The 72,089-nt window shown below is 43.6% G+C and overlaps 1 protein-coding gene and 1 pseudogene across 1 annotated transcript; one reads left to right on the top strand and one right to left on the bottom strand.

The window, feature by feature from the left end:
* Positions 1–32,034: 32,034 nt before the first annotated feature.
* On the bottom strand, positions 32,035–40,158 carry LOC146188403 (uncharacterized; annotated as a pseudogene).
* Positions 40,159–46,545: 6,387 nt separating this feature from the next.
* LOC146188402 (uncharacterized) lies at positions 46,546–53,381 on the top strand. Its single transcript, XM_084605044.1, has 12 exons — positions 46,546–46,634; positions 46,727–46,859; positions 48,437–48,523; positions 49,026–49,067; positions 49,427–49,471; positions 49,553–49,735; positions 49,819–49,860; positions 49,951–49,992; positions 50,078–50,116; positions 50,199–50,249; positions 50,945–51,009; positions 53,160–53,381. The coding sequence occupies exons 2-12, from the start codon at positions 46,733–46,735 to the stop codon at positions 53,379–53,381; spliced, it is 945 nt and encodes a 314-aa protein (XP_084461170.1). The 5' UTR covers positions 46,546–46,634; positions 46,727–46,732.
* Positions 53,382–72,089: the final 18,708 nt, after the last annotated feature.

Here is a 72,089-nt window from a genome sequence, read left to right as displayed (position 1 = left end):
GTTTCACTTGAAATTGAATTTCTCTATTTCACAGTAGCTTTGAATTATTGCTGTACAAGTTTTCTTCATGATCTCGGATCATACATTATGGTAGGTCTATGAGATAGAGTAGCATTTGCCTGTTATGGAGAATTGACTGAAGAGGACTAAAGTATTAAATTTGTTTTGCAGGTATATTGGTATATTTTTTACGCAAGGGTTCCATGCCCAAGTTATGCGGTATAACATAATAACTTTCCATATCTTCAAGGGCTTTTATTTTTGGAGCGCAAGCAACCTATTAATACTAGCAGAAGTAGTGATTCCCTGTGCTGGAGTAGAGTGCAATACGGTAGTTAGAAGAAGAAAAATCACAATACATTCAAATCTTCAACCAAACGGGTACTCAGATATTGATTTGGCAAATAAATCCAACAGTTCTTGTCAAGCCATTTACTTAATTTGAAATATGCACATTCAATGGAAGAACTTCATTAAACCAAACTCCTAAATCAAACATCTCTTACGAAATTTAAGCGGAATTCGGTGCATTTATTGGAAAATCAAAATGTTTAAGAGGCCCCTTTTGGAGGCAGGGGGTTCAAAATCGGAGCATGATAGTACGAATTTGAAGAAAAGGAATGCCAGCCAATCCGTGTCCTAAAGCGTGACTGCAGCGAGACATATGACGGTTACACTCGCCTAGTCGCTGCATTTGGTGCAATCCCAAAGCAGCGAAGTCATGGGGACGTTCTTCCTTCTATAGCCATAGCTGTGACTTAAAATAGAAGGCTAGATATTATTCTAGCCTTACGCCGGTCGGCATAAAAAGTGCGCTCCAAATTTCCGACAGAAATGGCATCCTTTCCTCATGTCTACTCTAAAGTTTCTGGTAATCCGAACAAGCCAAGCCCATCCGAAGTTGCGCCTCCTGGAAGCTTTACATCTGTGCTTCGGTTGCTTCACAAAGGCCGGTGCCATAATTGTAACGGCATCTGGACATGCAAAACGAGTTTTTTGTGACTCTCGCTGCGCATTGGTGTCGACGCAATAATCAGCACAGCGAACATTTTGCCTTTTATGTTTCAGATTCAACATTGCGTAAATGTGTGTGAGCAGCTCATCGTGGATAGCTCCCTGGGTTTGAGCCTGCGGTACCCCGGAACGATATTTAAAAGTGAGCGTTTGTGTAAATACCTTTAGTTCGAAAGCACACACGATTTTCAGAGCCGAGCTGCGATCTTGCTTGTGCCTAACTCCTAGTTAGACCGCCGGATTGTGTCTGTAGCCCTCGTGTTCTATCGTGGGTCGTCCAAACAGTGATTTTAGATACTATCGTCCCTGTAATACGTTCAACCGCGGGGAATTGTAGTATGAATGCTTCCCTTGACATGGACAAGCTAAACCAAAAATGTTTTGGCTTGCGCTTTCCGATCTCGGCGGAAACGAAATGCATCGGAACGTAGCAGAGTGGGAAGTGCGTACTGAATGCGATAGCTGTCGCCGCTGCCTGCATCCCACGTGCAAAAAGCAACCAAATATTCGTGGTCTGCATTGAACGTCGTAGTCTTCATCAACTTCTGCCTTCATCAACTTCTTTGTAAACGTCCTAGCTGCTTTAGATATGTGAAACTGCTATCGCTTCTTTTGCCGTGGACAAACCTGCTTTAAGTGATTAAATCTGGACAAGCATTCTCACTTTAAATAAAATCAGTTAAGCACATGACACACAAAATTAATACTACTATGAATATTAAAATCTATATTTGATCACAATTTTATTGGTAGTCATGTTACGTTCCACTGGTGCACTGCAGGCTTGTGTACTGTCGCATGAGGAAAAAAACAGCGTGCACTACACTAGTCTAGTTATGTAATTAACGACTGAAATCAGCCACCATCCTTCTTTTCGTTTACTTCATGCGTCTTTACGGTTTTCTGTGAAGTTACAGGTAGCAGTTCGCCCTGAATAAGCTGATTATTTTTAATTATTAATAGTCTTAGTAATTACAGCGACAATATATGATATCAGAAACAGAACTATTTTATAAACGTAGACTTTTGCTACTTAGAGCATGGCATGATTTCAGTTAAATCACAGCATCTTAAAGTTAAATACCGATGCTGTTTTAAACATGATGTATAGATGATTCATTAATATAAAGAAATGTTTATCAAAATGACATCACTAAAATTACTTCCTGTGCAGAAACCTAGATAGCGATTTCTTCTTTTAAACTGATAGCACAATGCTGGGATTATAGCTGTCTGTTAATAGCTACACTCGATGTTTCAAACTAAATGTTTACAGATTTTTGATGGAACCCAGTCGGAAAGGTAAAGCATAAGTTCTATTGTTCCGACAGAATTTCTGCGCGATTTTGATAGAAAACCTCTCGTGACAATACAACTTTCTGTAGTAACATCAGAGCTTTTGGTACTTAGAAAAGAAACATACTACAGAACTACAGGCAACAAAAAACTGCTACAGAAAAATACTACAAAACTACAGAAAACTCTGACGTTTGCGACAGAAGTGCGGAATATTCAGTTGTATTTTTTGATATAATTATGAAGCGTTTTTCAACTGGGAAGCCAAGCCTTCCCATGACGACTGCAGAAAACAGGTGAGTGAAAGCACCTATCAAAGGTGGTCGTGCTAGCAAAGCAACACTCTCGCAGCAGTATTAGGAAACAAACACTTTTCCAAGAACTCATAAATCGATTTCAAAAAAGGTGCATGGAGAGTTCGAGTTACGCACAGACTGCTGCCGGTGCGTTAAACATGACCTACTCAAACTCCGCTCAAGGCAGCAATTTCAAAACAAACAAGGTGAATGACATTCTGAATAATCTCTTTAGAAGGCCACAAGCATGGTAGCGTGAAAAAGGGCGCAGTTCACAGTTCTAGTATTGTTGCAAGCACGCCGGAGGTTTTGCGCTTATGATGCTAGAAGCAGGGGGAATATTATGCGTCGCAGGCTTGTCTATACTCACGTCGGCGCGAATGCGTTTCCAATTTACACTTGCGGCATCAGGATAGGAATTAAGGCTTGTTTACCTTTGTTGCTGCTTCATAAGCAGTATCTGAAGCTGTGACAGATTTTCTGTTCTTGGGAGCCAAGATTACCTCGGAAGGAGACTGCAGCCATGAAATTAGGAGACGCCTGCTTCTGGGAAAGAGAGCAATGGTTAGCCTTGACCGCCTAGTAAAGAGCAGAGACATTAGTCTGCCAACCAAGATCCGTATAACCCGTGCTATGGTCTTTCCAGTTGTGATGTATGGATGCGAGAGTTGGACTGTGAAAAAGGCTGACCGCCGAAGAATTGACGCGTTTGAATTGTGGTGCTGGCGAAGACTCTTAAGAGTTCCTTGGACTGCCAGAAGATCAAATCAGTCGATATTGTCGACCATAAACCCTGACTGCTCATTGGAGGGTCAAATTCTAAAGTTAAAGCTCAGCTACTTTGGTCATCTGATGAGAAGAGAGGAGTCGCTGGAGAAAGATTTGATGTTGGGAAAGGTTGAGGGTCGCCGGAGAAGGGGTAGGCAGCGAACGCGATGGTTAGATGGCATTCTCGAGGCATTGCAGATGAAGCTATGTGATGTTAAGAAGATAGTGAGAGACCGGAAAGCGTGGCGTGACATGGTCCATAGGGTCACGAAGAGTCGGACACGACTGAACGCCTGAACTGAACTTATAATGAAATTGGGAGCCATGCAAATGATATTTAAAAAGAAAGCAGTCTTACCTCCGGTGATAAATGAGCAGTGTTCCACGCTCACACCAATCTCTCTGCCACTGTCGCGCAGGTAAGGATCAACACCGGATGCCTGGTGAGTAGCTGCACTTGTCATAAAAACCCAGAGCACAATGGGTTTCGTTCCGTTGAACCGAATTCAGTAAAAACAGGGCACTAAAAAGACTGGATGACAGCTGCGGTGGAGCTGCATCAACAGCCGCGAACTGCAGGCACAAGGGACAATCGGGCCTCAATTAGAGGCGATCTTGGAGGCGTATAGTGGTATCTGCGGGGCGCTCTCATGGATTTCGGGATTTCTTGCGCAAAATATGGAAGCTTATGACTACATGTTAAGTTTTCTTGTTGCTTCAAAAACTCAAATTATTCATTTCTTTGGAATGCAGTAGCAAAGTTTATATACGCGCGAGGATCCGCAAAAAAAAAAAGAAACATCTATTTACGCTGCCTTAGCATAGCAATGAGTAGAGTTTAAGTATGTCCCAAGTGGTTTTCACACTTTGAGCCGATTCCTTAAATAAGCGCCGCATATGAGTGAGGTGCGATAGGTTAAATAGTCCTTTCCTTAACTTACATGCTGGATGGTGCAAAATATCGCAACCATCGAGACACGTGGAGCCATGCCACAGATTGGTTTGGTTTGGCTTGTGGGGTTTAACGTCCCAAAACGACTTAGGCTATGAGAGAAGCCGTAGTGAAGGACTCCAGAAATTTAAACCTCCTGGACTTCTTTAACGTGCACTGACATCGCACAGCACACGGGCGCTTGCTTTTCGCCTCCAACAAAAAGCGGCCGCCGAGGCCGGGATTCGATCCCGCGTCCTTGGGCAGATTGTTTTTTCCACTGGAACCAACATGCTTCTGTTAATTAGAATCACTAGAATGGAGAACAAAGCAAAAATTGAAACTTTTTTTTCTGATAATGAATGATAAATAAAAATAACAAGCAACACTATGTTACATGTCCTCTCAAGCGCTGCCCACGAAAAAAATCACAGTAAGGTATTACAACCTATTATTGCACGTACTGAAGTATATCGCTACTCTTTTTTTCCCGATCCAGTAGAAACCTGGAACCAACTGCCAAGCGAAGTTGTGGACCAATCAGAAGTAGAAAAATTTGAGATAGGTGTTAACACGTTCTTGGAGCATTACAGTTCAAATCTATAATTCTGTTGAATAAGTGTATTTTACCGAAGAGAATTGTACTTGTATGTGTCTCCCTCCCTGTAATGACCCTCATATAGAGGGTAACAGTATGAATAAATTAATTAAAAATATATATATATTACGGGCCAGGTATCTGGCTCGCGAGAGAACGTTAAGAAGTTCTGTCTCTCCAAATGACCACCCATGTTTTCTTTGTGGACCTTTGTGACCACTGCGTTACGACCCAGGCACATATCTACATGCCGAATTATCATAGACTAAAGTGAAACATTAGGTCATACTGGCGAGGAGTTTAGCACTGAGTGTGATATTTAAAGTGGTCAATTTAAAATACGCCCGCATCAGCCCGCTTCGCAGAATTAGCCCCAAAAGAGGCTTTTCGATAACTTAATATTTAACACTATCAGCAAGGAGTGATACGTTCAGTTATTCACGTCACGTACACCACGCCATACTTAAATGTATATGATAGCCCGTTCAGTAGTGCTGGCAACCACCTTGAGCGTCACTGGAGAAATCGTATTTGCAATTTAATACGTTTGCGTAACTAAATGTACAAAAATTGGCATTACACAATAAATGGTAATAGCTATGTAGGAGCCCTCCACAAAAACACTCCATAGCATTATTTGTGATAGGCAAACCCTCACGAGTATTTTTTTTTCAGATACAAAGAACGCCCCTACGCACAATACAAAACACACTTGACTGGCACATTTGAGCGATGATTGTTCTGCTCTCAACTTTATTTTCAGCGAACGAAATCAGATTGCGAGGCTGTATCGACGGCATAGTGCAGCGGTATAGAATAACTATTGGGTAACAATGATTGCTTCTGTAGTGCTAACGGAACCATTAAACACGACTACATTTGGTTGCTTGCTTTTAAATGACACACAAAGCTTTTCTTCTTTGTATCTTTTCAGCTTTATAGTCCCTAACCTCTTTGCGAAAAGCTGCGTGCCTAAAACTTGCATTGTCATTTGCGCCAAACTGCCGTTCGGACGAAGTAAACATTGCCAATATCTGGGCCTAAAGCTGCAAGGGGACCATCCAGTCATGACTGGAGATGGTTTCGTTCGCACAGACCGTTGTTAGGAGCAGTATTATTAGGGCGTGCTAATATACATCTACTACTCACGTATTGTTCTGGGTAATAATTGTACAGGGGCACTGGAGAACTGCGTTCCAGCTTTACTTATACCATTTTTGTTTGATGTGAACATTTAGTACTTGATGCAAATAACATTCGCTTACTAATGATTTACAAAACAAAAAAATTGCGTCTGCAGTACAGGGTGCTCGCAGAAAATTTCAACCGGATTGCATCTCTTACTTATCTTTAATAGCTATTTTGTAGACCTTGTTTCAAATTAGCGGATACTGCATGTATAATTGGATTACAAATAGATTTAAATAACAACGTCATGCTGCTAAATCTACGCTGAGATATCTAGCAATTACGTATCCAACATTTAAAGATTGCTCGACTCTCAATGCTGCGGTCTTTCTGGCGTGTTTTCGGCAAAGTAGAAATAGATACAACACGTACTTGACAAAACTAATTACGCAATCAGGGTAAACCAACTGACATTTTATTATCTTAATTCCGAAAGCACAGCAGTTAAATTCGAAAAAATACAGGCCAGCAACGCTAACCCAGCGTCAGTGACAGTGAGGGATAGTATTGAACAGATAATTTGTAGATGCCTCATAATACATTTCTTAATATTCTTTATACTATGCACAAGACAACCTTTACTCAGGTTCTCATGAAGATAAAAATCCTCGGGTAGAGGGAGCGGAGATTATCTACGGTCATGCACTCATCAATTTCTTCAGAGGCCTGAGTCTGTTGAGAGGGTTTCATTTTCAAGAGGGTTTTTGCTTACAAGCTTAGCCAGATGACAAGTAAACGATACACAGGTAATATTTATTTAATATTCATTTAATGAAACTACGGAAAACCCGTGCGGCTGTTTTGCAGCAAGAATATTCAGTGCCTTGTGTATTCATGATTTTATAAAGGTGGTACTTGTTGTAACAACCCACAAATAGAGCCACATAGTCACACACGCAGACAATTAGAAGCGTATCTCATAATAACAGCTTGTGAGGCTCGTTGGTGCATGATACCCGATAAAGCGGCGCAACGAGCACAACACGAAGGCAGAAAATACAATACGGGTGCACACAACTAACTTTAATGCAAAGGAACCCAAACTTCCTCTTTCACAGAGTAATGACCGATCGAGAGATCATCAGAAGTTTTTAAACAATAGAAGAGGGTCGAATTTACCTCTTCATTGTCAAAAATGCAAGTTTTAGCCATTGCCTAGTACGCTTAGGATCATAGGCAACATTCGGCATCAGATTGTCCGTGAAAAGTTAGAGGCGTATTGATAAGAGAGAAAGGCATCGCATGTGTCAGTAATACCTCTCCCAGCGTCGGCAGAAATGAAATTTTTTTCTTGAAGGCTTCTTGTGAGGGATGTTTGGTGTGAGGGATGTTTGCTGTGAGGGATGTTTGGTGCTCTTGGTTTGTGTCTCAGTGGTAAAACTTGTGACTATCATAGTTTCCTTGTTTGCACAATATGAGTGGTGGGCTCGGACTTGTGTTCGTTGGTGGAACGCTGCTCCTAATTTGACGGTTGTTTTATCTCATTTTTCGCTTTGGAAAAGAGAAAGCTTGTTTTATAGCCAAGAAGCATCAGTAGTAAATAGAAGAGGAGTGCGAGTTTGATGTGCTTGGGTGTAGAGGAAAGAGTTGTACCTAGGCGTAACTTACGATATCATGGTCACAAACAATATTCCACCCTTAAGAAAAAAGGAAGAGCACTTGTCAGTCTAAAATTTCTTTTCTCACTTTAACATCAACCGTTCAATTTTAGCTCTAGTGACTACTTGCGCCCATGCATAACACGGCACACTAGGCACGCTTATGACCGCATCCTTACGCCCTATTTTGCCCACACGAACATTTTTAAAAACCCCTTCTTCCCCCAAAATATTGCTCAGTGGAATGATTTACCAGCTAATGTTTTTGCCATGCTTGATGCTGCCAATTTCGAACAAACTGTTTCCTATCATCTGATATATAGTTTCTTCACGTTTCTTATGTGTTTTCCCTCCTGGTACATATACCTTTACTCCTAATCGTATCACTTTGTACTTTATTGTTTTTGTTTCTGTCACCTTTTATTCCTGGGAGATGCTGTTTCCCCCAAAGCGATCCGTTTACTCTATACTGTCTTGATGTTTTTTGCAGCGCATGTCACTTTCTTTCTGAGGATTAGATACATAGACTGGATGAGGATGGAAGGCAGGGATGATAATACTGTAGAAAGTCGAGCTAGTTGGTCTTGCAACATGATGCACCACGCGTCATGTCGTCACCTCTCATTGTGTGCATCTCCTGTGTGCCGTCGCCTACTCTGCTCTGTGGTGCATCATGAAGGCAGGGATGTTAACCACAAAGGCCTCCGGTTGGTTACACAAAAGTGGTGAAAAGGGATAAAGGGACTAAAGAGTGGAAGAGAAAGGGGTTGTGGAGCACAGTCAGAGTTTGTCACACAAGCCGGCGGCTGTTGAAAAACTAAACAGTGCCCTGTATGCCTTAAACGCGGTCGACTGTGGTGGCCACAAACCAAGGATCTACTTCCGGCCGCTAAAGGGTGATGATCGAGGCGGTCCAGCGCACAACGCAGGTTATGTCTTCCACTCACAAATGCCGGGCATTCACAAAATAGGTGCTCGATTATCTCTCCAGAGCCGCAATTTTAACAGGCAAGGCTGTTGGCCGTTCCAATTTTGAAAGCATACTTGTTGGTGAACGTAACATGGAGCCATCAACAGCACAGGAACGTTTCTTCTCAACGAGCAATCTGATGGAGAAGGTGGAGGCGCAGTGCAGGAACTAGTGCCATGAGACGGCGGTTGCAAAACTCCGCCGTGGTTCCACGCTGAAATTGTGATCTCTATGGCCAAACAGCGAAGAGAGCATGCGGCATCAACCCTCGATATGAGGATTTTAACTGGAACGCCATCGCTGTGTATAGAACGGGCAGTCTCGTTCTGCTGGGGGTTTCCGTTGATGCCGCAGTGCCCTGGGAGCCAATGAAAAATAATATTGTGACATTTCAATACTGCGTCGTCGTGTGAGGTGGTTGATATGATGTCCTTGGTTGCTGTTATATATTTTCCACTCTGTTTGGCCCTCCGGCAGCGGCATATTGTAAAAAAAAGGAAGTTTGGGTTCCTTTTATAGTATTACATTTGGTTGCTTGCGCCTGTGTTGTGTTTTCTCTCTTTTTGTTGTCCTCGCTGCAACGCTGTTCCGGATAATTAGACGCATGTTGAGAGGAGGTTGCCAGCAGCTCACTTATAACAAAATAAATATAAAAGAGATAAAATACACTGGAACACAACACAAGGTAAAATAGATCAAATGCCAGGTGTGTAAACAATACTAGGATATGTTCGGCAGAAACATGACCAAGATAGTAATTAGTCCCCATACAGAACTCCAGATGTTATTATGACATCTTTAACGTGCTCTTAAACTTACCTATACTGGTTTCGAAATTTATTGCATCTTCTAATTTATTAAGAACAACCTTTTGATATGTGAATGTTTGTTTTGCATAGTTCGTTCTTGTATTTGGTGTGTGTCTTTATATTATGTCGGAATGAATAAACAGAGTTTTTTTTCCTATCGCAGACGTACACTTTTCGATGTGTAATGAACATCAGTAGTTTGTAGTAAGATCTATGACGCAAGGTAAACTGGATGTCGTCAAGCGAGAAATGGACAGATTGAACATTGATATCTTGGGTATCAGCGAGCTCAAGCGGACCGGAATGGGAGAATTTAACTCCGGCGTACATTATGTGTTTTTGTGGGCACGAATCCAAGAGAAGGAATGGGTCGCTCTCATAGTAAACAGAAGAATGGGCAAAGCAGTGCTAGGGTACAACCCCAAAAACGACCGAATGATTTCATGTCGGATCCAAGGTCACCCTTTCAACATACCACTTATCCAAGTCTATGCACCGACCACTACTGCTGAAGAAGCTGACGTTGAGAAATTTTATGCGGACCTACAGTGCCTTTAGACCGCACCCCATCATCAGACGTCGTTTTTCTCATAGGAGGCTGGAATGCTAAGGTCGGGAGTGAAGAAATATCCGGAATTATAGGCAAGTTTGGTCTTGGCGAGCCAAATGAAGCTGGGCAGAGGCTAGTAGAGTTTTGTCAAGAAAACAACCTGACCATAGCGAATACTCATTTTTAACAGCACAAGAGGCGCCTGTACACATTGACTTCACCGGGCGGTCTGTACAGGAATCAGATCGATTATATTCTTTGCCGGCAGAGATGGAGAAGCTCTATACAAGCAGTAAAAACAAGGCCTGGGGCCGATTGTGGCACCGATCATCAGCTTATTGTTGCCAAAATTAAGCTTCGATTGAGGAAAACGCAGAAAACTAGAAGGCATTTCAGGTATGATCCGGATCAAATTCCATTAGAATATGCTGTGGAAGTGAGGAATCGATTTCAAGAATTAGATCTAGAAGACAGAGAGCCCGAAGAGATGTGGACTGATGTTTGTGATATAATACAAGAAGTTGCTACTAAGGTAGTTCCAAAGCAAAAGAAATGCAAGAAAGCAAACTGGTTATCTGAAAAGGCTTTGCAAATTGCTGAGGAAAGGAGGATGGCAAAAGTTATGGGGGAAAGAGAAAGATACAAGGTTCTCAATGCGGATTTTCAGAAAATAGCAAGGAGAGATAAGAATTCCTTCTTGAACATGCCGTGCCAAGCAGGTGAGGACAACAGCCAATTAATGAACACAAGAGCTCTGTATAAGACAATCAAAGATATCAAAGGAAGCTTCTGTGCTAAGCTGGGCGTGATAAAGAACAAATGAGGCAAGGACCTCACTGAAGCCTCAAAGATAAAAAAAGAGGTGGCAGGAATACACAGAAGAACTGTACAAAAAGGACCCGAATGTGCAAACCCAACATAAGACGGTTGTGATTACTGATCTTGAGCCGGGCATCCTGAAGAGTGAAGTTGAATGGGCCTTAGCCAGCCTTGCTAAGAACAAAGCTAGCGGAATTGATGGCATTCCAGCTGAGTTGCTTCAAAACCTCAACCATGCCGCCGTTAACATTCTGCATACATCATGTCAGAAGATTTGGACAACCCTGCAGAGGCCACAGGATTGGAGGAGGTCAGTTTACATCCCCATTCCAAGAAAGGCAGTGCCAAAGATTGTTCCAACTACCGCACGATCGCGCTTATTTCGCATGCTAGCAAGGTCATGTTGAAAATCCTCCAAGGAAGGCTGCAGCAGTATGTGGATCGGGAGCTTCCGGACGTGCAAGCTGGATTTCGCAAGGGCAGAGGAACTAGAGACGAAATTGCCAACCTTCGCTGGATTATGGAAAAAGCAAGAGAGTTCAGAAACCCATCTACTTCTGCTTTATTGATTATGCGAAAGCGTTTGACTGCATAGATCACAGCGGATTGTGGCAAGCTCTCCAAGAGATGGGAATTCCAATTCACCTCATCTGTCTCCTCAGGAACCTGTATGAAGGACAAGAGGCCAAGTCAGAACTGGGCATGGTCTTACTGATTGGTTTCCGATTGAGAAAGGAGTGAGGCAAGGCTGCATACTGTCGCCCTGCCTATTTAACCTATATGCAGAGTGCTTCATGAGGAAGGCCAGTCTAGACGAGTCTTCAGCTGGAGTGAAGATTGCTGGAAAACGTATCAACAACCTTAGATATGCGGATGATACCACTTTAATGGCAGAAAGTGAAGTGGAACTCAAGAGACTTCTGATGCGCGTACAAGAAGAGAGTGAGAAGTTTGGTCTTAAACTGAACATTAAAAAGACAAATATCATGGCGTCTTGCCCTACCAAGTCCTGGAGCATCAATCGACAAGAAGTGGAAGCTGTGACAGATTTTCTGTTCTTGGGCTCCAAGATTACCTCGGAAGGAGACTGCAGCCATGAAATTAGGAGATACCTGCTTCTGGGGAAGAGAGCAATGGTTAACCTTGACCGCCTAGTAAAGAGCAGAGACATTAGTCTGCCAACCAAGATCCGTATAACTCGTGCTATGGTCTTTCCAGTTGTGATGTATGGATGCGAGAGTTGGACTGTGAAAAAGGTTGACCACCAAAGAATTGACGCGTTTGAATTGTGGTGCTGGCGAAGACTCTTGAGAGTTCCTTGGACTGCCAGAAGATCAAATCATTCGATATTGTCGACCATAAACCCTGACTGCTCATTGGAGGGTCAAATTCTAAAGTTAAAGCCCAGCTACTTTGATCATCTGATGAGAAGAGAGGAGTCGCTGGAGAAAGATTTGATGTTGGAAAAGGTTTAGGGTCGCCGGAGAAGGGGTAGGCAGCGAACGCGATGGTTAGATGGCATCCTCAAGGCACTGCAGATGAAGTTATGTGATGTTAGGAGGATGGTGAGAGACCGGAAAGCGGGGCGTGACATGGTCGATAGGGTCACGAACAGTCGGACACGACTGAACGACTGAACTGAGTTTGTAGTAGTAAAGCTGGTCGGCCCTCAAAACATTTTTTTAAGAACAAAGGAGAAGTTCCTAAAAGCTGGAAAGACCCATAAGTTTCATAGCAACACTATATCTTCTTGTGTTGTATTATAGTCTTATTGTAGTTAATATATGTTGTGGTTCCCAACACCATGTCACCATAGAACAGTTTTGAATAGAAAAGGTATCATGCAAAAGTTGCATTATCTATAGGAGGGCTGTATGAGCCACTTTGTATAAGCAACCCATGGTTCGTTCCAGTTCATTTATTGAATGGTTCACGTGTGACGTCCATAGTAATTCTTCCTGGAACCACATGCCTATGAATTTTTGTTCTTTAATCCAAGAAAGGCATTTATCATGAAACTTCAGTGTTATTGTAGTCTGTAATAGTTAATTGACTGGGCGAAATACGATACAGGTTGTCTTTCTTGAATTCATTTCTAGCATATTTTCCTTGAGCCACCGGGAGAGGTGCATAAGGTAGTTGTTCATTTCGGTTTCGAGTGATGTTATATCCTGTGATGCGAAAAAATATTAGTATCATCTGCATACATGGTAACTTCTGGTGATTCGGGTATTTGTAAGTTTGGTAAGTTGGAAAGAGCAGTGGTCCCAATCTAGATCTCTGTGGAACACCCTGAGTTAGTTTTAGTTGTGATGAACTCGAGCCATTTATGCGTACGATCAGAGAGCGATCATAAAGATACGAAGAGAAAAGTTGTAGAGCAATACCGCGTACACCATACATAGATAATTTCTTTAGTAAGGTGCTGTATTAGATAGGCTCGAATGCTGTTTTGATATCTAAAACAGTCCCACTGGGTATTTTTGATCCTCTACGTTAGAAAGTATTCTAGCCTTAATGTATATTAAAGCCTGCTCGGTAGATTTGCCTTTTCAAAATCCATATTGACTCTCTGTAATAGTGTTGTGCTTATAAAAACAATGATGTTAGTCGGATATGAATGGCGCCTTCAAATATTATTCATAGCGTTGCGAGTACGAATATAGGGCGATAATTTGCCAGGTTCTTATTTCCCCCACCTTTATATACTGGAGTGACTCTTGCAATCTTCAATTTTCGTGGAAACATTCCTGTGGATAGAGTAAGATTTATAAAATAGGCCAAACAATTTGACATCAGTCTAGATATAGACTTCAACTTCATCGGACCAATGCCATTGATTCAAGGGGCAGTGTTATTTTTTAGCTTGTTTATTAGGAGCTCGTGACGTAGGCACTGCGTTGTAGGCGATGATCTTGCTTCCAAAATGATGGCTACACAGAAACATGGCTGTTTTGTTGCGAGGTAGAAACACGCCTTGCAGAAGATCTGAAAAAGCAGAGAACGTTCTTTAGACCAGTGTGCTTGGTGCACTGCCGCGAAACTGCGTGGTGAATTTGTTGAGGACGCCTTTTAATGCCCTGGATGGCTCCATTGCTCTGATAGCTTCGCCCCGTGTAGATTTCCGTGACGTAGGCACTGCGTTGTAGGCGATTATCTTGCTTCCAAAATGTTGGCTGCTCAGGAAAAGGGCTGTTTTTGGCGAAGTAGAAACACGCCTTGCAGAAGTTCTGCAAAAGCAGAGAACGTTCCTTAGACCAGTGTGCTTGGTGCCCTGCCGTCAAACTTGTCGACAGGCGGTAAAAATTGTGTGATTGCAGCTGTTTTCTACGGGTTTGGCCGAACACCATCCTTTCTAACGATGTGACCTAAGAACTGAAGTTCCTCGAAGGCGAAGTGGTACTTCTCTGGTTTCAATGTTATTCCCAATGATTTGATGGTTTCCAGCACTGACTGCAGCCGTTTCAGGTGGTCTTCAATGTTTGGTGGGACGAAAACGACATCATCAAAGTCTACCAGACAAATCGGCTACTTCAAGCCCGCCAGAACAGTGTCCATTACTCGTTGAAACGTCGCTGGTGCGCGGCAGAGGCCAAATGGCATCACCTTGAACTCAAAAAGGCCGTTCGGTGTAATGAATGCGGTGTTCTCGCGATCTCTTTCGTCGACCTCAATTTGTTAATATCCGCTCTTCAGGTCCATCGATGAGAAGTACCTTGCATTGCAGAGCCGGTCGAGAGTACCATCAATGCGAGGGAGAGGGTGAACATCTTTCTTCGTTGTGCTGTTTAGGCTGCCGTAATCGACGCAGAAGCGAAGTTTCCCGTCTTTCTTCTTCGCCAGAACGACTGGTGCCGCCCAGGGGCTTTTCAATGGCTGGATCACATCATCACGAAGATTTTTCTCAAATTGATCACGTAAGGCCTGGCGTTCTCGCGGCGATACATGGTAGGGGCTTTGACGTAGCAGTCGAGTGTTTTCAACCGTGATGATGCGATGCTTTGCCAAAAGCGTTTGCCGCACCTTCACCGCTGAATAAAAGCACTCGCCGTAGATTACAAGAGTAGTGCGAATCCGAACTTGTTTGTCTCGCGGAAGCGCTGGGTTATAGTCAAAAATTGGGCTGATGGCTCGGTTGGGCGCATTGGCTTCAAGTACGCTGGGGAGAGCAAAAACTTCTCGGTCTGCAAGCTCATCGTGGAAAGCGATCATAATGCCCTTGTTGAGGTGCCGATTTTCGTCGGTGAAGTTCATGGCGAGCACATGAGCTTGTCCATGACGGAAAAGAAGGGTGCCTTTTGCGATGCCAAGTCCTCTGTAGAGTAACAACTGAGTGTTTCCTTCGACAACCCCTTCCCTGAATTTGACTATTGTAACCACAGAGACGATGAAGCTTGATCGGGGCGGTACAGTCAATTCTCCGTCCAGTACGATTAGAGCGAAGGGATGCATCGAAGTTCTCGTAGCAGGTATGGCTTTGTCGGCCAAGAGCTTGACTTTAGACCGGAGGTCGATGATCGCTAGATGTTCGTTCAGAAAATCCATGCCCAGCATCACGCCTCGGGAACAGGCTTTAGGAAGACGAAGCTGGGGGGGGGGGGGTGTTAGGTATGTCAATTTACTGTAAACCTTGCGGTGCATCACCCCGACGGCGTATTAAGGTTAGCACCAGTGGTGCGGATTAGCGGGCTGTCCCAATTTGTCGGCTCCTTCTTCAGCTGGGCGTCAAAAGCTCCACTGATGACAGAATAGTCGGCTTCGGTGTCCACTAGGGCCGTAACAATGCGTCCGTCGATAGCAACCTCAAGGTCGCTTGTTGGCGTCCTATTATTGCACGTTGGCTTCGGTGTTCGATCTCTGCTTCGTCTCGTGCTGAGGTCGCGGTCGGGGCATAACATCGTCACGTCGCTGGGCGGCGATGTCAACTTGAAGTCTGTCCGTGAACTTGTCAGCGTTGTCATCTTGTGGACCGGCGATTTAATGGCTGCCCCCTCGTGACTGGTCGTCGGCGATGGAGGATCGTGTGTTTTCGCCGTGAATCAACCCCACCTCTGGAGGTTGCTCTGTTTAGTTTTCCGTGCGTTGGCTGGGAAACTGCCGTGTACACTGTTATCGTAGTTACAGCCTTGCGACGCCAAGCGGGCCTTGTACGGCATTGAGGACCTGAACCGATGACTTGGTGGCTCAATCTCACCACTACGCAGATAGTTGTCGATTTCGTGTGGTCGTTCATCTGGCCGTGGTCGTGAAGCGTCCACTGCAAATCCGCGGAGACCTGTTCGTCGCTACAGGCAGTGGCGCAGATTGTGGCCGGCATCACCGCAGTACAAGCATAATGGCCGGTTTTTCGCTGTCCTCCAGCCATCGCATTTCCTGGGGTTTGGAGATCGTTGACAGACTTGGTGGGCAGGGGCCAAACGGCGGCTTTCGGGGCCAGGATGGCAGTGACGAGGTCTTGGGAGGTCATGTCGGCTTGGAAGGTCGCGTCGGGGTGCAGGACGACTTAATGCAGCAGCATAGTTCATCGCTGCTCCTTGCACTTGAGCCGTCGGATTAGAGGAGGGCCTGATCTCTTTATTTTCGGACTGAACTTGCAAACGTCATCAAAAACTCTGCTTTGAATGTTTCCCAATGCTTCAAAGAAGTCTCATGGATTTTGAACCAATCTCGAGCATGGCCTTCCAGCTGTTGAATTCTGCCACATGGCCAAAAATGTCCACCTTGTCTTCCTTATCCTCACTGGGCAGTCGTTGGAAGTTGGGGGGCTCCCTGGGCGGCACGAAGATGACTGGTGCTGTTGACTGGGCCATTTTCATAGGCCCATGGCCCGGCGTCGGCAATGCACTACCAATAACAATATAGCAATTCTATGTGTCCTTTATTGACCTAGTAAGCTTCACATATCCCAAATATTAGCATTGAGCAGGTTCATGGGGGATAGTAATGCCTGTGATTATCAAAATTTTGCCAACATTTTACACCAAATGGTACATGCTGGTTGATATTTTCCAGTCAAATGCCATGTCTCTCGAATTTTGAGCACATCATGACATACATTGGTAACAATGCTCCTGTTAGAATAGACAGCTTGTCAGCAATAAATATATCTCGTCGTACATTTCGTCGTACATTGGTCAATATCGTGACGCCAGCCACGTTCGCTTGCTAACATGGCATACTGCTTAAAGTTTTGTGATTTATATTGTCTGATAGCCTTGATGGCTAGCCACCAATGAACACATCATGGCATACATTGGCCTGTAATGTCCTATCAGTGTGAATGGCCTGCAAACATTGAATAATATTTGGCATACTTTGGTAAATATCGTCCTGATAGTTATAACGGCCTGCCAACATATGACAAAATTTAAGGTTACAGTGGTCCATTTTTTTCTCAGCATTGAATATATCCAGGCATGCCTTGGTCAATATCGCCACTACAGGTATGATTCATTCCTAATTTTGTACATGTTCCGCGCTTATAGGTTGATATTACAAGACCAGCTGTAATTTCCCGCCAAATTCGGAGATATTATGACATATGTTGGTCAAGAATGTTCTGTAATCAGGGATGACATGTAAACGTTGAATATCTACTTGTATATGATGGTGAATAATGTGCTGCTAGAGATGATGGGTTCCCAATATTTTATTCACCATGAGTTTTATCGGCCGACATTGGCCGGCCCGCCGCGATAACTTACCAACATTGCAAGAGAAATGGTGTATATTAGCTTTACTTGTCCTCCCAGTATCGATGGATTGTCAACATTCAATATATATTGGCACTTATTGGTCAATAACAACCTGCCAGTCATTACTGCTTCCAAAAATCGTATGGGTCTTTTTTTATAGTGGTTGATATTGTCGCATGAACTCTCATGGTTGACCAATGAAGTACATATGAAGGCATGTGTAGGTCAATACTTTCTTGAAAATATTGATGACTTCTTAAGATGGTATGCCTACATATATTTTTACAATTCATTGGCAAATATCTTATGTCTTGAAATCAGTTTCAAACATAGCTATATGTTGGTGATTTCAGAGATCGTCATCAACAGCCGCGTGCCGTGGAGATATTTATTTAGAAAATACATTACTTTATATATATATATATATATATATATATATATATATATATATATATATATATATATATATATATATATATATATATATATATATATATATATATATATGAGCCCTCCATTTTTCCTCGTTTTCGGCCGTCCTACCACTACAATCCTCGACATTTCCTTCTTCCCTACGCCCGACTACTCCTCATCATTACCAGCCCAGTTTTTATCCCATGTGGCTAGATGCCGTCATCTTGCCCGCCTCATCACAGAAGCGTGCCAGCAAGACCGCAAGAGTCGCTACAATTCGATGCATCGCGTGGTCTCCTTTATTCCTGGTGATGAAGTAGGGCTCTACACACCACTGCGCACACCTGGCCTTAGTGATAAATTTCGGCGCCGCTATTTTGGTCCCTACAAGGTCATCAACCAAACTTCGCAGTAAAATACCAAGTCACGCCTCTTGGTCCCCCAGCCGACCGACGCCACCATGGAACTGAAATTGTTCCTGTATCTCGCTTGAAGCCGTTTGTGCGCCGCAGCACATCGGTTGATTAGGAGCGGCCAAGATGGACGCTTCCTACCCCCCGGGCAGATTGTGTGAGCCATCCACGGATCTTTCATTTGTACATACCATGATCTTCTTCCTCTTGTACATACCATCATCATCGTCCCGCGGCACCGGCTCCGGCGCGCGCTTGGGTTTTCTCCATCCGATTAAACACTGACACGGCATACTTTGCCTTGTCTTCGCTACCTTGTCATCTGGACCTGGCCGTCTTTCACAATATATATATATATATATATATATATATATATATATATATATATATATATATATATATATATATATGTATGTATATATATATATATATATATATATATATATATATATATATATATATATATATATATATATATAGCATCCTCAATTCTTCATTTAGTTGCTTGTAGCTTACGGGGGTCTCGCTTCTGGCAGTCTTGAAGCCATATGTAGCGTAAAAACGTTCTAGCACAGCTTTCGCCCTCGCTCTTGATCACGTTCTAATTGACGCTGGCGGTAACACTGAACGTTCCACGTCCACCGCTCTGGTGTAGGGTGGCGCTGGTGAACATTCTCAAGGTTCGTATACAGACAACCTTATTAGCCACAAAAGTAGCAGGTGGGACAGCGGTCGATGTAGCTCAGTTGAAACAGCATCGGACGCGATATTCGGAGGCCGTGGGTGCGGTTCCCACCATCGGCATGTGTTTTTTTCTGCTCTGTGTTTAATTATCTTTCCCTACACAGATTACATAAATAATTTATGTGATTATCGCGTGCAATACAGAGATTGGCCCGCCTTTAGGGCGTCGATGGAGGCTTGCAGCGTGGACCTCCAGTGTTCATGTCAAATAGAGGGCCTCATTACTTCCTCTCTCAGTGATAACACTCGCAATGTTTTTGTGCCGGTGTCAGTGTCCAACACTGCCGTGGAATTCGAGCGGCTTCGCGCGATCCGTCGGCGGGCTGAAAGGAAGTACAGAAGAACAAAATCCGTACAAGATCTCGCACTTTCTCGCCATGCTAAACAACAAGTTTGCGCAACCTGGCGAGGTTAGGACGACAACGTTGGAGAGAGTTCTGCTCATCACTGGATCCCCGTAAGCCCCTTTCGCGTATCTGGTATGTTGCGAGAAGCTTCCGGACACCTCCGCGACAAAGGCACCCTTTTCTTGCTCTGGCCCTTTACCAATGCCGCAATGAAGTTGACGGAGCTGAAGATTTTTGTAAAAGGGTTGTGGGTACAAACCAGGCACAATCGCCAATTTCAGAGGTTTTTGCGTCACCTTCGCCGAATTATCAATACGACTTGCCCTTTTCAATAGCTGAATTAGACACCGCTCTTGCTTTTTTGTCGGTATTCATCTGCACCTGTTCTTGACGGCACTACTATTTCAACTTTATCAAACCTACGCAAAGATGGTAGTACTGCACTACTTAAATATTTCATGGATATATGGACTTCTAGTACTGTTCCTGAACACGGGAAGATTAGCCGCCTGGTTGCTTGTTTGAAGCCTGGAAAGCCCCCTCTCGAACTTACCTCATACCGGCCAGTTACTCTAGCAAGCTGTGTTGGAAAAGTTATGGAGCAACTGCTGCTGGCAAGGCTTGAGTGGTTTCTAGAGAGTAATGATCTTTATTCGAATATGATGACTTTATTTCGCCGGGAGCGCTCTTTTAATGACAGCTTCATCGACCTTGTAGCGACCGTAGAACACGAAAAGCGTCACCGTCGACTAGTAGCTGCTGTATTTTTAGATATAAAGGGACCTTACGACAACGTTCTCCATGATGCTATTCTTGATGAACGTGACGACGTGGGAGTTGGTGGCCGGCTGTACTTGTGGATTGTGAGCTATCTAAATGACCGTTCTGTATACATGACTACGCCTTACGCTCATACTACCCGCTTTCAGGTCGGTCGTGGGGGTTCCACAGGGAGGAGTCCTCAGCCCAACTTTATTTAACGTTGCGCTAAATGGCCTGGTGAGTGTACTGCCAACTAACCTCCAGATTAGTGCATATGCTGATGACATCTGCATCTAGGTCTCTGATTCGACGCGCCCACAACAACGTACGAGATTGCAACAAGCTGTGTCGTCGACATCGTTGTACTTACGGCATTACTTACGGCATCAAGGTTTATTTTAGCGGCAGAAAAGTGTGCTGCGATCGCATTTACGAGAAATGTGTCAGCCGCTACCCAATTACTCTTCATGGAGTCGTAATACCGTACATCTCCAGGAACAGATTTTTGGGAGTAATTATTGACCACCGACTATCTTGCTCGAAACATAATATTATGGTGAAGAAAATGCTAATTATATTTGCTATATACTTCGTTTCACAGCTGGCGTCAAATGGGGTCCAACTGAGCGCTCCTTAATACGGCTTTTGAGACTGTTTGTTGACTAAATTCGGTACAGTCTCCCAGTACTCTCTAGTATGAGCATTTCCTGCTTGCGGACTTTATAAAGCGTGCAATCGCAGGCACTGAAAATATGCCTTGGACTGACCAGATGCACCTTTAACAAAGGCGCAATTGAAGAGGCAGATGCTCGCCCAATATGCATATACTTATCACACGAACCATTTCGTGTATATTTACGAGCACTTTCAAGATACCGTTTACACCCCCTCAGCAAGAATCTGGATGATCGGCCGGACTGCAGATTTACAAGTGCACTCCGCTGCCATCAGTTGCAAGTACCGACAAGATATGCCTTTCCACATCGTCCCGCCCAACCACCATGGACAATGGATAAACCTTTGGTGCACCTTCGTGTTCCCGGAATACTAAAGAAATCAATGTTCCAATTCGTGCCCTCGAACAACTTACTCTTGCGCACATATGGTCAGAATATCCTAATCATATTCAAGTATACACCGATGGATCTGTGTCAGCACTGGCATCCGCTGCAGCTGTGGTCATACAAGCTCAGAAAACGACTCTGCACTTCCTTTTCGGACATACTTCTACCTCAACCGCTGCTGAACTTGTAGCCATTCGGGAATCTATTCGCTACATATCTGCGGAACCACCTAAAAAATGGTGTATAGACTGTATAGACAAAGACTGCACTGCAAATTTTGAAAACTTCTTAACCAGTACTGCCTACCAGTCCCTTGCCCTAAGCATTATAGAGTTTCTCCTACCCGGCCAAATGCAAGGCAGCAGAATAATAGTTCAGAGGATCCCTGCCCACTGCGGCCTCCATGGAATGGAACAGGCCGAAGTTGAAGCGAAACGTGCACTCGGCAATGGCTTCCAAAGAACTTTGCCTTTTTAAAAGGCGGATACGACATGTCTTCTTACGAGTTGTATGAAGAATGCTACAGCAGCTTACTGGACCCAGCCAGAGGCCCGACACATTCGTCTAAGAAGGCTCGATCGAACATTGAAATTTTATGTTCCACGTAATATCCCGCGTCATCAGGCATGCTTGCTACATAGACTTCGTTTGAACGCGGCTTTCACGCGCAAGTGCTTACATTTGATAGGAAAGATGGACTCGCAGGAATGTTCAACTTGTGGCATTGCAGGGGGAGTGGATCATTTATTATTGGTGTGCCCAGCGTATGCATGCGAAATATGTGCGCTAGCCGCTTTCTTGAAGCGTTTGGACAAGAGGCCTCTGTCGGAGGAACTGCTGCTGTGCGCTTGGCAGGACATGGGCAAGGGTGTCTAGGCAGTGCGTGCGCTTTGCAGTTTTTTATGCGCCGGCGGACTTGATTCGAGCTTGTCAAGCAAGCTACTGTGCCTGTATATGTATTTCATATGCGTTCTCCCACATCGTCACCCATCATGATCTTCTCTCTTTCCCCTTCCCCGGTGCTGAGTAGCAGGCCAGATTTGAATTATTCCGGCCAACCTTTCTGCATTTTCCTTTCAATCAATTCACCTACCTATCTATCGAATAATAAAAAGACATAAAGTACAATTCTTAATGATTTCCTTCGCCTCGTCGACTGTTGGCTTCAATGCCTACATGTATTATAACGAGCACCCTTATTTTGCCTTCATTTTTCTGTTTGTAGCTTACGAGGTCTCGGTTCTGACAGTCTTCAAGCCATAGGTAGCGAAGGAGGGTTCGAGCACAGCTTCTGCCTTCGCTCTAAATCACGTTGTATGTGACCCTGGCGGTAACACAGGACGTTTCACGTCCAACGCTATGATTGAGGGTGGCGCTGGTGAGCACTCTGAAGGTTCGTATTCAGTAACGTTAATACCCAAGAAAGTAGCCGGTGGGACAGCGGCCGATGTAGCTCATTCGAAAGAGCACCGTACGCAATATTCGGAAGCCGTGGGTTTGGTTCCCACCATCAGCACGCTGTTTTCCTTCTGCTTTGTGTTTACCTTTCACCTAAATAGATTACATTACTAATTTATGTGATTAGCAAAGTAAAAATTGAAAAAAAAGACAAAGTACAATCCCCGATGCTTTCCTTGGCCTCGCCGACTGTTGCCTTTTTTGGTTTACATATATATATATATATATATATATATATATATATATATATATATATATATATATATATATATATATATATATATATATGTATGTATGTGTGTGTGTGTGTGTGTCCTCATCAACTTTTCGGCAAAGGGCCAACACGAATTGGATATTGGTAATATAAGGCTCGGTATATGTCTGGGGTCATGTGGCGCGGTCCCTCTTGGCGGCGAGTTGAGGGCCAACAGGCTTTCAGAACAGGCTACGAAGTTTTTGTTTGCAAATATCTTAGGAGAGAATATCTGCTTCGTGCGTTTCAGAGCACACGCGTGCCGTGCCAGAGAGGTAGAAGATGACATTGGCCAGAATCAGCGTGGCCTCCCACCTGTGGTGCTGGCTAACACGCTCATAAAGCGAGAGCCAGTCGTCGACATTGACCTAATCTTGCCGCATAATGGGCCAAGGTCAGGGGGTGGGCTACGACGACAGTTCGAGTTGCGGAGGTAGATGGAGCCGCGTCGGTTGTCATTGTGACGGTTTCGAGGGGACTGCAGCTGCGGAGATGCAGCGCCAGATTTTGTCGAGCCCGCGATCTCCACTAAGGTGCTAGGGGGATGTATTTAATGTAACTAGCGCTGCGATAGGCGGAACTCGGCTCAAACACTTTAGAAGCTGTGCAGTATCCACTCATCCACTCTGTCAGCGTCGTCGTTTTTTAGAACACTTCGTCATCCACGCGTTCCTCGGTCGGCATCGTTGTCTAACAATATATGTATATATATATATGTGTGCGTGTGTGTGTAGTGATGAGAAAATAATGCATATTCGGCTGCATAAACAATTAAAAGAGTATTTTCTTTAGGAGAGTTTCATTAAATGAAACATTTTATTTAAATGTACGTTTAGACCATCCCCCCAGACCGATCTTTCTCAGTATCTATATATATATACAAAATGTCCAGAAAAAGCCCTATGACCATGAAATGCAATCCTTGTAAAGTAGCCTGACACACGATAAAAACAAAACAGGATTTTACTTATGTTTCGACTTGGCACCAGACTTTATCAAGGTGACAATTTACAGATACCGATCAGTATTTATTGAGGTTGGAGGGAGAGCAGCAACAGTGCGCCTGAGTTGTGCTTGTTCGTGTGTGTGTCCAAAATTTTCACTTGAAACAGAGTACCATAGTTTTGCCTTAAAGGGAGTCTTGTTCTACGGAAACTACCGCATGTCTCTCGAAGTAGAATATAGTAAACGTCATTTTGGCATTTTGGAATTTGCATGTAAGAGTGCCTTGCTGCATACAAACTAAATTTTGTTTTCTACTTTACTCTTTAGGCCTCGGAAGTTTTTACCTTCTAAACGTTGTTAGACACTATTTTATCACGCAGTTGTCATAGCATAAAAATGTTCTAGACCCGCCTTGTTGGATTTTTTCCACTTCTTACAGACCAGATGGCCGAGGACTGCAGTGGAGGGTGAGAGAATCTAAAATCTTACTAGGTGCGATTAACTAAAGCTGTAATATTTTGTTTTTGCAGCAAAAATGCTGACACGAAATAATGTATATATTCTTTCTTACTCCACTTTGTGTCACTACCTGTTGTGAAGCTACACACGTTATTCATATATTGCCACACATTTTGGCGACAGAGCTCCTTGCATACTAATAAGGACGACGTTAAAGTAAGTCCAACTGAACAGCGCGCAGTGTCAGTATTATGCTCTAATATTTTAGAGGCGATATACACCGCGGAAAGATCTGCAATATAGCACACACCAAGAACCTGCAGCTTCAAGAACTTGGAGTAATTCTGGGGCTATCCTCAAGTGATAGCAGTACTTTCGAACTAAATAGTTCTGGACAAGTTTGCGCGCCACCATACAGCTGAAAAGTTTGGGCCTCACGCGTACGTTCTTCACACAACGTGCGTGAGCTTCAACGCGCTCAAACAGGTGCACGGTCAACATGCGTGCGCGCCTACGAACACCTGTACAAAGCAAATGTTTAAAGGATGCGGGTCCACGAAAAATATGCAGAATCAGGGCACACAAAGCCTTCAAAACCACACAAGTGCAATAAAGTGTGTCGCTTGAACGAATACCAATGGTTACGTTTGGCTATCCATCATACACAGGAAAGAATATCCGGTGAATTCGCATCCTTTATACCTTTGTCCGTGGTTGGAAAAGCTCGAACATTAAAAACTTTATTTTCGTGTTTTCACGTGATGGAAATAAATGCAATATGTTCCAGCGACACAAACCGGAGGTCTAAGACGTGGCGCTAGCCAATACAAAATGCAGTGTTTGGCCATGAACGCTAGCTGTTTCCTCCGCTCAGCCTGAGCAACCAATACGTCGCACCTCAGCTCCAGAAACAGACAGATAAACACTGCACCACTTTGATCGTCAATGCAGCATGGCAAACCAAATAGTTTAGCTCAGAGAAAAAATACACGCAACATAAGGTGCACATTGTCTAGCTTCACTTGACAGGAAAGAAAAGGAGATTGAACTCCGAGACGTCCTGGAAATGTCTGCATTTTTTTCCACCCGAATACCAAACTGCCAGAACAATTAAATTGTGTACATGTGAGATTGCAGAAATGAAAGCATAACAAGCAACATAAATACATGGGGTAAATGAAGGGCAACTAGAATTTAAACAGCCCTACCCATACAAAAATGGTCTATGTACTTCAATGAAAAATTTTATGGTCAGCTAAGTCTATCTATGGACTTTTATAGTCGGCTGTAAAGTGCCATTGAAATATTTATAGGCAGCTAGAAAATATTCTATGCCACTTTGTCTATAGCTTTTGGACCATACAAAATCTCTTAAGCTAACTATAAAAAAACATGTGTCCATGAAGGTATACACTATTAGTCATACAGTTATATTTAGCTGTGTATACAAATTTGAATGGCTCTAAAGTTACAGACTGCAAGCCATAGAGTCAGTTTTAGCAAGCTATAGAAATGTTTATGCTCCTGGAGCTATAGATTATTAGTCATTCAGTTATTTTTAGCTATCTATAGAAATTTGAATGCCTCTAAAGCTACAGACTGCAAGCGATAGAATCAGGTTTAGCAGGCAATAGAAAAGTTTATGCTCCTGAAGGTATAGAATATTAGTAATACCGATATCTTTAGCCATCTATAGAAATTTGAATGCCTCTAAACCTACAGACTACGAGCCATATAAGCTGATTCAGCTGGTTATAGAAAAGTGTATACATTCAGAAGCTATACACTACTACTCATACCCCGAGCAGCACGCCGTCAATGGACCGCCACTGGTCCAATATTGGTCAGTATTGGCGTCTGATTGGGGCGCACAAAGATCCAAGATATATGCCAGCCATTTTGATTGGCTCTTCTATCAAAACCAGTATTGGCATACTACCTTGTTTACTAGCATTCAATGGCACTCAATGGCTACTCAATATCTTCCACCCAAGCTCACTCACTGGTTCTTATATCACGGCTATCCCACCAAGCTCACTGGCCATCCAATACCTTGTATCCATGCTTATCACTAGATATTTACAACTGGCATCATGCCAGATTTACCGGCTACCCACTATTTACAATCCAATCTTGCCCACTGGTTTTGCCTTATTGGCATCCAGAGAGAGCAATTGGCAATCGGGCACATTACAGTGCTGAATGTTTCAAGAATCAGTAGGACAGGTAGTTGCTATTTCGTGCTATGGCTAATAGACAACTACAAAGCCATCCCATACGTATGCAGTGTTGATATTTTGCATGTAGCTTTTTATTTAAATAAAGCATGCTGAGAATATGCATGCACAGAAATTAATGCAGCTGAAAGGTTCATTGCATGGTGATTTATTAGGTGTGCATGTGTTACAGGACATGGAAAAATTTAGGCAGAACTCTTAGACTTCAGTGCTCCTCCTGTTTTTGCGTCCCTTGGCAAGGTGTTCTCAGGTCCTAGGTTGGAGGAAGGCGCTGAGTTCATCGCAACTTCTTTTGTGGTCGGTTGTAGGGGCAGCAGCTCCCAGCAGCCTTTAAAGATATGGATATGAGCAGCGTGCGTAATGTATTTCCTTTCGCAGATTGCACCTAGCGGGTGGGGATTGTGTGGCCGGCCGGACGCCTCTGAATCCGCCCCTTGTGTCGAGTTTTGAGGCACGGTTCGAAGGGGGCAGAAGGGTCGTTGTGTCTTCTCTCTCTCTCTCTCTCTTTTTTGCTTGAGATCTGTCGAAAGAGGAGGCATAAAGCTCGAAAGGGGGTAAGAGAAATGAAAGAGGTCCCCTAGGACCGCGCGAGCCCAGAAGGCTGCTGGCCAAGAAAGTTGGCTCCCTCCCCCCTGCCCACCTCCCATCTCCCCTTCCCCCGGAAGCCGCCACGACATTAGGCTGGCATAACCTGCGTCCGGTATCCCCCCCCCCCCCCCCCCACAGAATATCCCACAGATCCTAGAAGAAGAAGTTGGCAAAACGGAAGGAAAGAGTGCGGGGGTAGAGGGGGGGGGGGCGATTGTGTGCAATGCATGCCTAGCCGAGAAGAAAGAAAGGGCAGTGAATGTCGCGGCCCTTCCGCGACAACTGCTTCACGAGGAGAAAAGGCTACAAGACATGAAGTTGAAAGCGGTTTGGAAAATTGCTTAATCAAGGCCCTAGGGCGGAGAGGCGACAAAAGGACGTGAAAATGGAAACCTGATGTTCTTTGCGCCAAGCTTGTGAGGAGGAATGCGCAGAGTTTTGCCCTCGGCCTGGATAAAACCATGAGAAGTGCGTTCGGAGCTCTTTCGTCGCCTCGACTGTTGGCTGGGTAACGTTTTCAGTGGCATAAAAATTTCGCTACATTTTTTTTTGTTAATGAAAAACGCGTTTTATGTATGTGTTTCAGTAGTAATCACAAACGTAAAACAATCTTCTGTTTTCACGGAATCGTTCTCGGTTCGAACAAATGGACATATTTTTTTACTAATGATGGCACACAGGCTCATGACGGAGTGCTCTTGAAACGTCATCACGCGCAACTGAGCGATGCAGCAGCCCGTATACTTGCTGTATTCCTATTACGGAAAAGAAAAGCGAAATCGACCATAACGACGGGTACTTCATGTTAAAATTCCCATGCTATTTTTTTTTTTTCAAATCAGGTCGACATTTAGAGCAAGAAAAATTCCGCATATAACTAAGCGCGGGGATATAAAGCCGCAAGAAATACAAAATACTCGACGCGCTAAGTACTGAAGAACTAAATTGGCAGTAAAGAAAGAATAGAAAGAAAGCAAGGGTCAGCATTGAAACTATATTAAAGAACTCTGGACAAGGTGTAGTCCTCAGAAAAAAGCGCGGTAAAATCATCTTTCAGCCCGCGGAAACTGCGCTTGTGAAAGCGGCAGAATATTTCAGAGAGGAAACCTAATTCTCAATCATGTGTTAAATTCTTCGAATGTAGTGTTCTCCAAAAATGCCCCAAAACTGTTTAAATAACGCACTCGCATTACTTTTATTATAGATGAATTGCCATAAGCTGCTTGGTTGAGACAATGGGATACAATTGTTTAGTTCTATGGAGGGAAACGCCTTCGGTGCGGTGATTATGTGGTTGGATAATACGGCAATGAGTGCCTGAAGAATATTTTCTTACATGTGCTTAGGAGAACGCTGTTAACGCTGTAGTCATGTGCATCATTATGAGCCATGTATTGCAGCTTTAGACCAAAAATAACTTCCGTAAAGAGCATCGTTATTATGCAATTTCAATTTTGTTACCATATATGCTGGCGACACATGAGCGCGCATTCATTGCACTGTAGGTAATTTGGTTAAATTTTTATTTTTTTTTTCGTTTACCTTACCTCATGTAGTTCTGTTGATTTTTTATTATCTTCCACATGCACACAACCTTTTGGCAGTGTGCGATTTACGCCTAATTAGAACACAAACCATTCTAGGACAGTTAAGAATTCTTTTCTTGTCAAGTGAATTAGCTAGACATAGTGTAGAATATATGTTTGTTTTTTTTTTAGCTGGAATATTTTATGCGATGCTGCACCGATGGCCAAAGTCGTTCAGTCTTTGTCTGTTGCTGAAGCCCACAGCAGAGCGCAAAAGAGTACAGGAATAAGATGCACATTTGTTTTTAGTAGACATTAGAACTCGAAGGCCTTGAAAGCAGCAAACAAATCTGTCTATAAGAACAGCTAGTACTGAGGCAGGGTATAGTCGGTGCTGATGCTGAATGCCGGAAACAGCTAGCATAATAGCGAATCATGCAGTGAGTATTTGATTGGCTAGCGCGATCAATCTCTCCCACCTTTGCTATCGCTTGAACATGTAGGGTTGCTTTCTATCACGTAAAAAAGGCGGAAATAATGCTACGCGTGTGTGTTTTCAATCATGGACAAACGTTTACAGGATGTGCATTCACCGGATATATTCGATCGTTTCTGCGATTACTATCCAAACGTAACCACTGGTGTTTGTGCAAGCGACTCACACGTTATATTGCGTACTTTGCACTTGAGTACCTTGCGTTTCTTGACTGCGCAAGTGTGTTTTCGCGGACACGCATCTAATAAACCTTTGCTTGTCAGATGTGTGCTCGAGCGTGTGCGTCTACTAGTGCACTCGTATGTGTATATATAGGCCCATGGAACGCGATCCCGTGCGCGAGAGTTGTGCACGAGTTGTGTTCAGGATCTGTGCATCGGATCTGTGCACTGATGTGTCTATCACTTTCAATCACCCTGATTTGACGAGACCAGAAAAACAAATCATCTCCACCAGAAATCGAACTGCTAGCCTAGCTAGCACTTTATCATCTGCGCTAAACCCTGGATCGCGAAACTGGCACCATATATAATTCTCCTTGTCTACCGTGAGGATAGCGACGAGAATGACGCTGCCATTAGTGATAATGACAATGATGACAGTATCAATGATAATGACGCTGCACGTAGTTGATAACAATAATGATATGTGATGCACCGCGTACGCAGCAGCATTAATCTCGCCTTCGCAAATTTCTGCAGTGTAGATTTCACGTGCTGTCAGAATTTTTTCTACACTTGGCTAAAGTTTGGAACACTATCTGTGTCAGCTACGTCCACGCGTGATGAACATATCCGGCGCTCTAGTCTGCAGGAATTGTCTCGAAAATATTATATGCAGAATTTTACATAACTAATAATTGTGCCTAAAATCGTAAACAAAAGGGTACTCTACCAAAATTGTCTAATATAATCTCAGGTCATCGGCAACAATTAGCGAATCACGGAAAATGTATTCAGAAAAATATATTCTGCATTTTCCGTGATGGGCGCTTCTGTGCATTATGTGTGGTCAGCTCTGTCAAACAATTTTAGGACAATGTATGCATTAATCGCAATAAACATAGTATATATTGTGCTCCAAATTACATATGGCATATGAATATCTTCTTCAGTTTAACATAAACTGACGTCTGGGCCAGCGAAAATTTTAGTTTGGACGGAATTAGCCCCAGAACACTGTCATATTGGGATACATCCCTATCGAAAATCCCACCATAGATTACCATAAATCCACCATCGTTTTGTGGTGGGTTTATGGTGTTTAGAGTGGAAAAACGGTGGCCATGGTCATTTTTTCGTGTCCATGATGGGCATGCTTTATGGTGGTCAATCTCGACCACCATACTGCCCACTTCATGACCACCGAAAAATAACCATGGCCACCATTTTCCACTCTAACCACCAAAAACCCGACTGAATTCGTAGCGCCATGTTGGCGATGGTAGCAAAAGGTGTACATGGTGTGTGATCTTGCTTCTGTGGTGGATATGGTGGATGTGGTTCCCTACGGTGGGGCCATCGTGGGCCAGTCTTGGTGTCAAGGTGGGCGGTAATGAAGAATGGCGGCCTACTTGGCTGGCTCATCTCGTGCATAGCGCACCATATGGCTGTGTGGTAGAACGAAGTATATAGATATGTCCGACGTATCGAGTCGATTCTTGAGCATTAAAGTGCACGTGGCAGAATGTCCTAAAGCCACGTACGTTCGACAAATATACCAGTTATGCTGCTCGCCTTATTCCCCGCAAGCGAGCGTGCATGGCTATATTCGAATGTACATACATCGGATGCTACATCGGAAGTCGCGATCGCGACGAGGAGCTCACTGGTTTTTCACGCCTCCTCTGCCTTCCCACAAACTAAGCAGGTTGATGTCTGCATTGCCCGGTTGTGCAATGCAGACAGAAGTAGAAGATGCAGAAAGAAAGTAATAAAGAATTAGATACAATTTATTAGTTAGGCTTTGAGTACTCAGGTTTAAACATCAAAGGAGAATTAATAGACAAATTCCTGTTGCACACATTTAGAGCACTTCACTGAAGAGATCAGTGATGTATTACCAGTTAAAATACAATAGTGTTAATTTTACCTACTACTAGAAGCTATAAAGAACCAAAAGTATTCAGGGAAATAATTATATACATTAAGAAGTTTGTCAATCATGCATGAAACTGTAGGATAATTCAATTAGTTATATGCAATAATGGTCGACACTGACAGTCACAGAATTGATAGAATAAAAAATTGCAAACAGAACCTGGTGTATGAAAACTTTTCGCACGATTTTATAGGAACATCACAGCATCCTTTGACATCATGTTGAAATGTGCAAGTTTGGGGTAGGTCATATTGAGTTGTGACTATAGTCTGAATTATACAGCATATTGAAAACTACTATGTTAACCACTATTGACAACAAAGCTTCTAATTGTTCTTTGTGCCCCCCCTTGGTGCAGCAGTTGTTACTGTGCTCTACTGCCGACTCTAAGAATACAGGATTGAATTACGGCTGCAGCGGGCAGTTTGTGATTGATGTGAAAAGCAAAGCGCCCATGTACTGCCTGATGTTAGAGCATGTTAACGAACCCCAGGTGAAATTTAAACCAACCAAAACCTATAAAGCAAACCGATTATTCTTGAAGCTCTTTATCTATTCCATGTATACCACATTCACAAAAATTAGGTAAGGTGCGTTAACTCATAACATTGACTTCCCGCCTGAATATATATACAAACAAAAAAGAACAACAATTTATGCTGCTCTTGTACAGCAAAGGGTACGCGCAATGGCGACTAGATGAATAGGAAGAACTGCGCTATGTTGACTGATATATGCCCCTCACAGCTGTCTAGTCTAGCCTTAGATGGCTTTAACTTAATGTAGATCTCCCAGAAATCTGACAGATGTTGCATAGTGTGTTCAGTCCCTCTCGACCTTGTTTGGAAGATCACAAATGAACGTCTTCTCCTCCTCAGGGAACTTGATAAATAAGCAGCAGTCATCCACTTCAACTGGAAGAACCACGTCAAGTGCCGTCTCAAAAGATATGAAGCACTCTTTTATGTGGGGAGGTATAGCAGCCACATCAGCAATTATTACTGGTCTACAAAATAGGATGCAAGTGTTAGCTGCACTCAGAAAAACAATTTTTTCTATGCGCTTGTAGAAGCCACTCTGTGTTCTAATGAAGGTGGTATCAGATGGAGAGGGTCTCTTGTATGTGGTGCTATGGTACACCTGCCTTGCCTGAATGAACCGCTCATACTCAACACCTGTTGATGCGGTGATACCGCAGCAATGATACACAGCATCTTGCTCTTCAGGGGTTAAAGCAATGTTTTTGCCCCTTCCCAAGAGGCACAAGTTATCTACATGAATGGCATTCTGCACATTAGGATAGCCAATCATGCTTTTGCACCGCTGTTTTTCATGCGCAGGTAGCTTGTCGCTGTCAATAATTTTCTGTAGCTGTTGATTCATCACTATTCTTTCTACAATTTGCTGTGGAATGCCATTTGCAGCCGACACTTGGCGAACAATCTTTCCATTCCCTCCTTCAAAAACAAAGGCTTAATGTGCCCAGAGTGGTCCAAGGGAACGAGCACAGTTCGCCAGATGCAGAAGGGCATGAACGTTGAATGTCAGGAATTCAACACCATAGAGGTTCTTGCTCTGAACAACAAAGCTCTCCAGAAGCAACTCTGAAAAAAAAAAGAACACAGTAATAATAGTGCTGCGTTTGAAGTGCTGCGTTTGAAGTGCTGTGTCCTCATCCGTTGTGTGACTAGAGCAGTGCGCGTTATTGAATAGACCCTTGCACCCTTCGCGCGTCGCCGCGAGAACTCGCTCCCTGTCCGCTCCCAGCGGGACTTCCCCAACGGCGGGGGCCGTCACCCTCCTCTAGTGCTGGGAAGCAAGTCCAATCCTAATTCTCCGGCTGGCCAGTTTGGCTTGACGCTGGTCGCACCCTCTTGTCTGTTAATAAACAAAGTTAACTGTAGCGAGTATGTCTTTTCTACATTGACGGTGAACTTCCAAACCAAAAGCAACTCCATTAAGGCTAATTTTATTTTAGTTTATCCATTTCTCTAAAAGTCCTAAATGAGGTATTTATCAAAGACAAGCAGGTTTTAATTTGATAAACCATTTTTTTCGCACTAGTGGAATAAAATTTTAAGGCTATACAGAAACATGATGGTAATTGAGACTCATGTTAATATAGCAGATGAAATTTACCCATACCATAGTTTGGTTCAGCCATTAGAAACGAGTCTGGTAAAATGCAAACAACATGTTTGTATACACAGACAATATAAAATATAGGCAGGCACTTAACATGGAGTAAAATAATACTATGAGGTGCATATATGGTATTACTTTCATATCATCTGCATGGTTGAGAGTTGGAAATTTTAATAATTTTTCGTTAAGAGGTCACCTCATGTAAATGATTTTCCCAAAAGTTCTTTCATGAAATCCTTGCATTTAGTCTTCCAGAGGTTTTTCTACTCCACAAAATGATCTCAAGCTGTACATAATATAATTGTGCCAAGAAAATTAGCAGGCATTAAAACGTTGCAATGACTGCAATAATGCATTTACCTGCTTTGCCAATCTCACACAAGGTGAGCTTCTCCCGCAAAGGTATATGAACACCTTCCGAGAGTTTTGACAGGTGCTTCCAGTTTTCGGGATGCAAGATGCCATTAAGACAAGGCAGGGCATAAAAAAGTAACCACTGCCTCCATTCTGATGCCTTCCAGTGGCCTCGTTCTCTGAGTGGTCGTGGCAACCTTGTGATGCAGTGTGGAGGCTTGATGTTCAGGAGTCGTGCTTCAATTTTTTCCACTATAGAAGGAGCACCTGCAAAAATGAAAGTGCACAACCTTTAGAAAGCACGGATTCATGCATAATGTATGATAGAATATACAAGTATGCAAACATCATTAGAACCTTTTCATTGTCTAAACTCAAGAAAGCGGGCTTTTGGATAAGAAGCTATGTTGCTGAAGTCCTCAGTCAGCTCTTTGTAGCTCTTTGGAAGCTTCTGCCATATGCTCACCAATATGATGAAAGTCCGGTACACTGCATGAAGTGCATGCCCTGTGCTTTCTTGCCTTGAAGCAAGCAAAAGATCGAACTTTTTGACCTAACGGAAACAGTTACATGCTAATGAACTAGGCCTCAAGAGATAACAACAGTAGACTACAGCCATTATTTAGTTCTGTCTATAGAAGAGACTTGAATTTAGATGTAGAAAGATATCAACATTTGTAAATAGGTACAAATTTTCTTATATACATATGGAATATACAATGTACTAAGCTGAAATCAAGCGAAGCGGTTTGAAAAAAGCATACTTGGACACTCTTTTTTTCTTTTTGGACATTGCTGTTTTCAAATAACGTTCAACCAATTCACCCAACAAACCGCTGTAGAAGAACGGCTGATTGGGCGAGTGGGTGAACCATGATGGACTGTAATGTAAGTGCTCCACAAAAACGTGACAAAGAGAAGTGGACAACGACGGCACAGAACTGACAATGGAAGAAGAGCATATGTATACACACACACTTAGTATACGCACATGCGCATAGTCAATTTGCAAAAATTTTTGGGGAAAAAAAAACTTTTGAAAAAATAATAACAGCGTATGTAAAAAGCCCCCATCATACGCACGTGGTGAAACCTGCCGATGCACTATCAGTTGTGCAGCATGGTCATCTCTTTTTCTGTCAATGCGATGGACGTTTTACTGACACAAACATTTTGTTTCCTGTTAATATGGAAAGCCTCGGCGATTTCTCGAGTAGTCTGGTCATTATGAAGAAATAGTATATTAGTGTCAACAAAGAAAGGTACACACTCACACGCATTACTATGTTTTGATAAGATTGTTTCATTCTTTTTTAAGGACTGTGCATGCTCCATCAGCCTAATGTTGATGCAACAGCCTGTCTGCCCAATATACAATATACGTACGGCCACAGGACAATGGTATTTGATACACTACACCTATCCTACAACTAATGAAACCTCTTGGCGTGATTGACCTGGCATCTGTTCTTACTTCTTGCGCCCCCCAGCTTTCTTTGAACTGCTGCACCTACTTTGCCGATCTTATTAGGGGCGGAAAAGAACACCGGTACACCATAATTTGCCCCTACTTTTTTTTTACTTACTTTTTTCTTTTTTTGGTGGCGTACAGGTGTTCGTTTCCACCCCTAATAAGATCAGCAAGGTAGGTGCAGCATTTCAATGAAAGCTGGGGGGCGCAAGAAGTAAGAACAGATGCCAGGTCAATCCCGCCAAGAGATTCATTAGTTGTAGAATGGGTGTAGTGCATCAAATACCATTGTCCTGTGGCCGTACGTATATTGGGCAGACAGGCCATTGCATCAACATTAGGCTATAGAGCATGCACAGTCCTTGAAAAAAATTGAAACAAACTTATCAAAACATTGTAATGCGTGTTTGTGCGTACCTTTCTTTGTTGACACTAATATACTATTTCTTCGTAATGACCAGACTACTCGAGAAATCGCCGAGGCTTTTCATATTAACAGGAAACAAAATGTTTGTGTCAGTAAAACGTCCATCGCATTGACAGAAAAAGAGATGACCATGCTGCACAACCGATAGTGCATTGGCAGGTTTCACCACGTGCGTATGATGGGGGCTTTTTACATACGCTGTTATTATTTTTTCAAAAGTTTTTTTTCCCAAAAAAATTCTTGCAAATGGACTATGCGCATGTGCATATACCAAGTGTGTGTGTATATATGCTCTTCCGTTCTTCCAATAAATAAGTTGTCAGTTCTGTGCCGTCGTTGTCCACGTCTCCTCTTTGTCACATTTTTGTGGCGCACTTATATTACAGTCCATCAACAAACCACTTTGGGGCATTCAGTAAAGATAAAAGTTTAATATTCAGGTGTATGCAATAGTGAAAAAAGCATATGAGACGGTAATGCATTTTTAAGCGTGGACATGTATTTTAAGAAAGGGGTCATTGATTCCTTATAAATGTAGATCAGAAAGAGAAATATTCAAATGAAATTTTGGTAGTCTTGACCCACCCATAGCCCTGAATGAAACAAAACAAAGTGCAATTGAGAGACCACACTTGGGAAAAGAGGATAGTAGAACCAATTGCAAAAGAGACTCAGCACATCATTTAATTCATAGTATTTAGTAGTTAGTAAACTGCCATGAATTATGTGCCAATTGCACAAGAGCACAAAATCCATATCCTGCAAAACTGAACATAGTAGGCTGCAATACTGACAATACTTCTAGCTTAAAGCTTGTGAGCCAAAAATGACTTAGACAGGAAAACCAGGCATTTGCTTACCAATGTAGAAGCGCTGACCACAGTTCGAAGAGGAGAAGATGACCTCAGTGAGTTGCCTCACAACACCGAGCAAGACGCAGTGCATATACTCAACACTCTGGCCATTGACAAGATCAAGACCTGGAAGAGGAAATAATATAGCTCATTTAATGTCAGGAAAACATCGTACCGCTGAAGAATGGCATGCTTGAGCTCGTAGAAAATGCATATGGGACAATAAGGAAGTAAGCATAGTTTATGAGAATAAATCGGTCTCAAGAAAAGAAATGAGCTAACCTAGCCGGCGTGCTCAGAAAAGAGTAAGGAGGACTGGTTGCATACTAAAAAAAAAAAAACTTTACAGCACCTGACACCAGAAGTCACACTAAGCACTACAGATGATATTTAGGCTTTCTTTTTTTGGATAGAAAAATAACTCAGCTGACACAATTTTACAAATTTCAGCACTTGTTCATTGCTAGCTAGCTGATTTGAAACTGTTTTGCATTCCTGCAAATGTATAGCAGTAAATTAAAACCTCGTACAACTAGGCTGAAGCAAATAGCATGACAGCTATGATTAATATATATTCCAGACTGACCTCTACCGTAACTTCAAGCTTCACAGTTGAATGCGGGATATATGCAGAAACCTTCACACCTGCCATTACTGTAGCAGCTGCTCATATAGTTCCTATGGATCTTTGCAATCATAGCTGCCATGCTGGATTAAGGAAAATGGGGGCCCTGAGCTAATGTGCATTTAACCCCCACCCCACCTCCTTCCTTGGTGGTTTGTTCTTGCTTCTATACTATACTTCTGCAATATAGCCAATTTCATTTTAACCACATGAAACTAAAAAAAGAATGAGATGTGATCATTTCAATTAGTGAAAGAGTGATACATTAGTTATCAGTCTGCCGCCTATATTTTCCCCCTAAAGCAGGAGAAAACAAGCGATGAAACTATCTGAGAAATGTAGGGCGCTATTGGTCGTGGCAGTGAAAAAAGATTTTCCTGCTTATCTCATCTATTGTTCAAGTTATATTTTCTTTTATGTCATCCACAACCACGGGATTGAGGGATTGACAGGAGACTACTCATACTGCTCCAAATCTAAGCAAGTGCAGTTCACCTCACAAAAAAGGGCCTCCCAATAAAAAAGGGCCTCCCAGAGGGGTAGGGAATACCTGTTTTTGCGGCTCGATAAGGTCTCCCTGCAAGTAAACAAAGACAGATTAGGTGAAGTCTTTGTCTTTTCGTTCTGTTTTTTTTTCTCTATACCAGTTGCTAAAAGTTTCCTTATTTGTGGTCCCATATGTGAAGTAGGTTAGAATAATTTTGTGCCCTTTTCTAACCCTTGGAGACAAGGCTCTGGCCTGCAGCCTCCTTAGCTCTCACCTGAATCCAGTGCTGATAGCTTCATGCTGTTATTTGTTGGCAGCAACTGCAGCATTCATCTAGTTCAAACTGCAGCGAGCCTAAATTCTGCCATGAACCTAACTTGCAAGTGATTACTTCTGCTGATGGTTATCATGTCTCAGAATTCAAATTTCCAGCTATTAAGCCCGAGATTTATCAGTTGAAGACAACAGAGGCACAGTTCTGTGGTCTGTAACGCAGCTTGCCAGCAATAGTAAAAAATTAAAAACCAGTATGATATTTTAAGTGGTGGCAGTTACCAGTGATGAATTAATCACTACGAGCCTGTGCTACCAATTTGGGAGTATTTTGTCGCTCTGTATTATCGGAGCATGAGGAAAGGCTGACAGTGGTAGCTGTAAGATATATCATAAGCTTCTTCAGAAATGTTTAGTGCTGAAGTTCCTTCTCACAACCAAAAACTACTAGCAGCTATGCCAATGCAAAACACATATAAGCAGGAGAGGAGGTGGAGGAAAAAACAACCTTTCAGGCTGATCAGTGGAGACGGTCCTTTGAAACCATTCATATTTTCAGCATAGTCGACTGCCAACTTCATGTCACGCTCGACCATCTTTGTCGTCCTGGCTTCTGGCTGCTCATGTGTGACATACCGCAGGCTCCCTGAAGACCAATGAGAATATAAGGCATATAAGTATAGCTCGTACAAACTTATGTACTTGAAAACATGCAGTGCCACTAATGACCCCTACATTCTCACATTCCCTAAGCCACTGCATATGACTGCTTACCTTTTATATGCTTTCCTCGGATGAAGCACCATGGGCATCCGAAGTAGCCATTGAAGGTAACCATATTCAACACGGCTGCCCTTGCAGGTGCGTCAACTGACCAGCACAGCACAACAGGTCTAGACAGGTGTGTGCTTGACTCATATTTCCACCTCAATGGTTTGGTGTGGTTAACTTCATGCACAAATTTTTCTAAGAAAAGTTGCATTCTCGGATGGGTTTTTCCAAACCAGAGCCCTGCCAGAATGGGATGTTTGAATCTCAAGTGCGTTGGCAATTCATTAACAATAAACTGCACAGGCCACACTGATGTCTTTGACGACTTCCACACTGGACTTCCATCTGTGTTGACAGTAAGGGTGAGGTCGTCGCTCCCAAGATTTCTGGCCTTCTGCATTCTTGCATAGCACTCAGCACTAGTCACATCTGAAATGACTGAGGCAGGCTTTGCAAGCTTCTGCAAGTTGTGATGTAGTTCCTTTTTCGTGCTGTCAATTAGGAAGCGAAGCTGTTTTTCCATATCTAGAAAAATAAAAAATTAACCTTGGTCTTTAAGTTTTTGAAGGCTTTGCGCTTGCATTTAGGGCACTGAGCAGATTTTGCATCGACCTTCAGCTCGGGCTTGCACTCCTCACAGAAGTAGTAGTACTGTACCACATCTTGAGTTTCCTTTAACCACAGTTTGCGGAATGTGTATGTGCTTGGGGGTAAGACATCTTCTCCAAAAAGAAAATTGATCAGTTTTGTCAGGTCGCCCAGTGCTGTCCAAGTTAGACCATGAGAAATGGCAAATGCCATGACAGCTGCTAAAGCACCAGCCTTAGTGACCTGGGAGTGGGGTAAGGTTTCATTACATAGCTGGGCACTGAACAATGGCAGGTCATCTTCATTTTCAGATGTGTCAGGTTCGTCAAAGCTTGTTCGAAAGTCATCGTCGAGACTGTCACTGACTTCTGTGGAGTCATTCGAAATGTCATTTTCGGACCTTATTACACTGTCGTTATCACTGCGGCAGCTTGAGGGCTCATCGTCGGTCATTGTGCCAGACCCACTACAATCGTCATGACTCCGGCTGCTAGGCTCGTCGTCGGGCGTGGTGTCGGACTCCACACTCTCAAATATACTGTAGCTGGTTGAAGGCTCGCCGTCAGTCGTGTTATCGGGCCTGACAGTTCGACTCTGGCTACGTGAAGACTCCCCATAGGCCAGTGCGTCATTGGAGAACGATGCCCCCGACTCACCTCTGCAGTCACCTTTTTGAGCACTTGGGACGTGCGCTTTTGAATCACTTCGGCCGGCGGCAGTGTCGTGGCCCTTTCGCCGTCTGTAAAACGTTGAAGCCGGTACGCTGAAGAACGCGCCGCGCTCCAAATACTTCTTACGCCGTTTCCTTGAAACCAGCCCAGGCATTGTCACAGACACCGCGCACTTCAGGAACGTATGCAATATATGCGAGTTTCTTAGTTTTTCAAAGCGAAAAACCACGCTGCACCTTTTCCTCTGACTGCAAGGCTCGAAAAAGTTCGCCTAGGTTTTTTATATATCTATACAGGCAACCTACATCTTGCGCCGTCGCCACGCCCGGCGAGCCTCGATCGGTACTACAATACAGCGGCGTAGTACGTCCAAGGTAGATAGTACGTCCACGACGTCGTGCCACTGGTGCCACGGCCGGTCTCGAGGGAGAGCACGAGAGCGCGCTTCTCGCTCTCCCTTGAGACCGGCCGTGGTCGTGCGTACGTCTTACCTTAGCGCTACTATTACTGCTGTTTTAATAATATAATAAATAAATTATTCACAGTATTAATAAAAATAAAAACTGCGACAAATACGAAATTATTTATGGGTGGCGAAGAAAGAGGGGCTCTCAAAACGCCAAACATATATAATTGTTTTCAAGGGTGAAAGTCGAGTACCACTTTTTTTATAAAGAAAGAATTTCTTTCTCTATGCTAGTTTCTTACGTTTTCGTGAAGTTTATTTATTTGATAAAACCGACCGGTGCGGCCCCCCCCCCCTTTTTTTCTCCGCTTTTAAGGGTGGACGCGACCTTTGAAAACCGAAAAATCGCGACATAGTCGGTAGTATGTCTTATACACTACCCTTCCTGTAATTATCAATGCCCAACTTGCTGTAGAAATACTCGAAATTAATTATATGACAAGCGGCGGCAGCCGCGGAGCAGCGAGCAAGCGCCGAAAATTCCAAACTTCGCGCGCGCGCCATTCCTTTCCCGCCAAACTGAGCGCCGCCATCGTGATCTTGTTTTGTTTGTGAATTTTTGCGCTTTCTTCTCCACCCTCGGCGGCGTCGACAGCGGCGCGGTCGAGGCGGGCGACAACTTTCTAGTTTCCCGCGCTCAAATTCAAGCCTGCGATTGGGCAAAGCGCGCGCTCCGCGAAAACGCGGAGGATCGAGCGACTGCTATTGGCTGCTGCGCCCGCTGACGCGTTGGTCTCCGCTGGCTACCTCCCCGCGTTGTCTGCTCTGGCTCTTGGCTGTAGTTGGCTGTCTTCGTGCTTCGTGCGTTCTGTTCGCCTTTCGCCATTTTTGCGATTGCCGGATTTACGATCCCTCGTCGTGCCCTCTGAACAGTTTCGAGCAACGTGTTAAACGTTGTGTGGTTGCTCACGGTGCATCGAGATGTGACATGCGTTCCGTGCACGGAAGCGAAGGCTGTCCTCATGGCGAGGCGCGCCGACGACGACTGTATCTACGCCTGCAGCGTCCTAGCATCTGCTATAGTCGAACTTAAAAAACAAGAAAAAAAAAAGCCCCATGTCTTTCTCCGCGATACCTATTCAGAAATTACCTCAATGAATTTCGCAATGGCAACAGATTACGCGCATTCTACAGGCCTAGACCCATGTGACACATATATACTTCTCTAAATTCAGAACCAGCTTACACAGCTTTATGGCACTTAATAGTTATTCAAATGTCCATGATATGACCATGCCCTAAAAACAAAAAGTTAGCGTTCTCACAACCTTCTAGGGCCGCGTTTTTCTCAATCACTTTCTTGCCTAGTGTGGCTGCTTAGGACAGCCATACCTCGGGTACCGCATATAGTTTTCATGAGGGTTGTTTTATTTCATACCTCAATAAATTTCTGAGGTCAAGACAATTTCCTTTTTTCCATATATTGTGTCTGGAATTATTGACATACAATTTATATTTGGTTAATGCAGGCCTGATTAATAACACTGATTTTGGGACTGTGCTGATTAGTTGGGCTGACCCGGCCAGCTTTGTCTCCTGTCATACCTTCCTCTATTTCTTTATGCTCCTATTCTCAAGAAAGCAGTTCAACCCCTTTATTATCAACCATTAACTCTTCTACGGGAGGAGCCGGATAATATCAAAATTAATAAAGAAGTATTGCGGCCTGCTACATTGAACATATGAACTCGCTCTCGACCATGGAATGAAATTTCTCATTTTCACAGATTACTACGACTACTTATACCATACGAATGTAATATATTGTAATATTCATAGTGCAATATTCTAATGTCTGTTTTTTCTCCACCTCTCGGACGTGAGTGACTACAGACAGCGCTAGCCTAGAGTGCAGGGAAGGGGACAAGGCAGCGGAGAGGAAAATAAACTTCAAATGTATTATACCTTGAAGCCAGAATACCACCGTTGTTAGCTAGATTACAATTCTTGACTGTCCATGACGTGCCTAAAAATGTATGAATCACAATTCCACCGCTCCATATCAATTTTTTGTTGCGAGCCAGACTCCTTTTTTGGAGTCAGGTGGCCTCGGTTTCATACCCGGCCCGCAGGTAATACTAGTGCAAAATCTGTTACAATTAACCTTTGCACGTAGTCCTTTCTAACATCCTTCCAACAAAAGTAAGTTCATCTTCGGTTCAAATTGTGTATGATGACATTTTCCCAAATAATGCAAAACCCTTATCACCTTAAATAGTAAATGGATTATTAGAAGATGATTTACAAAGTTTTCCCGTTAGCATAATGATAGAAACTGATGCTTCCCAATTTCATGAAAAGGCCGTCGTTGGAATATACTGTCCACTTTTAGACTGGGCTTTGTCAGTCCGGCTTCAGGACTTTACCCCAATTTTCCCGGCGGAGTTGCTAGCGGTGGTGCTTGCTCTGCGCAAACTAGACACACCGTATGCTCAACAGTGGCTGTAATTACAGACTCTTATTCCTTGTGCTTGTCGCTTTCTTCGAATATGGATTTGCCACTATTAAACACCTTTCTTTCATTGTTCCCCTCACATTTTAGCCTCATACATATATTGTGGGTACCAGGCCACAGTAATGTGACAGCCAATGAGGTTGCTGATAGAATAGCTAAAGAATCTCTGTATGGCCCTGTGCTGCCCATTCTCGTACATAACAGCAGCACAATTTCGTAGGCGTTCCTTATTAAGCACGCAGTCTGGATCTGTTTTATCATCAGACGATTACCTGCATCTCAAGTATTCCTGGAATAGGAAATCATGTCAATCAAGGCAGACTGGGTTTCTCTATAACCAGGCTACGCTGTCATATTCCGCCTCTAAATTTCTATATGCACAGGTCTGGTTTGACGCTTTCATCCCGTCTGCGCATTCTGCGGGTGCGGGGAACCGGAAACAATAGGTCATTTCTTGCTATTTTGCCGCCGTTTTACCATGATGAGAAAACGGTAATTGGAGAAGCCGTTACAAAAGCTGGGTCTTAATTTGAGCAGCCAGATTTTATTATCGTTCGGTGCCACCATGCTTGGGTACGTCTGTTCTTAACGCCATTCAAAACGTCTGCCTTGCTAATATGCTTTGAATTTTTAATCTGTACATATGAATCTTAGTATTCTTTCATGCGTGCGTAAGTATTTACCCATTTTTTTTTTTGGTTTTTCATATTTACATTTCCTTTTCTATTCCCTAGCAATTATTTATATTTATTTTTTTGCTATGTAGTTTTACATCTCAAAACCTAATATCTCTGCACTACAATTCTTGGCCGATCCCCCTGCGTGGGTATGTGCCACCAAATCAGAGGAGAACAACAACAACAACAGTAGCCGTTTGCAGACGAAGTTGTAGCCAGACCTAGCGAATTTTGTATCTGCGTTGGCTGCGTCGCTGCATTTTGACGTTTGTGCATCGTGAAAAAGACGTTTAGTATTTCCAGTACGATGCTTGCATTTGTTAAATACATAGATAAAGTAAAGGCGATATTGCCTGTAAGTTGGATTAAAAATTTCAGACCGTCAGACGTGGATGACTGCAACCCGACTAAGAAGGTGGACGCCTTTTGGCGTAGTGAAAATGGAGAGGTTGAAGGATATTATCCCGCCTTTGTTATTGCCCTTTCAGGTGGGTGTTTTTCGTACAGTTTTCAGTGGTCATGGTTACTACGATAATGGTTACGCGGGGCTTATTTAAAACCTGCTTGCTATTCTCGAAGTGGCTTTAGGTCTGTGTAGCTGTGTGAGCAGATTTCACACTTTTTAGTGCTAGCTCGTGGTTATGTTTGGGCCTTGACAGCGCTAACTGTGGTCAGTAGTACAATCGTTGCACTTGGCATCACATGGCGAAATAGTTGGAGGGAGGAAGGGTTGGAGAGTGAAATGAATTATTGCGTAAAAGACGCGCATTGTGTAAATTGTGTAAAATTGTTGTGTAAAAGACGTGCGCTCCATAAGCGCGCAAGTGTAGGCGCTTACGGAGCGCAGATTGCGGAACGTGGTGTCTAGTTCTGCGCTTATTACCGCTGTTTATTGTATTTTTGTTTTCTTTTTCTATGTGGGTGTGCGTGTGTCAAGCATGCTCTAAACGAATATTTTCTGGTCAACCTTTTAAATTTGACCACATAGAAAATAAATGTTTAACCTGCATTTTTCGCAGAACTACAGACAGCACGGTCCGCGATCTGCGCTCCATAATTGCCTTATCATAGCTAGCGGCCGGCGCCCTGCAATCAGCTGTCGCTTCGCAGCAATGCTATAGCAAGGCGGGAGTTCCAACATTTAGCGGAACCGCGGCGCCCTTTTACTTTGTTTTGCTACAGCTGCAGATTTGTAACGCCCCAAGTGGGTTTCGAGGACCATGCGCTTGCGTGTTCCTGCTCATATTGCTCACGTACGTGCACCTGGAAACACCTGCATTAACCCGATACCCATCGGAAACCCCCGCGCTCTCGCTGGAGCGTGTAATACGACACCCGTCGGCAGCCGCGCCGCTGCATCGCCTCCGTTTGTGTATGTGTAGTTCATTCTCGTTTCCCAAGCGAGGACCGCTGGCAGTATCTCTTTCCAGCAGTCTTTTTGTCTTGTTCATTCTCCTGTCTTTCTCTCTCCTCGACATCACTTTCAACGCGCCGAGAGGCACGGATTGTCTTTTGCTCAGTGGAATGGAAAGTCTGGTCACTACAGAGGAAGTAAAAGAGAAGTTGCGCGGATGCTTAAAAGCGGAGACAGGGGGGGGGGGGGGGCGCCTCTGCACGGGTTGCGGGTGACCCTATTGACGCCACTGAGTGCCACTACTGGTTTTTACCGCTGCATGTAGTCCGGATAATATCAGTAATGAGAACACACATTTGCAAGACATCCATCTGAGCATGCATGACAACTATTTGCACTATTTGGCAGAAATTTTTATTGAATACATAAAATACCTGACATTACATAATTTCAACCGCAAATAGAACTGGGGACATGTGTAGTACATGAAACTTTACAAGTTTGTACCAATCAAAGCCACAAGCACACAGTAGAAAGAACAAACGTTCTCGGAACTCATAAAACCTACTTAGAGTGGTTGCTTCCCATGGAACAGAAGAGCCAAGCAGATGATGCTCTCTCATGGCGCATGATTCCACCGCCTACATCTGCTCCCTCTGCCGATTTACGTTTTGCTTCAGCTCGGCGCTTCTGCACTGAGCAGTTGATGGTCACATGTTACTGTTGCAGAATTGAGTGGGCATACCTATGCAAAGCCAATGATCGACAGGCTGTCACCGTGTTGCTTTACTGACACAGTGGTCCTTCGGCATGACTGCGCAGGCACACACCTGCATAAAACTGCTTTTAGTGACCTTTTATTCATTTCAGATGATCTAGCAGGGCTTCGACAGAAGGCGAAAGCCTTAAGGGAGCCTTTTCCTAGGCTCATTGAGGTGGAAAATGATATTGTGCCATCCAAGAAGAGGGTGAGTATTTGTTTTACGTGTGCACATTCATGCCTCTCTTTTTTCCACAAGGGTGCTCACCTCTTTATATGGAAAAATCATTGAATAATTGTGCATATACAGCCTTGTCTTTGAAAAAGCATGTCATATTCTTCATATCTACAACATGATAAACGGTACAAGAGAAAAAAACATTTCAAGAACATAAACAGGACAAGCGCGCCTCTCCTGTGTACGTGGTTCCTGCTTTCTTGTGTATCTGTGTATATCGTAGCGCAAAAAATTCTTGAAACGGTAAACCAACTAGCCCCCACTGCTGCTTTGCTTAAAGAAAACATAACGACAAACACAATGCTGACTGACAACTGATTTTTTATTGCTTCTCCAGCCGGTATATACCCCTTTCTTGTTCTGTTTATTTTTATCTCTTGTCCTGTTTATCGCACTGTAGATATGAAACATTGTCACCAACTCGCCCAACAACTGACCTTGCCATATTCTTCAGTTTTTGTGCCTGTACTCTGCTGATGTAAAAATGCGGTCGAGGTATTTTTGTTCAGTCTAAGTTCTAAAGTTCATGTTTAGTTGTGGTTTAATGGTTACTGTTACCTTTCTTAATATTGCAGCGCTGGACGAGTGCAAAAGAATTGAGGAAGAAAAGAGCTGAGTCTTTGAAGGACTTGCACGAAAAGATATTGGAACAGCATGATTGTGAAGACCAAGGACAGGAGGTTCGTGCTTTTTTCGTATGTGCACATATGTAGAATGCTTCACTCGTGTAAACGTTTAGTAAATATTGTGTGATTTTTTTTCTAATTTTCAGGAGGTGATGACAACAGAACAACTAAAAGAAGCCCTAAAGAGAAAGGAAAGAGAAAATAAATGCCTTAGGAAGGAGCTGCAGGAAAGCCGCAAGATAAATGAGCAGCTCACAGCTACCCTTCTTAAGAAGATTGGTGAGCACAGAAATCGCAAATTATCCAAGTGCCTTGTTGAGTCACGTGCTGTCAAGATGCACCTGTTGATACATAGTAGGGAAACCTAATATCTTTTATTGATGTAGTGGTGCCTGATTGCTAATCTCACTGCCCACTTAGTTGCTGCTGGAAACATGATCAGTCCCTACTTACAGCATTCAAACCTGTTAAGGCCAATGTCATCTTTCTGTATTTGAAATGAGAACTGAAGCTGAGACTGCAAAGGAGACTGTTTAGCATATTTCAAAATTCTCTTTGCTTTTTGTTAGCATTATTTAAAGCTATTGAGGAAGAAAAGAAAAGGAAAATTAGGGGAACCATTTCCTAATATCGAGAAAAAATGGCCACCGCATCCATATGTACTGGCTGTTGTAATTGCCTGTGTTTATATATCAATGTCTAGGAAACATTTATGCTGTAAGTACGAATCGATGTGAGATTGATTTTGGTAGCCTTCTAAGTTAGGAAAATGATAATGATCAGCGATATCTGATTGTTTCTAGATCTGCCAGGCATGATTTCTGAAGCTGGTGTCTCATACAATCCTGCTTGAAATGCCTGTTGCAGCTGCTTGCTTGTTTGTTTTGAGCATGAATTGTGTTGGTTTAAAGCTAAGGCTATTATGCCTGAGCTTTAAACCGTCCGTAACAATATTTACCACACCTGAAATTTGTATTCCAGGCTACTACTATTCTTCCACTGCTGCTTTTTTGCCTTCATCTGGCTGCTTTTTCTTCAAACCTTCAAACCACTCCCTTTTTGGTGAGGCTGTCATTAACCTTCTGTATTTAGAGGCGCGGACATGTATAAGCACCTTTTTCCATTGTAGTCAGTCACTCCTGCATTGGACATAATAGAACATTATTTATGTTCCATTATGTTCTGTATTCTGTTATTTATGTTCTATTACAAATGCACACTGGCGTCTACTACCAGTGTACACATACAGTGGCTGTGAGTTTAAATTAGGTGACATGTAAAAAATTTAAAAATTTTAGAAGGAAATAGCATGTTTTTTTTTTGTCTGCACCTGTGCATGGCAATATCGGGGAGTACAGTCTCCTCATTTCTTGTGTCACATAGGTAGTTTGACGGCCTGTGAGTCAAATGGGATCTACCATACCTTTTTTCAATTATGATTGAATGAGTCAAATGGGATCTACCATACTTTTTTTCAATTATGATTGAATTGGATGTGGAATAAATCGGGGGAGTTTTTAGAACAGCAATAAGAATCTCTAGGGCTCCTGTGAGTGCCCCTCATTTTCTAAAACATTTGAAGCTGACACGGCTGAAGGTTTGTAGTGACTTCCTTTGATTTGCATTAGAAACAGTTGGTACTTCGAAAATGCAATTCTTTGTGAATGTATTTTTTAATTGTCATGGCATAAAGAGCACATGCTTTTATAAAGTATTGTTCTTATCTTGTTGGTATAGCTTGAGTGTATGTTGCAGTTTGTCATTCCTGTACTTTCTCAAAATAATATTGTTTCTCTCCTGTACACAGCAGTCTTTCTTACACACATTGCTCCTTTTTCAATTGCTTTCATCTGTAGATGAAATACGAGCTGCTGTCGGAGGGAATTTTCATCATGGTGGCACAGTCATTGCAGAGTATGTTCTGCCAGCTGATGTGGATGCAGGTACTACTTTTGTACTCTCACATAGGGATTGTACAAAATTGATTTCCACTATTTTGGCCCCTGCATCATGTGATATGTCCTATCATGCATTGCAGCTCAAATGTCTTAAATTTAAGTCATTTCTGATCCCACTTTTTTTTTCCCACCTCCACATCTATCATGAATTTTATTTTCTTGTTTACCTGCAACTGTGATGACAGATAATTGCACTGTGGTTACTATGATAAATGAATAAGTTGCATCACAGTTTGAGCAGCAAATAAGGATTTGAAGAAATCAAACAGGTGAAAAAATGCGCAAATCACAATATTTTGCTCTTGTTCTTCACTTCAGGGCGAAATGTAAACATAATTTTTTCTCATGTTTACTGGCACAGGCCTTCCATCCGAACTGGCAAGCTTAGAGAGCATGAATATCTCAAGTAAATATGTGAATGGCACTGCCATTGGATACTAGTTTCAAAGGAGTGTAAACTCATCTTGTCACATGTTTACTGGTGCAGGCCTTCCGTCCGAGACTGGGACTTTGGAGGGAAGCACATCAGGTATTTATGAGATATTGATGAGAATGACAGTTACAATGATTGCATCCTACTTACTGCAAGCTATAATTTTATCTTTTCTCGTGTTTACTGACACAGGACTTCCATCTGAGGCAGCAGTTGTAAAGGATGCCAGTGTCTCAAGTAAGTAGTTGAATTGCACTACCATTGGATCCTAGTTTCAGAGGAGTGTAAACTCATCTTGTCACATGTTTACTGGTGCAGGCCTTCCGTCCGAGACTGGGACTTTGCAGGGAAGCACATCAGGTATTTATGAGATATTTATGAGAATGGCAGTTATTATGATTGCATCCTACTTAGTGCAAACTATATATTATCTTCTCTCGTGTTTACTGACACAGGCCTTCCATCTGAGGCAGCAGTTGTGAAGAATTCCAGTGTCTCAAGTAAGCAGTTGAATTGCACTACCATTGGATCCTAGTTTCAGAGGAGTGTAAACTCATCTTGTCACATGTTTACTGGTGCAGGCCTTCCGTCCGAGACTGGGACTTTGGAGGGAAGCACATCAGGTATTTATGAGATATTTATGAGAACGGCAGTTACTATGATTGCATCCTACTTAGTGCAAACTATAAATTTATCTTTTCTCATGTTTACTGACACAGGCCTTCCTTCTGAGGCAGCAGTTGTGAAGGATTCCAGTGTCTCAAGTAAGCAGTTGAATTGCACTACCATTGCATCTTAGTTTCAGTGCATACTGTAAACTAACCTTGTCTCATGTTTACTGGCGCAGGCCTTCTGTCCGAGGCTATGACTTCGGAAAGAAGCACATCAGGTATTTAAAAGAATTGCAGTCACTACCATTGCATCCTAGTTAGTGCAGACTAATGCAGTTTTGTATCTTGTCTCCTGTTTGCTGGCTTAGACCTTCCATCTCTGCTGGCAGAGAACAACTCAAGTGTCTCAGGTAAGTAGGTGTGAACAGCACTACCATTTCATCCTAGTTTTAGCACAAACTGAGATGTAATCTTGTTTTGCGTTTACTTGTGTAGGCTTTCCATTCGAGACAGAAAGCATTGAAAAGAGATCAGGTATGTAAGAGAATGGCAGTTAAATTATTGCATCCTAGTTAGTGGAAACTAGTTGTAATCTGTTTTTGTCTCATGTTCGCAGGCCCAGGCCTTCACTCCGAGGCAGCAGCATTAGAGCGCGCAAGTGTCTTGGGTAAGTTCAAAACAAGTGATAAAGGGGTGCCAAGGGGCGCTAAAAAAAAGGCAGATAAATGCTGGAAATATGACCTGGGATGATGAGCTCATTATTCCCTTTTTAACTGGCTCACCATCTACTTATCCCCTATTATGTTGGCTCAGTGGTGCGTACACAGTCAATTCGACATACTGAGTGAGACTGTCAGACACTTGAGCACACTAAAATGAGAGCCACATATGACTTAGTTGTCAACTATAACTATAACTACAAAATAACTCTTCAAAATGAACTATGCTCGTATGAGGACAACTATTAATGCCAGCCCTGTTTGTTCACATACCTTTTGTTTGTTGGCTCTTTCAGCCCTGTGTGGCGCATTGGCACTCTTTGATGCATCACATTACTGCTCTTTGAATAAGAATGCACCAAAATAATTCCAAAGCTTACATGTTATTAATTGCTGTTCTAGCAACGGGTTTTGATGAAAAAAAGAGCACTGTAACACTTTTCAGACCTAAATTAAAATATATTTGATACATTTGTGGTGCCTAGTGTTTGGCTTCGGTCGACTGGCAATTCAGAGGATGCCCATAACAGGTTTTATTACTGTCCTAAAATTTAGCACCTTAAGAGATTTCACGACGTTTCAAGCAGTACATCTTGTAGGCGTATTACAGTGTACTTGTGTTCTGATTTTGTAATCTTTGCAGATGCATCTAGAGGACTAGGTGCAAATACAAGTGTTCCAGGGAACTTTGCTGTTGTTAATGGACAGGTAAGTAAGGGCTCTCATTTTGATGGGAAACAGCACTTGAATATTCCTTGCTGCAAGTGCATATGCAGTGCAGAAGTGCAGTAATCATTTACTCTTTTATAGCATCTTTAATGTCTATTTTCTCACGTTATTACCTGTAGGCTTCCAAAATTAGTAAGCTGAATAAATTTTGATTATTTTATAGTGCATTGGGAGCTTATGATTTTGAGTGGCAGCTTGTGCATGTTAGCAGGCAAGTTCTCACAAAATGTAATAATTGATGTGCATTTCTATTTCAAGGGTATTTTCACCAAGCCATAAAGGTGTTTGTTCAATGTCCTTCCTCAGTATCTGAAGGTTTATTGCTGTAGCAAACAAAACACAAGAATTAGGTTTGCTAGTACTGATAATTCCAGCTGGAACTTCTTATGTTGCTAGATTAGAGAAGGTACATTGTAGGAGGATGACTGACTGGGGAATGCCTGAGCTGACAGTAATGCAGCATTACTTTGTGAAATGCCTCAATTTCTGCTATCACTTCCCTGCCAAATCTATGGGGTGCTTTCATTGTGCCCCTTCTCACATGTATAATCATGAGCAAAATTGAAGGTACCCTGGCCTTAATGGCTGTTGTGCTGCACTAAGTCACAGCTGTTTCGTGTAGTGCACTTGCAGTGAGACTGATCATAATGACAATAAACTTAATCTTCATTCACACAGATGCTTATCAGGCCTCAAAATGTTTAGAGTGGCCTGCGGCTACTCAGCTGCGGATGGTTGCAACAGAAGAAAATGTGCATTGCAAAGTGCCCATGACATGGTGTTTCACATTAGTAAAGGAAGCTGATGGCAGCATGACGTCAAACCTTTATGCTCCTGAGTGGTAAAGCCAGTTAAACGTTAGTTGTACCCATGTTCAGTATTTTGCCCACTTTGAAAACTAGTCTGCACTGTGTTTTCCCAGCCAAAAAGCTTATTCCACTGGGTCAGTTAGAACAAGATATGCTCTATACACCAAAAGGTGTGTATCATGTGTGATTTACACAGTTTCTGATTTGTTAATACCTAACACAAGGATGCATTTTATGCTCCAGCATTTGCTAATTGAATTGATATCACAGCTAGGCAAAACAGTGGCCTTAGAAGTTATGTCAGTGCCATACAACGCTGCGTGCCTGCATGTGCAGTGCAGTGTTCATAATCTTGCTGGCCTGTCTACCCAAGAATTTCTAGACAGGTTTTTTGATGCAAAAAAAAAGAACTGATGTTTTTATTTATAGGAAGGGAAAGGTGCGGTAACTGTCTCACTTGTTTTCTGTGGACACCGCAACCGTGTCGTAAGGGAAGGGCGGAAGATGGGAGTGAAAGTGGAAAGAGAGAAAGAGGAGCCATAGTGGAGGGCTACGGAGTAATTTCGACCACCTGGGGATTTTTAACGTGCGCTGACATCGCACCATTTTTTTTTATCCAAAGCCCACAAAAGGCTACTCTGTCTTTGCAGTGACTGTCTAGACATGCAAGTCAGATTTTATAAATTGATCTCTGTCATAGTCGCTCTAGTACAGAAGCTGTTCAGTGTGCGAGCAAGCATAGAGCACAGATTTTGTTTCTTGTTATCGAGTGCACATTTGCGCAATGGTTTCAGCATTTCGTTGCACTCAACCTGTGGCTTGCTCTGGATGGTAAAAGTGAATGATACGCATCTTCGCATAAATTATACAAACTATGCCATTTATTTGTCCTCTCGAACAAATAAAAAAAGGGAGAGGGAGTCCGGATCAGCAAAAACTTTGCCAGGTTTAAAGCCAATTAAAAATAAAGAAAACCAAAAAATCAAGAATAAAAAAAAATTTAGCAGTAAAAAAATCATAACAATAAACAAAGAAAAACAAGATCTGAGTTGCAAGGTGGTCACGCTAGCCTAAAGAAAAGAAAAAAGTGGCGAATGCAAAATGAATTTGTCATTCAATTTGGCTGAGTTTTTGGCTGATACAATGGCCTTTAAAATATTACTTGGTAGGGTTTTTACGGCGTGTAGTATATTGGCACATCACAAGATATATCATTCATAAATGAAGTATTCCTTTACTTTCTGACTACATGCGACATAGTCAAGCATTTAAGTTGATGTTAGCTTCGCAAATGATTCATTGCAAATTTATTTTTTACAGGTCCATCTCGGACAAGGAATGCTTGTGCCTGAGCAGAAGTGGCTTTTTCTGAATAGGAATACCACAGATAGCAGATTCACAATGGAGGCTGCCAGGATGCTTTGGACACAAGAAGAAGCTGCCGTCCGCAGCATCACTGGACAAGCCTGCCGCAGCATGCCAGGCTCAACCTCGAAGCTGCCCGCAACCCCTGAAAAGGTGGATGTGTTGCTAAGTAAGTGAACGTTTATAATTGGAACAAGGTTCTAATACAGTAAAATCATTATAAATCAAACTCAAATTATTCTGAATTCCAGTTATTAGAAGATTTTCTTGAGTTCTGTAGTTTTCATGTAAACTTGACAGGATAATTTCAAGCGGCAGTCTGCGGCAGCATGGAGTAAGGGAAAGAAAGGGGCTTTGGACAGGCATTGGTGAAATTCATGATTGTTGGTTTTGTAAGTGCTGTTAACTAAGACAGTTTTCTGGGGGTATGTCTGTCTTACACATTTTCCCAAAGGGGGATCTGCAGACCCCAGGGGGTCTGCGAAGTTATTTTCGAGGGTCCACAAAACCTATGCCTACAAAAAGAAAGAGCATATATATGATAGCTCTTTTCTGGCCTAACACAGTTCCATCATCAGTTAGACTGCAGTCGAACTCCGATCTAACGAAATTCAAAAAGTAACAATTTTTTTTTATTTCCCAAATTCTGCCCCATTGAAAAGCATGTTTTTTTTTCGCGATTTAACTAAGTCCTTGTGCATCGCATGCATGCACCAGCTGCCATCTTGACAATCGGATGAGAACTAAAGCTTCAGCCCTGACACACCGCATTTTACATTTGCCCTTTTACACGCCAATTTTGCTAGCAGTCTGCGATCTGCGAGCAAAGCAAACTGACGACATGGGTGTGCTGCTGCACCAGCGCCAACCGTCATGTGCATACAAAACCTGTGATGCCATGACATAACTGGCGAGTCAGAACAACAAAGCGCTAACTGGGAATACTGTTTTTACTCGTGTAATGAACCCACTTTTTTTTTAAATCAACATGACTCTGAGAGGAGGGTTCAGTACATAGAAAAGTTGATTTTTTTTATGAGTCCATCGCAGCCATCACTCGTCAAAGAAAGCATGCAGTCAGTCGCAATCGTGACGCCGGCTCATTGCATGGTTCACTTCAGTGCTTCAAAAGACGCTGCTATGACACGTTCCAATGATTTTGTAGTAGCAGACCGACCGACTGCGCCCACCCCATTTGCTGTGTCATAAAAAGAACATGAAAACCAGGCTTGCGCAGTGGGAGAGCCGAGCAAGGCAAAGGCACCGCAGCCACTCCTCTCAATGCCGCTGGCACTCTATCAAGTCCCCCCCTTCCCTTACCCTACCACTAAAGCTAATGCCAACAGCCACACGAGTGATGTAATGTGCGTAATGTTCTCGCTACGCAGCACCTTGGCACGCTGCCAAAGAAATACACTGCACTGCAACAGCGCGAAAACGGAAGGACACACTAACAACTAGTATTTTTGTTTTCATGTTCTCAATGGGAAGAGTGCGAGGCGGGCTCTCATGCAAGTAAATATGGTACGCGTTACATGAATCCCAAGCAAAGATTGTCGCACCCAAGGTAGCAGCGAACGTCGTTTGAAGCGAACAATGCGAGAAGTCTGTCATGATCACAGCTGACCATATGCTTTCATTGATTCATAGATGCAAGAATGGAAGACTCGCAAAAAAATATATATACACTGCCACTTAATAGTAATATTACAGTCGAACCCGGATAATTCGAATTTTGGTTATATCGAACTCGCGGAATATCACCTTGAAAATCCCATTAAAAGTATAGGAAAGCTGCGTCGTATATCGAACTCAATTTCACCGGTCGTTTGATACATTGAACTCCGCACCGTGCATTGGACGGGCCTTCCCCGAAGATGATCGCATCACCCTCGGCCGTTTGCCACGTGACGTTTTCAAGCCATGCGTGGAAGGAATGAGAGGGCACAGTTTGGCGACGGCCGGTCTAGGGCAGCGCCGCGCCCTTTCCCCAGAGGCGCGTATCTGTGGTGATCGTTTGCCACGCGCCAGCATGTGACGTTTGCAAGCTTTGTGTGTGAAGGAACGAGAGGGAACCAATACAGCCAGGGTGTTCGGGAGAGTAGAAAAATGCGATAGAGCAAAGCGCAAGGGTGTGCCCATCTCTTTGTTTCCCTCTCCCAAACACCACAGCTGCATTGGCTGCATCTGCTTTGTTGCTGGCGGTGGCCAAAACAGTTCTGTCTCATTTCTTCCTGCCCATGGCTTGCAAACGTCACGTGCTGGCGCGCGGCGCACGTTAACTGCAGATGCACACGCCTTTGGGGAAAAGCAACGGCGCTGCTCTAGATCAGCCGTCGCCGAACTGTTGTCTCTCATTGCTTCCGCGCCAGGCTTGAAAAACGTCATGCATCAAATCGCCAAGGGTGTTGCGATAATTTTTGAGAAAGGACCAGTGAAATCGGAGCTCGACATACAACGCAGCTTTCCTATACTTTTGCATGGGATTTTCAAGGGGATATTCCATAAGTTTAATTGAACCAAAATTCGAATTATCTTGGTTCAGCTGTAGTCATTATCTGCGAGTACTTGTCAAATCTACCCTATCCCATAATATTTTTCGTTATTTTCCGTTCATTTGTCAATCTGTGGTTACTACCTTTCGTAAGTAGATATATTCGTCTGCTACTTCTAGTACTTAGCTACTTATTGGTAAACTGAAATTCCTTCCCGCCCGAGGCTGTTAAACATTACTACTCTCTCCTGCGTGTTAGTCTTGAGGCCTACCTTTCTGCTTTTTCTGCCTAGGTCATCAATCATTTTTTGCAGTGGGTTAAAATGTTAAGCATGGAGGTTAAAAGCAGGGTGCAGTTTCTCAAGGCAAAGTAAACTCCACAAGATTACAGAAATTGAGAGCTTGTTCGAGAGGTAGAAAGGAGAGGTTGTTTACAGTTTACCAGGGTCGTTGATGCCGGCATCTTTGAAATTCGAAACTTGGGCTACACTGCTGGCTGGGCATGTATGCAAAGCATCGGCTGAGCGAGCTGCGCAGTGCAGCAAAAAGTCAAATTCTTTCTAGCAGCATGCACACCGGTGCCATCATGTTGCCTCTCCCCGTGTCCTCTGCAGGACACAGGGAGAGGCATCTGTGTTATCAAGTGCATGCCTTTTGGAGGCTAATTTTTAGCCTTGACTCAAATTTGTGTGACCTGCTGCCGAAACGCTCTAGGGGTCCAATGGCTGAAAACCACTGTTGTAACATGCACAGTGCTACAGGGCTGTGTCAAAATGGAACTGCCATGTTTCCTTTTGCTATTGTTGTGTACTGCAACTGGCATAGCCATATGCAAGAGTTATTTGTGTATTTCATTAGATGATGAAGGAGAATTGAGAAGATACATGTGTTTTCCTTTTTCAGACTGTGCACTGCATTGCATAAGGAAACGCCCAAAAGCGGATGTGCCTGACGAAGCACGAGTCCAATTATGCCGCCAACATCTGCGGCGATTCTTCATTGAGGCCAGCCGGCAAGGACGTCGCAAGAAGATCCCAGTCGCCGATGATTCCAATAAAGTTGGAATCTGAGCTCCACTTTCTCTATGCTGCTTATTCAGTGCGTGCTTCAGTAGGTGAGCCATTTTTGCTGCTACTTGGATGCACAGAAGCTGCAAGCTAGCATGCTCACTATATCATTTAGCAGGTTAGCAAATACAGCATCAGCTTCTTAGCCATCAGGGAAAATAGGGGCACTACCAGCATTTTGTATTATCTTCACCAATGAACCGTAACTATATAAACTATATATGGTACACAAGATGACACCAGTGTGCTGTACATACCTACATTGCTATTATCCACCATCTGGCCACCCTGCACGCCTTAACGACCATGCACACCATAACCACCATGCACACCATAACGACCATGCATACCATAACGACCATGCCCACCATAAGGACCATGCCCACCATGACGACCACGCCCACCATGACGACTATGCCCACCATAATGACCATGCCCACCATAATGACCATGCCCACCATAATGACCATGCACACCATAACGACCATATGCCCACTACCATAATCCACCATGATCATGGTTCCATCATAACCACCATGAGAAAAATTTCCGACAGGGATGTACATTGAAAAATGCCTGTGTCGGTCAGAGCTGCTTTTGCTGTTTTTTAGCGCAGCCGCAGCCTAAAATGTGCAATGGTGGCCAGCCATCGAAGCTCGTTAGACAATGTCGACCACTAGAAACCATGATATATACTATGTTGGGATGCCACCAAAGCTGATGGGACAATATTGACCAATCTATGTCAAGATATATTTCATGTTGACAAGCCGTCCATATTGGCAGAACATATTGCCCTACCTATGCCATTAGGGTGCAATGCTGGCAACCTATCACAGTCGATCGAACAATATAATGCAATATGTAACCATTGTTGGCAGGCCGCCATGACAGGTGGGACACACAACCATGATGGCCGGAAAATATTAACCAATTCATGCCATTATATGTGCAATACTGGCCAGCCATCAAAGCTCATTAGAGAATATGACCACTATAAACTATGATATGTACAATGTTAGGATGCCAGCAAAGCTGGTGGGCAATATTGACCAATGTATGCCAAGATATATTGAATGTTGACAAGGCAACCATAATGGCCGGACAGTATTAACCAAGCTATGCCATGATATGGGCAATGCTGGCTAGCCATCACAGTCAATCAAACAATATTGACCACAGTAAGCCGATCTGTATACATTGTTGGCAGGCCACCATGACTGTCAGACCAATATTGACCAATGCATGCCAATATCTATTCAATTTTGTGAAGCAGCTATATTGGCAGAACATTATTGCCCTACAAATGCCATGATATGCGCAATGCTGGCCAGCCATCAAGGCTCATTAGACAATATCGACCAGTAGAAACCAAGATATTACAGTGTTAGGAAGCCGCCAAAGTTGGTTTGACATTATTGACCACTGTATGCCTAGATATACTCAGTATTAAGAAGCCGTTGTTATTGACCGGACAATATTTACCATGTTATACCATGGCGTAGAAGATATTTGGAAACCATTGAAGGAGGTTAGCCAATATAGACCAGGTTGTCTGATTGTGTATACAATTATGGCAAGCTGCTCAATATGCATGGGCATTATTGACCACTGTTAGCCGGTTGAATGCCCATAACGGATATGACTGAATTTCACTGGGCCAATAATGGTTTTGTTATAGCGTGGCTGCACATTATTTGTAGCTCATTGGCACCATTGGGCCACTTGTGGGCCAGTAATCCCCAATCAATCCCCATTATTGGGCCAATGGCTGGTGCTGCCTGGGGCAGTTACCTTTAGCTGTCTAAGGAAATTTGAAGGGCTCTAAAGTTACTGACTAGAAGCCATATAAGCAGCTTAGCTGGCTATGGAACAGTGTATGCTCCTAAAGCTATATACTGTTAGTCATACAGTTATATTTAGCTGTCTATAGAAATTTAAATGGCTCTAAAGCTACAGACTGATACTCATAAGCTGCTTTGACTGGCATAGAAAACTGCATGCTCTCGAAGCTATAGACTAGTAGCCATACAGTTATCTTTAGCCGTCTATAGAAATGTCAATGCCTCTAAAGCTACAGACTGCGAGTCAGACAACCTTTTTTAGAAGGCTATAAAATATTGTATATACCAAAAGCTATAAACCAGTAGGTGTACACCCTTATATGAAAGTACATATATCATCGGTCCGAATCCTTCGTTCGACGTGTACGCTAGCTTGATTAAGGGTTGTGGGCTGTATGAAATGATAAACCATATGTCATCAACTACAACGCTGTACTACAAATGGATTACGTCACAATCTTGGTATAACTGATGGAAGCACTGTCGCCGCATGGAAGTACACCTGCAATGAGTACCTCCAACTCATGATGTGTTTTAGTCGTGGGACTGCTGGCCAATTTTCAGCTATTTATTCATCGAATTGAAAATAAATGTCCGAAGATATAGAGCATGACACACATGCACATACACATTTGCGCACATACACCAACACACACGCGCGCTCGCGCGCGAACATTCTATAGCTGACCATAGAAATTGCTAAAGACAGCAAATACTTACATTAGGACACCAGAATTAGTCTATAGGTTATAGATTTCTATAGCAGGCTATAGCTTTTTGTGCCAAATATCTATAGCTGACGATACACGGTATTTTCAATAGCTGGCCATAAACGTTTGTACGCCACCATAGAAAATGCTAAACACTGCAGTACATAGAGATTCATAAGTCTATAGAATAGGTTAAAGACTTTTATAGAATAGACTATAGAAAAACCTAACGACTACCATAGGAACGGCTATAGCTTTTTGGGCTAAATAACTGTAGCCGACCATACAAAGGATTTTCTATAGCTGACCATAAAAGTTTATACCAGACCATAAAAAAAATGCTAAAGACCGCAATAAATAGGCAGCCACAAGTCCGTAGAATATGTTAAAGACTTCTATAGAACAGACTATAGAAAACCCTGAAGACAGCCATTGTAGCGGCTATAGATATTCGGGCCACATTTCTATAGCCGACTAGAGAAAGGATTTTCTATAGCTGACCATAGGAAATTTTTGTATGGGAGTGCAATGAATCTGCCCTCATTTGGCACAAAAATATCTATAGTAAAATAATAATTGCATAGTAATGCTGCTCTTTACGCATATTATTTTTGTTATAAAGCTGCGCTATATATGCCTCTAAGCTGCCTTTGACTAATATGTCATAGCTAGCTTAACATGAGGCATTTAATTTTGTTCTCCTACCACTGTTCAGGGTTTCGGAAACGGTACTCTACTATTCATCATTATATACCATCAACCAGGTGATAGAAAACGTTCGAAATTTCACCAGCCCTTATACGTAGCATTGATTGATTACGAAAAAGAATTTGACTCAGTAGAAACCTCGACGGTGATTCAGGCATTGCGAAATCAGGGGGTAGGCGAGCCATACGTGAAAGTGCTGGAAAATATACATAGTGGCTGCACAGAAACCATAGTTCTGCATAATGAAAGTAACAAAATTCCCATAAGAAAGGCGCTAGCCAAGGAGACACGATCTACCCAGTACTATTAACAGCTTGCTTAGAGGAAGTATTCAGAGAGTTGAAATGTGAGCGGTTAGGGATAAAGATTGATGAAGAATATCGCAGTAATCTGTGATTTGCTGATGACATTGCCTTGCTAAGTAACTCAAGATGTGAACTGCAAAGAATGATTAGTGAACTAGACAGGAAAAGTAGAAAGGTAGGCTGAAAAATCAATATGCAGAAGACTAAGATAATGTTCAACAGCCTCGGAAAGGTATAGCAGTTTACATTAGGTAGCGAAGTACTGGAAGTAGTAGGCGAATATGTTTACTTAGGAGAGGTAGTAACCGCAGATCGGGATCATGAATAGTCAATAACAAGAGGAATAAGATTGGGATGTAGCGCATTTGGCAAGCACTCGTAGCTTACCGGTATTGATCAAGAGCAAAGTATACAACAGTTGCATCTTACCTGCACTCACCTATGGGGTGAAACGTGGAGGCTAACCAAGACGGTTCTACTTTAGTTGGCGACAACGCAGAGGGCTATGGAACGAAAAGTCGTAGGGGTAACATTAAGGGTAAGGAAGCGTCCAGAGTGGGTCGGAGAAATAACTCAAGTTACTGACATTCTAGTGGAAATCAAGAAGAAATGGGCGTGTGTAAAACATGTAATGTGAAGAGAGGATAACCGATGGTCGCTTAGTTTAACAAACCGGATTCCGAAGGCAGGAAACTGTAGCAGGGGGCGGCAGAAAGTTAGGTGGGCGGAAGAGGTCAAGGAACTTCGCAGAGGTCAAGTGGATGCAGCTAGCACAAAACCGGTTTAATTGGGGAAATGTAGGAGAGACCTTCGCCCTGCAGAGGGTATAGTCAGGCTGATGATGATAATGACGTACTGTTCACAAAACGTTCTTCATTAATTTATGGCGTTACTATAAAACCATACTGCTTCCGCACGGAAACAATTCCGCTCCATAGATAGGCAATAGATGTATTCCATCGTGTCAGCCAGGGAGCAACAGCAGATCGTATATTAATTGTAATAACTACATGCAAGAAGGTATCCTTAGCCCGAAGTATTTAATGTGTGATTGAGAATTAGTTTTCCTTGTGAAATATTCAGTCGTGTCCTAATGAGCCTCCTCAGCGGTAAAAAAGATAACCGTCTACCACTTTGTGATGAACTACGCGGTGTCCTGAGTTCGTTGATATATTTCAATGCCTGCCCTTGTTTCCTTTTTATTTTTTCTTTACTGTTTTAGGTCTTCTGAGATCTTGAGGCCATATCACGCCGTATTTTTTATCATTGTTGCTCGTGTATGCCAATCAAGTACGCCATTGACGTAATCGCTCCCTATCTGATGCATGTATTTAATATTTGCCTGTCGTCCGGCGTGTTCGTGCACAATATGCAGTCTGCCAGAGCTACCGTAATCTATAAAAGAGGCAACAGAAATAACCTATCAAACTATCGTCCAATTTCTATTCTTCTTGTCTTGTGCAAAAGATTCGAAAAAATTGTTCTTCAACGCTTAAAGGCCTTCTCTGACATGCATAATATAACTCCGTCACAGTATGGGTTCCAAAAAACAAATCAACTGAGTTAGCTCTACTTCCTAAACAGGAGCTGATATTACAAAATTTGGAAAATAAAAACATTCTGTTTGGCATTTTTTTAGACTTCACAAAAGCCTTCGACCTTATCAACCACCGAATCCTCCTTAAAAAGCTGGAACACTATGGCTTTCGCGGTAAAGTCCTGTCTATTATCTTCTTATTTACAATACCGTACACAGTTCGTTGATATTAACAGATATTGCTCAACCGTAAAATCAGTAGCTTCAGACGTTCCTCAAGGGAGTATTTTAGGGTCATTCCTGTTTTTAATATACGCCAATGATATTGTTAACATTGATAAGTCTGCTGACTATATTATATGCGCCGACGATATAAGCGTGTTTTTCTCAGGACAATCAAGCCACACTAGCCGAAGGAGCAAACAGGACGTTGGCGCTAATAAACAATTGGGCAACTGAAAACGAACTGAAAATTAACGTTGATAAGACCAAATCTATGGCATCATTGTTGCGCGGGAGAGGATACATATCCTTTTTAGTGATGGAGTTCTGGCGCAGATAGTCAATGCAGAACCTCCATGTTCCGTCTGTTTTCTTCACCAATATCACGGATGCAGCCCAAGGACTGGAGGATTCCTGTATTACGCCCCTTTTTAGCATGTCTTGGACTTGTTCGGTGATGATCTTACGTTCTGATGGCGACACACGGTACGGCTTTTGACTGATCGGGTGGGCAGATCCCGTGTCAATCCTGTGGCGTGCGCGCGACAGCGGAAAACGTTGCGAGCCGTCGGACTGCGAAAAATTAAAGACGGATAGGTGCTGGGACAAGAGGTTCTTCAATATCTGTCGTTGTTAGATATTCAACGATGCGCTAATTATCGGAAGAAGCTTTTCGTCAGTAGATGAGTTAGTAGCGGGGTTATCTAGGTAAAGAATAACTACAGCTACACAATTCGGGCGAGTTGGGCTACATGAAACTAGTTTGGAACCCGCTGGAAAAATAACTCGTTCCGATGAGCAATTTATAGTCCACTGTCCCGTAGGGCCCTCTTTCACGCGAATCAAACAATGCGGCACTAACGCCCTTTTCTTTACGCACTGTAAAATAAGAGGCGCCACAGTAGACTCAAAAGAGTCGTTAATAGCAGGGGAAAAGGACACCTGGACACACACTGCAGAATGTGGCGGTATGCCGACTTCATCACACACAAAAAACGTCTTCATAATTTGACGTCTCTTCCAAAAGTTCACGAGAAAGAGAAGCACTAACACTTAGCTCTCCCGTTCGACAATCAACTGTAGCGCCGCACATACGCAGGTATCAATTCCCAAGATTACGTCGTGTGTAGATCGGGGCAGTACTGCAAACTCCGCCTAAAATACTGTGCCCCCCACAGAAACTTTTACGCTGCATACCCCAACCTGATACAAACACTCCCCACTTACTCCATAAAAATTTGCAGTTTTGTCACAAACAAACATAACTTTGTTCTTCAAAAGGTTCATAAAATCTAAACTCATTACTTAAACTCTCGCACCAGTGTCTACCAACGCCATCGTTGGCAAACCATCAACAATCACATTGACCTTGTTCTTTAACATGCACACAGACGAAGGAAATGATAGGTACAAGCGCACATTGTCCAGCGACCTCACCTCCATTGGCCGTGCTGGCTAGTTTTCCGTCATTGGTAGCAGAGATCGGCGCCGCGGAGACGGGGAGCGGCGCACACGAAATCACGGAGGTGGTGTCACACTACGGTCAGACGCTGGCGAATGGCTGCGGAGCCCTTCGTTTTGAAAACGGCCGCTCCGGGAGGGACGTTCTGGCCCATAGCTGTCGATGTAGGGCTGGACGGTGCGTCGTTGCAATGCCGTCGGGGGATTCCGGAACGATGTGCGCCGATTGCAGTAGTTGGAAAGGTGACCCGCGGCACCACACCGGTAGCACACTGGAAAAGGTCGGTCAAAAAGTGGCATGTCAGCTGATTCCTGCATGGTAGGCCGCGACGAATATCTAGATGGTGGTTTCGGGACGACGTAGTTGTTCGGCGGTCGGTGCGAATTACGACTAGAGCAAGGGCGAGGATCTCTACGCTGATGGCAAGAACATTGTTGGAAACTCTCTTCCTGTCTTGGTCGTAGAGTGCATAGGTCTTCGCAGCAGCCAAAATCAGTGCATTCGCGGACATCGGCTGGCACGCACCCCCATACGTTGGAAGAGCATATACGTCCCCTCCGAAGCCATTGGGCCGGACACGCTGATCACGTCGTGACATCTAATCTCGAACAATTTCACGGATGGCGCACAGGAGTCTTTGAGATGGCGATTCTTCAATACTAGGCACTGTAGTCACATTTGCGAGCCATCCAAATTTCGGTGTAATGCGGCGAGTCTTTAGGGCCTCGACTGTTTTGCAGTGCCGGATAACGTCAGAGACCAAACTCAAGTTTTCCTTGGCAATGAGGAAGTGGCAGACACCTCCCGCAATTCTCTTGCGTGCAATTGGTACGGGCTAAAAATGGCCTTTGTAGGCGTCCGAGTGCCGTGGCTTGCGCCTGATCCAGATCGGAGTGAGGGGTGGGGTACGTGCATCTCAGCTCGCGATAAACGTTTGTAATTTGCGCATATGTGCGCGGCGCCTCGGCGGGCGCGTTCATTTCTGATAGATCTCCCGTCTCCCGATTGGATAAACCTCCAGCTAAATGGCTGACCAATTCGTTTCTGGATTTACCCGCGTGAGTCAGAAGCCATACGAGATTGATGTGATTGAAAGCTTGGTTACGCAGAATTTGGGTTGCGAGCGCGTTTACAGAAATTACGGGGCTCTTTGAGTCGCTTAGAATAGTTTTGGTGCGGGGATCCGCGATGGGCCAGTGCGGCAGCTCCTTCCTCTGCCTCGCACATGGAGCTACATTAAATGCTATGGCGTTAATGAAGGCTGACTTCGGGGTGGCCATACATGACATGTATACTCCGTGTTTGATGTTATGAGCTGCATCCATGTACACTGCTCGTGCATCGTCCTCGTACTGTTTCTCAAGTAAAGTGTCCGTGCTCTTGTCTTCCTGCGGGCAGCATGTCTGCCTGGTAGCATGTTTTTGGCGATTGGTTTAACAACTAGTACACTAGTAATGCCAGCCGATAAATGAAATGTGGCGCACATTTCCTCAGCGGTGTGTATGTAGCGCTTTTAGAGAATCGGGCGTCCCGCCGCGCTGCGTGACAATCAGGTCACTTGGGCTGTCTTATGGGCTTCAATTAGCTGAGGTAGCGTGCTAAATTGTAGTCAATATGTGTTGGCATATAAACCAACACCGATTTGTGACATAAACACGATGCGGTGGCCCTTTTATCGCCAGCGTGGTTCGACTGGGGGTGAAAAATAGGCTTAGCGCCCATAGGAATACAAGGAAGCGAAATATTTCAAAGCAGTTTTCTAATTTCATGGGTCATCTGTGATGTCGTTATTCGGTACAGAGCAACCATGAACATCCTAGAACAGATCACGAAAGTATTAAATCTCATTAACGAGGCGAATTATTTTTAAAACACTGCGAAATGTGTGCGGGTGCGAGATGAGAAGGCGACCCTTGGAAATACATGTAAACACAACTTACCGCAACATTTTGCTCGGTTCAACAGCGTGGAACCCTTCTCATTTTTGGTGAACGTCTTGTACGACACCCCGACGTCATGTTGCATGACACACTACATTCTCTTGTAAGTAATAAAAGTCTGACGACTTGCGCGACCGCTCACAGCACGATAAACTCACCGCGCACAGTTGCAGACGACGATGCACCACCCACTTTCGTTAGCAGACGCTCCGGAGCTGGAGGCGGCCGCGTTGGGTATCGCCAGCTACGCTGTCGTCTGCTGCAATGCGCGAATCCCGCTCGGTTAATATCGTCGTATGGAGTTTGACAACTGCTTTTTAAATGTAATTCTGTCTAGCACGTATTGCTGGAGCGAGAGTATTATCAAGCTTATTTACCCTATGCGGCAGCATGTCAGACTAAGCAAAACTGCGCGATTCGCTACACCCAGCTTGCCTTTTGGCGGTATCTGGATTCATATCACAGGTTATTCGGGGAGTTTTAAAAGTAGACCGCCTCCGTAATGACGCACCATACTTTATCACACACTTGTTCAAAGCGCTGGTCAACGTTGAACGACCAGCCACCACTTCTCATGCCTGCGAAATGAGAAAAATGTTCTGGTAAGTTGTGTTTACATGCATTTCTACGGGTCGCCCTCCCAACTCGCACCCCGACATGTTTCGCAGTGTTTTAAAAATACATTGCCTCGGTAATGACATTTCATATTTTGACGATCTGTTCGAGGATGTTCATAGTTGCTGTACCGAATAACGACATCACAGGTGCCCCTTGAAATGAGAAAACTGCTTAGAAATGTTTCGGTTCCATGTATTCCTATGGGCGCTAACCCTATTTTTCACCCTCAGTCGGCTGCGAAGCCGCGACCGGCGCCGCAGCCGACCGGCAAGCCAAGGGCCTCTTTGTATGCTGTTTTAATTAAGCTATTAGGTGCATCTTCGGGCGTACATGATTCGGCTTATCATGAAGGCTTCCATGATCTTGCACAGGTCGGTTCCTCTCAAATCCTTGTGACGGGTGGCAATGCACCTCACCAGGCCGCCTATCAGTTGCGCAGTGACGCGTAGCCGGTATATAGGTTCTGTGTTCAGCGTATTATTCTGAATCAACTTTCCAAGAAGTATGAATGTGGCTACAGGTGATATCGGATGGTTGTCAATATGAAACTGAATGGGTTTTCGAGAATTTGGTTCTGCCTTGGATGCTTGTTACTAAGAGTTCCGATTCAGCCCGTTGTAAATATTTCTGCCTTGTTGTAAAGACTCTATAATCTCTCCAAAGGAGCCACAATTTGTCCATATGGTACGGCTTTCGACGTATATAGAAGACAAAGATGTTATGCCTCACACGATGCTTGGATTCAGGGCACACTTGTCAACCAAAGACGTGTTACTGCTGCTGAAGATGGACGTTATCGATCCCCCGTGCAAACGCAGCAGTAGGGCCATACTTGCGCTGGATCTTACGGGAGCTTTCAACAATGTGAAGCACTCCAAGATTCTCAAAAAGTACCCACTGCGCAAAGCGTACCTTTAATTACATCAAGGCTTTCTTGTAAGATAGGTAAGTACACATCAAGATTGGCGACACCACGTCCGAGCCGATAACCATGGGCACCAGGGGGACGCCTTTGGGAGCTGTCCTTTCTTCTCTACTCTTCAATGTTGCCCTCATACACCTGCCAGAACAACTTGATGTCATAAAGGGAATCCGCCACACCCTCTACGCGGATGCCATAACTATATGGACAACGGAGGGCAACTTGGGACAGGTGGAGGGGGCCCTCCAAGAAGCTACCACTACGGTTCAAAATTATGTAGAAGGATGCTTATTGCGCCGTTCCCTGAACAGGTCGGAGCTCCTCGTCCAGCGCGGGAAGGACGATACTGCACCGCTGGAAATCTCGGTCCATGATACACGTATTCCCGAGGTAGAGACAATGCGGGTTTTTGGGCTGCTTATTAACAACATAAGCTTGGTGAACGCAGCAGAGATCACCAAGCTCCGAACGGTGTGCAAACAAGTCATCCTTATGATATCTCAGATCGCCACCAAGAAAAACGGTATGCAAGAAAAAATAACCTTAGCATAATACAGGCGTTTATTATCTGCAGGATAGTGTACGTGGCCCCGTACCTTCGTATGAGGAAAACCGATCTAAACCACCTGGACGTTATCATTCGAACTGCTTATAAGAAAACGCTCTGGTTACCCATGAAAGCATCTACGCAGTGTCTGCTACAACTGGGGGTACACAATACGGCTGATGAACTTATTAGCGCCCATCGTGGAAGCCAGGTAATACTACTGGCCACAACCAAAACTGGTCGCCGGGTCTTGGAAAATTTGAACATTTGATTTCCACGACAAGTGGCTGCGAGACAAGGTATACCTCAAGAGTGGAAGAGCAAATTCCTTACGCCTCTGCTCCCCAAAACCATGCACCCGGAGCATCATCATGCTAGACGAGTGGCGACAAGCAAGACGATGAACGAATCTTATTTAAGAGAAGAAGGAGCCTGCTTGGTGGACGCTGTGGGTCCTTCAGCGGGGATATCAACAATATCAGTGGTACACCAAATGCAGGTCGTGGACGGGTTTTCAGTTCTTAACGGGGATATGCAGGCTATGGAGGAAGTGGCGATAGCCCTAGCCGTTACAACAACGATGCTTTGTTAACTCCACTCAGCGCCCCGTGCACTCTGCATTAGTTGTAGCCAACTGACGAAAATATATCGCTTGCAATGCATTTGGATGTATTTAGAGAGGAACAGTCGGCTTCGTAAAAAGCATGGCAGCGTACACGAAACCATGATATTCAGAGGTCACACGTGCACGACTTCTCACTAAAGTCAAAGATCAGCAGCGCTTACCACTCTGCCTGTTTATGAAATATAAAAAATAATTTCTCCCGTCAAAGAAAACTTACTTGCATAAACGTTACTAAGTTAAAATCCAAGTCGGTCGTAAAGTCTACAATGAGTCATATTGTGGTTTTACCTCGAGTGTTATAAGAGACGAACATACATGCAATAAGGATGCAGTGGCTTCGTTTTATAAAAGAAGCCTGGGTGCAACCGAGGCATGCTGTTGGCTAACGATGCAGTCGCACAGGCGAACAGTGACTGCGTATATTTATACAGCGGCTCACAGTAGCAAAGCGGCAATAGGTTTGATATTGCAACAGATGTTTGGTTTGGGCTAGTTGGTAGCAGTTTCTTGAAGACATAGAGCAAAAAAGACGGGGACAACACAGATGTAGACAGGACAGGCGCTGAAGACATAGCGCCTGTCCTGTCTACATCTGTGTTGTCCCCGTCTTTTTTGCTCTATGTCTTCAAGAAACAGATTTGATATTGTTGCGCCGATATAAAAGCTAGGGCCTTAATTCCCAATACATTCCTGCAAAAAATAAAAGTCACTTTTCGCAGTGTTTTGAAGCCTACCATTCTAGAAAGCACTCGTTTCAATCAACTGAAATAGATTTTAATATCCAGTACACCAACCAGTGAAAGAGACATTTTGTTATTGTTGTAACTCTGAGGCTTTTGTAAGAAATTTCCTAAAACGTGACATGTTTCTTGTTAATAGTGACCAAAAATATTGCGAAAAATGCTTTTATTGTACTAATAATGTCGCAAGACAGAACAATGCAAGTGAAAAATATTATTATTAATATATGTTTTTGTATCTTATTCTGCGCATAAAATAAAATTTCGTTCCTTATGACAATTTTGTTCCATTCAGGTATCTTGAAACAGTGCGCATGCAAGAAAAAAAATTCGATACTTCAACGAAAGTCTGTCGCGCAATTACCAATAAGCCCCATTTTCGGTGCCTGGGATGATTTGCAAAAAATGTGCCCGCATTAAACGTATACGTTCAATAGACAGCTAATGGTGTGATATCCGTTACGACAGAGCCATGCCTGCCAAGCCGCTTGCTAGCAGTACCACATTGCAGTCGGGAAAGAGAATAATTGCAATTTAAAAAATAATGCCCTCCCCCCTCACCCCACCCTTCTTATCATTGGTGTTCATGACACAGTAAGCGGCACAAGACAGACAGCATAAATTTTGTTCAGGTTGAAGAAGAAAAGTGACTGACAACTGAAAGGATTTAAATGCACAAACTTCAGACCCCAAAATTAGAAATTCATAATTTGATGTTTGAAAGTTGAGACGCCTTCGTTTTTCGAGCCCGTCGAGATCCGATCCAGCCTGAGTCTCGCTGTTGAAGTTCGCTGCCTGTAATGGCTCATTGCTAGCCGGTTTCCACACGCTCGCACAATTGACTAGCACATCCCCTGAATTCCTCCTGCAGACAGCTACACAGGATGCCCAAGGCAAGCAGGGTCGTTCTACACCTACAAAATGTACGCAACTAAGAGACTGAGGTACAGGCCGGCGGATGAGAGATGTGTGCGAAAATCATTGCGTTAGCGACATTGCGGAGACGAGTTCGTTTAACAAAAGTGCAGAGAAACAATACGCCCGTCGAATATCGTGGATGACGGGCGGGCCACTTCATCCATGGGGCAGGTCATGGCCGTTACAGCACCTCAGCTCAAGGTTCTTCACAATGGGGTGGGGCACAGAACAATGATATGCCAGATACTATGTTAATACTCCAGTGTCACGTAGCCGTTTAGGCCCGTAACCAGAAGGTTGGGTTTTAACGGGGGGGTTGAGCTAGCAGGCGCAGAAGAGCAGGTTTGGAGCACCGAGAGACGGCAGCTAACTTCAGCTTCTTCTCGAACGCCACGGGGCACTTCTTCGAGTCCGCGCACGAGACCCTCGATGAGCAGCCGCCTAGCGGCTGCTGTTGCACACCCTACACACAGAAGGCAAGACTTGCCAACGAAAATGAAAGCAAAGCTGGAGCAGGACGAGGGTGCACTGTCGCTCAATCAGATATGGCTGACAATGGCAACTCTGGCGATAAGAAAAATTCACGGAACAGAGCTGCCGCTACCGCTGAATGCTATGCGATAGGGCTCCAAAACCTAAATTTTTGAGGCGCGACGGCAGCGCCAGAGCGGCGCGACGCGAAAATACCATGGAGCCGGCCGGCAGTGGAGTCGCGGAATGCACACAGGTGGGCAACATGTTGAGGGGTGCCGAAATATCCGCCGCTCGAAGTATTACTCAACTGGTCGCCATAACACCAGTCTCCTCGACTTCGCGAAAAGCAGGAAGTCATTACTGTTTTTATGTGCACTGCTACAATAGTCTGCACAACACAAGGAAGCATGATCCGCGGGGGAAATTTTACCGCTTCCTTGCCGAGTGATATCAGTAGCAGAGGCCCGAATCGTAGATAGCTGCGGTCCGCAGAAACCAGTAAATGTTTAATTTGCTGTAGTGTCAGTAAATTCGTATCGCGCGCGAATATTAGTCATCGCATTCATGCATCAGACTAATTCGGAGTGTGGCTTTCTTAAACGAAAGGTTGCATGCCCTACTTAACAACCGACTCACTCGCTGCTTTTCATGGGTTAGAAGGCAGCGCAGTTTGATGGCAATGCTAAGTGAATTTACCAGTACTTCGTGTAGAATTGTAGCAAATTTGTTCTGAGCCATTTCGAATTCCCAGCATAGGAACGTAAAACAGTTTGACAAGCGCCAGGCTTCCGTCGCTTGTGTGTATTGCTTCTCGTTTTTTCCACTGCGCTTTAGAACTCCCCATGCGACTTGACGACAGTTTTCGGCTGTAGTTAGAGTGCCTAATATCACTAGACCTCTGGCTTTGCCTCATAAGTTCAGATGTAAAACTACCGTTCTTGCGTATGGAATTGCACGATTGCAGCTGCGATAATTCGAAAATTACAATTTATTAATAAGTGCAGCTAATCTGTTTCTCGGTTAAAAAATAAATTGCGCCAAATGTAGCTCTAAACAAGGGCGTAATTGTACTCGTGTGGACAAAATTAGAGCCCAGTTTTTACACCTGCTCAGCGTAGTAGTGCATAATCTTAATTAGCAGTCCCCTTCGGGAACGATCTCGGTCTTGTTGCAGCGCGTGAGCATATGAACGCGCGATCTACAATGTCGCAGTGAGCTGAACCGCACTTATATGCTCACGAGACGAATGTAAACAATTGTAATGATGTCCGAAACAACTTGCACGAGAAATGAGCTTCCAACTTTGACGCACACTGCGCATCCACAGAAATAATGCTGCCTTGTATGATTTCTTCCACACTGTCGTATATGTAGTTGGTGCGCTAAACTTACCTCAGTTACTGAAGTACACGAATGAAGAAAATGGTACACAAGTTCACACCGGAGAACGTTTCGTTCGGCGTCTTGCAAGCTATTGTCTGCGCTGACGTTTGGCTGTGCTCCACTCCCAAGGCCTTCCTTTGTTGCCCTTTTCTTTTGGCCTCCTTCGTGCTATTGAGACGCCCCGCTTCAGAGGACTCTTTAATCCTAGCGGTCGCAGCGCACCTGGTTCGGCGGCTGCGGTAACAAGAATTCTCGTCGTTTCATTTACGCCCGTTCACAGCCGCTTGTCGATTCGGATGTCTGGGCGGTCTGGCGTCCGCATCTGGTTAGGCTACCAGCGCGTGCGCACACATAAGCACACAAAATCAC

Source organism: Amblyomma maculatum, chromosome 5 (genome assembly GCF_055883805.1).
Source record: "Amblyomma maculatum isolate TAMU_Amacu chromosome 5, ASM5588380v1, whole genome shotgun sequence".
Taxonomy (NCBI): domain Eukaryota; kingdom Metazoa; phylum Arthropoda; class Arachnida; order Ixodida; family Ixodidae; genus Amblyomma; species Amblyomma maculatum.
The sequence above is the reverse complement of the archived record's forward strand: the minus strand, read 5'-3'. Positions and strand labels throughout refer to the sequence as shown.

Excerpts from the sequence above, each read along its gene's own strand:
- LOC146188402 (XM_084605044.1), top strand. The coding sequence starts at position 46,733 with ATGACAACAGAACAACTAAAAGAAGCCCTAAAGAGAAAGGAAAGAGAA. Across the intron at positions 49,472-49,552 it reads GAAGAATTCCAGTGTCTCAA|GCCTTCCGTCCGAGACTGGG; the intron begins GTAAGCAGTTGA and ends TTACTGGTGCAG. Across the intron at positions 50,117-50,198 it reads AAGCATTGAAAAGAGATCAG|GCCCAGGCCTTCACTCCGAG; the intron begins GTATGTAAGAGA and ends TCATGTTCGCAG.